Here is a 72,089-nt window from a genome sequence, read left to right on the forward strand (position 1 = left end):
ATGACAATTTTTTTCCCAAATTCCAGATAAAACTATTGAAAGGGTTCATTTCTGTTCATTTGAATCATGACACTAAAAATCTTGTGCCATGTAAGGATGCCACATACATAGTTTGGTACCTGACCATCTTTGCCCCTCCCTCTTCTAAGAAGGCCATAACCCTACACCCTTCTATTCTCAAAAGATCAGACCTATTGAGCTATGATTTGTCAAATGCTTATTTCATGTTGTATTCACGACCTGTCCATTCTGTCAGTAATTCATTCTCTAAATTTGATTGATAATTAAGGATACCCCCCCTAGATGTTCCCTTTATGGCTTGCTTTAAAACTTTGTTCTGTTTAATAAACAGCTGACAATTTTTTTGTATTGTCTCTTAAGAGTGTCTCCAAGTACTTGGGGCATGGCACGGCCTGGATAGAACTATAATCTCTCAACCACGATGGAGTCAGAGACTCCCTCAACCACGATGGACCCTTGATAAATGTAAGATCTATGATCTGTTAAATACACATGTCATGTTGTATGCATGAGCTGTCCATGCTGTAAGTTAAATAGTTGTTAATATTTGATTGGTAATTAATTAAACTCCCTCTAGACATCTTTATTGCTTGCTTTAAAACCTTGGGGCAAGGCATGGTCTTGATAGAACTATACTATAATAAATCCATGGCAAAAATCTAGTGATCACCTAGGAGAATGTTGAAACAACTGCAGTATTTTCAGACCTCAAATAATGCAAAGAAAACAAGTTTAGAACGTTTTAACTTTTTGCATCCAGAGGTTTTCAATGGCAAACAAAGAAAAAAATGTGCTTTTCTTAATAATAAAAAACTCTGCTTTTCTCATTAAGAAGTTCCCAAGAACACCAGTTTTTACACCATGCCTAAGGTCCATAAAGATGCCCTTCATCCACCTGGCCAGCCTATTGTGACTGGGACAGACTCAATCTTCCAGCCTATGGCTATCTTTGTAGATCAGTTTCTTCAACCCTTAGTGACCTCAGGCCAATCATACATTCAAGACACTAAGGATTTCTTTTTAAAAATTAGACACCTACAGGTTGAACCTACAGACTTACTGGTGACACTAGATGTGTCTAGCCTTTACACATCTATACCCCCTAATGAAGGCCTGACGATAGTACAGGACAAATTAACCACTGTTCTTAGAGACGAGAAATGATGTAAGTTTATAACTATGCTGTTGGAGTTTGCCCTGAGAAAAATCTTCTTCAAATATCTGACAATTTTTCATGAAGAAAATGCAATGGGGGCAAATATGGCACCCTCATATGCAAACCTATTCATGACCGATTTTTGAGGAGCGCTTTGTGTACCAACATGAGCTGTTTGGTTTACATGCCACCAAATGGCTAAGGTATATAGATGACTGCTTTATGCTGTGGCATGGGACTCGGGATTAACTTGATGCATTTCTTTTCAACTTAAATCAGTGCCATAGCGACATCCAGTTTACCAGCATCATCAACACTGACTTTGTGAATTTCTTGGATGTACAAGTCAGTAAGCAGGATGGATCCCTACAGACTAATTTATATACCAAACTCACAGATTCTAATAGCTTGCTACATGTGAACAGTTTTCATTCACCTATACAGATCTGTTCTATTGCATACAGCCAGTTCCTGAGGGTTCTACGCATTATTAGTGATAACAACATAGTCAATGAACATTTGACAGACATTTTGCAAAGATTTCTGGACAGGGGCTATAGCTCTCACTTGCTACGGAAAGCTAAACGTAAGACTTTGCACTTGGACCGTGAGGAATTACTCTCCACAACAGACAGACCTAAACAAGACAGAATCCCGTTTGTAAGTACTTTCTCAACACTTACACTTCAAATACATAAAATCATACGCAATAACTGGTTCATTTTACAATCTGACAAACATACAGGACACCTGTAAATCTTTTGCAACTCCCCCTCACAGTACAAGGAAAACAATATACATGTGCACCCATAGCACTAAAAGCATAAAACCTGCAAACATAAATCAGCAATTCTGTTCAAAGTAAATGCACACAGCTGACTGTCTATGCCTTTACATGTACAAAGAGAAAAGCTGCTGTAAACCAAATAAAAAATAGAAGAAAATATATCACAGAGTTTAACATGTACTTGAAGTTCCTCAAAGTAGGGTTGAAAGACTTATATTGGTTAACTCTATGAAACAACATTGGACATCCTCACACTTTGCTTGATGACGTCCAGTATCTTGAAAATCCACATACAAAAGCATTGAGTTTTTTTTAACATTTTATGCACTGGGTGGGTGTAGGGGGGCAGATGTACACTATAATGTTAGGAATGCAGGTTTATATTCCCAACACTATACTGTTCTTTTAAGCAGCTAAAATTAAATCATAAAAAGCTTGATGTCATGGATTTTACTTAGTGTATACTATAGTGTATACTATATTCTTGTAATGTTTAATAATCCTTCTACCTTTTAAATTAGATCTCCAGATATTGTAGAATTACAACCCAACTTTTGCAATGTCAAAACATCATGGAAGTTTTAGTTGAAAAAAATGTAGAAATCTCTCTTATCGGCATCTCTGTATCAAGTTTGTAAAATAACTTTACTATCAAGTATTGCTTGATACTATATGGATTCAAAGTTAAAATGCTTATTAGTCATCTGAAAAATATATTACACCTCCAGTATAGAAAATATTGTTTGAAATGACAAATATACAAACACGATGAAAGATAATCTAACACCGAGTCCATAATGGTTGTCAGGTAATTAGGGCATAACCCAGCATAAAAGTCAATAAGAAGATTAGTACAGACATATTATTTATTGTTTAAAATGCTTCTTTTATATTTGTTTAAGCATACTGACCACTATTCGGTTAACTCCCTAACTGTAATTCTATGACCTAATGCCAGATAAATCCTAATAAATTCTAATTTGACAGCTAGCTTTACCATGCGCTTCTTTTTATGAATTAAAACAAATACAGCAATAACATTGATCTTCTCTTCAATTTATCAAATCTGCATCACTGCCTAACGCATACACACGTAGACATACACATACACATCCATATGAATAATGTCTTTCTACAATTATAATTGTTAATAAGATTACAAATCAGCTTGCTGGTTAACATCTGAGGTTTCTTTCTGCATTTGTAAATTGTGGTTATTGGAATGACACTAAATGTGCTTACCAATTAATGACTTAACCAAGATTTAAGTGGTTTCGATAGAAATTAAATACAGTTTTTAAATCACTATTCTATATCACAAATTATTAATATTAATTTAAAACAAGGTTTTCAAATACATAGATTGGTAACAGTTTCCTTTTTAAAATGAGCATACATTATTTATAATTTACAGCATTGGTCAGTCAGCATTTCTTTAAAATGATGCATTTACATATATTTAAATAAGAGCTGAAACTGCCCGTTTTGGAATTCAGGTGAATGTTTAAGCAAATATCATAAAATAAATACATTTTTAATAAATATAACATACATAATATTTGAACTTAGTTCAAAAGGCCCTAATTGTAAGTATTCAGTGCAACATGGATGATGTGGCATGGTATTTCCCATAATTCATGTTGATTACATCATACTGTGAATTATGGAGACCTAAATTTCATCTGTGGGAAACTGCAACAATATTGGAGTTTAAATGTACTTTACTGTTATGGGAACACCCTCAACTGCTATTGTCATTACTCGTTTGTGACTTTTTACCATTATATTACTGTTGACATACAGCAATTTATTTGTTCATTTGGTTTAAGTTTTGGATAACTGGTGATTTATCTGAAATTCTGAATTGGTTAAGGGATAACTCATTGAATCAACAAAAAAGTCAATGGACAGCACTAACAGCAAGTAGGAAAACAGTAAAAAAAAGACACCCAAAGGTTAAGCGTATGGTGCCTGGCTAATGACTGCTAGCCAGCTGGCACAGTAAAAAAAAAACGGTATGTACCATAAAAAGCCTACTAGGTCAATATAACTCCACAATTAGTAAAAATGCCCCAATCCATCATGCCATGCCACAATGCAGCCCACCAAATTATAAAGGAACTATAAAAGTGAGCACAAAGATTTTAAACATCTCATGGATCATGTATGTATTAATCAGTATCATGAATCAAGGAAGATATATATATGTTACAACTGTCTGGTCAAAAAACATTCCAGCTTTATTCTCATAAGTGAAGTAATTTGTTTCTACTGTCTGAAACATGCATTTGGTTATAACAACTTGCATATCATGTATTTCCTTACCTGTTTTAATGCTTGTAGTGTGTCATCCATCAGAAAATGTTCATGAAGGGTCTTCATACTTACAATTGTATTGTAAGATTGACCAATTTTTGTTTTTTCTCTCTGCATGTATTTTAGTTAAAGAACTACTCCACAGGTCCGAATCCCACTCTAAAAAAAACACAGTTTAGTAGATATATGAATACATGCATGCATATTTTCATGTATGTATTCATTGGGAGCATAGTCTAAAAGAGATTACAGAAGTGCACCCTGCGGCATGTGCACTTCTGAGGCTGATGAGCTGGTCTGAGGTCTGTAAGGGAGAGTCAGGGATGCTCAAGTAGAGCGTGCCTGCCACTTCCGTCAGCTCTGGGAATTGACAACCAGGGGGTAGTTCCATAGTTAATTTATAAAAGTGCTGATTTCTCATTTCTTTATTATGTACATGAGAGTAGAATATCCCATAGCCTTGAAATCTACAATGTACCATATATCATATAGCTGATTTTCATGCAATAATTTTCTAAGCATTGTGCATTGCTTTGTCTCCCCATGTAGGGGTTGAGGAGACAATATCTTGGTCAAAAAACATATTACAGTCTCCATAAAACGTATGGTACATGGATGGAACGAGGGACATAATTTGTAAAATAGTAGTGAGGAACAGAAGTTGGCTGTTGATAAGTACATTATATTAAATCTACCTTGTGTATAGTTTTTAAACTGTAAAGTGCATTGCAAAGATTTTTGAAAAATGACAGAGGTTCCAGCTTTTTAGTATAATTAAGGGAATGATAAGCACGAGGGTACCTATGATGATGAAAATATATGACCTTGCCTCTAGCAAAGTGAGTTTTTTCTATGCAGATGATATCTGCTTTTTTTCTTTATCACTTCATCACAGCTATTTGACATTGTAGGATAGTTATTTAAGGCCATTGGTAAGATTTAACAGTAAAAAAAAAAAGTTAAAATAAACTAATACATTGCAACATGAGCAGGGGTAAAGGCAACACCAGTGGACATGGGCCATATAAAGACTCTGCACTAGCGAGTGTATCCCCTCCACACAAAAAATCACAATATCAATTGCATATAAATAGAGAATGAATAAATCCAGAATATAATTCATACACACAGTAGTACAAAACACAAAGCAATGCAAAGCAATATGTGGTAAATGCACATCCATCTTGACATAACGTAGGCTTAGCTCAAAGTGTGGATTAAATGAATGCTAATGTAAACAGTAACTGCCTAAGAATAAAACATCAACAAAAAATAGCCCCCAAAAAACAAATGAAAGTATAATACAAGGTGGGAGTTTTTATATTACTGGATAACCAGTTTCTGTTAAAATAACCTCTGCATCACCACTTATTTAACATGTAGAATAAAATGTTTCTTCTCCTCCTACATGTTGAACTTAGACTTTGTCAACTTGCTAAGCAAACCCATATTTAACCACTGCCCTCAAATATTAATACTTGCCCAGATGATATTATGTTTGTGTTTTCTGACAGTATACATGCATACATTATCTTTATACGTGAATCTTGGCCTTTTATAACTGCTGCTGTATCATAATGGTTTGATATACAAATGACACAAACCCAGCTCTTATGCCAACAAATAATATCAACTAGAGATTATATATTACACTGAAACTTCAGTTTCTTATATATTGGATAGCCTTATGCCAATCGCACGCATACTTAAACTCCTTCACTGTGTTAACCTCTACCACTTCAGTTGGAAGTCTATTCTGTAAATCCACTACCCTCTCAGTAAAGTCATACTTCCTGATATTTTTAAACATTTGCCACTCTAATTTAAGGCTATTATCTCTTGTTGAGGTAGTTTGCCTTTTTAAAAATATAGTCTCCTCCTGTACTGTGTTTATTACATTTATATATTTAAATGTTTCTATCATATCCCGCCTGTCTCGTCTTTCCTCCACGCTATACATGTTAAGATCCATTAACCTTTCCTGGTTAGTTTTACCCTGCAATCCATTAATTCTCTCCAAAGTATTAATATCCTTCTGGAGGTACTGTCAGGATCCCGCGAGCGGCTGCGAGGGGAGGCTGCAGTCCGCTCGTGGCACTCACCCTCCAGCTGTCCGCGGTCCCCTTCTCCTCGTGCACTCGGCGAGCGGCATCCTCCCAGCCTCGGATGCCGCCCGCGTCTTCCTCTTCGTCCCCCAGCGGCAGCATGCATGATGCCGCACGCTGGGAGACCGCCCAGTTTTTTAATAGCCGGGGTCAGCCACCTGACCCGGCGTTAAAGGCACAGTGCCTCAATCACAGCGAGAGGTATAGATATCTCCCACGTGTGATTTTTAACTCAGATTGGAAATTATCCAATCAGAGTTAAGCAATGGGTTTAAATAATTACATTTCCTGTCTCTCTCTGACCTGTTGTGGTCTTTGCTTTCTAGTATTGCTGTTCTACTTGTGTTTCTCTCTGGTTACGTACTCTCTGGCTTGTTTATCCGACCTTGTGGCTTTCTCCTACCCTTTGACCTCGGCTTGTCTCTCATTATTCTGTCTTCTGGTTCCCCTTACTCGGCTTGTCTCCTGACTATTCTTTGTGTGCTTAGCCCAGCCACTCTAAGGTCCGGTACTGCACCTGTTCTGTGTGTGTGTTAGCGTGTTTTGGTTCCCAGAATCGTGACAGGTACGGCCTCCAGTACTGCATACAATACTCCAAGTGAGGTCTCAACAGTGCTCCGTACAATGGCATGAACACTTCCCTCTTCTACTGCTAATACCCCTCCCTATACAACCAAGCATTCTGCATGCATTTCCTGTTGCTCTGTTACATTGCCTGCCTATCTTTTAGTCATCTGAAATAATTACCCCTAAATTCCTTTCCTCAGATGTTAAGGTTAGGATTGAATTAAATATTCTATACTCTGCATAATTTATTTTAACTTATTGTATGACTTATGGTGCTTTCTACTTCTGGTGGTAAGTTGAACAAAATGAATATTAGAAATGGTTTTGATATGGTATTAGTAAATAAAGAATTAAAAAAAATTGTTAAGTAGGTCAGAGGCACAACTGGCTTGTACCAAATGCTTTCAACTACTTTCCTTCAAATGGCCTTGTAAACCACCTCTGATTTTTTACCTTTCCAGAGCCTTAGTCTCAATTAAATTTGAGTTGGATGAGGCTTGTGTGCTTCAATGTCTGTTGTGTATACTGTTTTCACTTCTTTCTTATTGACATGTGATTGCTGTAATCAGACAGATTACAGTGCTAATCTCTTTGTGCTGTCTCATTCTGAGATTTTATCATGACATGTCCAAGTTTATCACTTCTTGTCGACCAGCTCCAGTGATGCTTTTATAATAGCAGACCTATAATATATAACACAATGCACATTTTAAGAATTTTTGGTTAGGATTTTTTTTAATTATTATTAATTTATCTAAACTGTTTACCGTTAACTTATTCTAACATATACCACTTGTTATCCACGCATAAAATATTTAACACAATTTCAATGCATTGTTTAATTACCACTTAATGCTTCATCACCTTTCCCTGGTAATCACTTTTTAAAGTAAAAAGTAAGAAAATTAAATGAATTGTATAAATATTATGTTAAAACATTGCATTACAATTGAAGTTTTAATTCCTATTCATTAAAATCTTATTTTGTCAAGAGAAATACTCTGCATAACCTGCTGTACTGCAATATATATATATATATACATATATATATATATATATATATATATATATATATATATATATATATATATGTGTGTGTGTGTGCCTTTTGTGTATCTGCATTCATAATATATATTACAATATATATTATAAGCACTATTTAAATAGGGACAATATAAGGTTATAAGGTTAACTTCATTTCTAAATAAGTCGCTGTTAGTTTTTTTGTCAATGAAAAAAGTTACTGTTACGAGTTGTATTCAGGTATTCCATAATTCTGATACAAATCGCAAAAAGGGCAAGAAACAAAAGTGGTCATAGCTATCAAGGCACAGCATTTGAGGTAACTAGGCACACCTACATATCACTAAACTTTTCTCTCTCTCTGCCAATGCTGTTTTTTATATAAAATCATATACAGTACCGCTAAAAAGTTTGTATACCCTTGGAGAATTGGTAATATATGTACATTTAAAAAAAAAAAAAAAAAACATGAGTGAGCAGGCAAAACACATTTCTTTTATTTCTTATGGGATTCATATTCAACTGTAGGTTATAATAGAATGGCATAATCATAAAACAAAACAAATAAAAAAAAATGAAATGACCCCTGTTCAAAAGTCAAACCCTTAGTTCTTAATACTGTGTATTGTTCCCTTTAGCATCAACGACAGCATGCATTTTTTTATAATAGTTGTTTACGAGGCTCCTAATTCTTGCAGGTGGTATAGCTGCCCATTCGTCTTCGCAAAATGCCTGCAGGTCATGCAAAGTCTTTGGTCATCTTGCATGAAATGCACGTTTGAGATCTCACCAGAGTGGCTCAATAATATTAAGAAAACTGTGATGGCCACTTTGGAACCATCACTGTTTTCTGCTGTAACCACTGGAGGGTCAACTTGGCCTTCTGCTTGGGGGGGTGGAGTGATGACGTAGCGCACGTAGCTATGTCCTCGTGGAGAGCGGCTGAGGGAGCGATCAAGGAAGCCCAGAGAGATTAAGGAGGAAAGTTTGCGGTGCTGTACAGAGGGAACAGATGCAGAGGACATAGAAGTCAGTTTGAGTAGCGGAAAGAGCTATGTAAATGTGCATGCCGGAACAGTGCCTTGTGGGCAGCCCAGCTACAGTGTTCTGAGCAGTGGCGATTGAAGTGAGAAGCAACACAGGTAGTGCAGGAAAATAATCAAGCTGATTGCGGTGGGAATGCTGTGACAACACACCTGTACATGGACCTGGATCAGTCCCTCAAAAGCTAAGTGCCTAAAAATCGAATTGCATAGCTAAAATTAACAAGCGTTGGTGGTGCTTTTAATGGGTTCTGCTAAGTAAAGAAAAAAGAAAGCAGTCAGTCAATAGTAAGAAAAGGGAAAGGAAATAGGAGAAGAAAAAATAAAAAAAAGGGACAATAAAAGGTAAGGGGGGAAAAAGGAAAAGGGTCTAATTCACTTAATTGTGTTTGGCAGGGCAGAGTAAGAGAGGGGTTAGGAGGGAGAAAAGGTAGAAGAGAGGGTTTTTAAAAGAGATATATATTTCAGGATCTATCATGGTAAAGCAGACAAAAAAGGAAAACCTTTATAAACAGCATCACTATACTGAGAAACAATGACATGAAATACCGATGAGGTTTCCCCATGAAAATCATTATACTACACAATGGTAGGTCTATTCCCTTTAGCCAAGCAGAAGATCTAAAAAGCTGGATGTTACGGTTGCCTCCAGGCTGGCTGGAAGTTGGACCGTAGAAAAGGATGCTCCTAGCGCTTTCCAAAGGACCATCAGCACCGTAGCCACCATAAGCACTGCGAACTCCACGAACCACCGCTGCTGGGCTGGTATCTCGCCGTCTGCTCTGCGCCCTGGGCCTACGACCAGGCTCCAGGTTCCAATAGGTGAACCTCTCCCTTCTGTAGAGCGAAGCAGGCCAGGAACAAGAGCTCTTACAAGAGCTCAACAGCTAAGGGAGTATGACGAGCATAGCAATCCCTGTAGTGATTATAGCTGTCCCCTACAAACATGAGTCAAGGCTGCAAGGTAGAGGGTCAGAAGAGGTCTGAGATGCTGGAACACCCAGCCTGGCTTTTATTGAGGTTACATGCAAATAGGATACTCCCAGGGGGAGGCATAAAATCACCAATCACACATCTGGTGCAGCCCACACATTTCCTCCCCTCAGATAAACAGTTAAACCAATTATTACATACAATAAAAATACAGTTTTTACACACACACTGTAACTTTAAAACCATACATCCAATTTCAATAAAAGTTGCATATTCAGACTCAGCATACAACATAAACACTTCCAAAAATCAGCCAAATCCCTCCAGTGGATCAAAAGTTAGCTGGAAGTCCTTTATGACCGACCGCAAGCACAATTTCCTGCCCAAAACAGTTCCATAGATTTGGGCTGTGCGGTCGGTCAATTTCATGCGAAAAAAACGACTAAGTCCCATTTCGAACGGGACTTAGTCTCTGGAGCTGCAAGTTCCGTATGGGAGAAGGTAAGGGTCAGCGGTGTTCGGCAGAATGTGTAGCCGATTTTAGTTCCACAGAATCTTTAACATACACCGCTGACCGCATTCGAATGACCAAAATGGCCGCCGCCACGTGTTCGGCTGCCGAATGGCGGCCACCCAGCGCTCGGCAATTAACCTGCAGTAACCTCACAGCCTGGGAGGTAAATTGCCTGCACACTTTAACTTCTGGGTGGTCCGCCTGTGTGGTACTTGGTTCAGTAAGCCCTATTTACTGAACCAAGTGGGAGAGAGCCAGGGGCAAGTTATTTTACAGGTCTGGGGACATAGTCTTAAAGGGGCATTGTTCAGCAAAGTCACAATATGTCCCCAGACGGTTCTTAAAGGGCCATACACACCAATACAAGTTAATACATTTTCAGGGGCACAATCTTCCAGGGGCCATAGTCATGAGGCAGGAGGCTGGCAAATAGGCTTCTCCACAATCCAGGGAAGCAGGGCAATTTTTCATTTAAAGGGCCAGTTACAAATAGTCATTTGTAACACTGGATAACAGCAAAGAAAATTGGAAGTGGCATCAAAAATCCTTCAACAAACAAGGTCTTTGCAAATTAAAAGAAGGAAAGGAAAAATTGGAAAGGGAAAGGAGGGAATGGGAAAGATGGAAGGGAAGAGGCAAGTAAAAGAAAGAAAGTGAAAGGGGGGAATTGGCATCAGCGAGATTAGACTCCTCAAATAGAGAAACCAAATCAGAAAAAGCTGCGAAAACAAACAGAATTAGGCTATATATATATATATATATATATTATGTAGAAAATGATTTGTTTATTCTTTTCTATGTGTTGTTTCCTCTGAGTATGAACAGGGTACTAGGGGATAATGGGGAAATGAAATTAACAAAAGTAAAAGGAGAAAGGGAATCAGAAACTAGGAAATACTAAATTTAGACAATACGATAAAGAGAGAAATATATTTCACATTTATGGTTTGATCAATTACAAAACACTCACTTAAATTAATACATAAGACATGAAAGGAAGTATAAACACCCTACATAAAGGTGGATCACTAGTGAAATACACAAAATGTAGACTAAACACAAGAAAAATAAATGAAGATAAGGTGGATATAAGTTCATTCTAGAAATTACAAAAACTAATGAATGAAGAAAGATATCACAACGGTATGAAGGAAGGATGAATATAAAATATACACAGGCAACGAGTTAAGAAGGGAAAAAGAAAAAGAGAGTCTATCATTTATTAGTTTAATCATTTATTTATTTTGCCTCTGTAGCTTTTTAACCCCTTCAGGACGGAGTCAATTGTACACGTTCTGATTAAAACAAAATGTTAACAAAAACTGTAATTTGCGCTATATGTCTGTTCAACCGTAATTCACCTCTTTCAGATTGTATGCACCCACACTTATTATATATCATTTTGTTCAGGAGAAACAGGGATTTCATTTCATATCAAATATTTATATATGAAACATAAGTTATTATGAATAAAATAAAAAAACTGTGAGAAATTTATTTTTTATTTTTTAAAAAATTGTAGTTCCTCCTCACATTTTAGCTGTAAATGTCATAATACTGTTAGCTTTTACTGCACAAAAAGCACATATTTGGATTCAGCAAAGTCTCACAAGTACAACAGTAGCCCCCATTAACAGTTTTTACGGTGTTTTGGAAAGTTAAAGGGTCAAATATAGCACATTCCATTTTTTTCACATTGAAATTTGACAGATTAGTAATGTTACCTTTGAGACCATGTGGTAGCCCAGGAATGAGATTTACCCCCATGATGGCATACCATTTGCAAAAGTAGACTACCCAAGGTATTGCAAGTGGGGTATGTCCAGTCTTTTGTAGTAGCCACTTAGTTACATTTTGAAACACTAATATTTGTGTTCAGCGAAGTCTCCCGAGTAAAACAGTACTCCCATGTACAGGTTTTATGGTGTCTTGGAAAGTTACAGGGTTAAATATAGTGATTGCAATTCAAATTCTCTGCACTTTTTGTCTGGGTTGTCAGGCATGTCAATCAAATTTTAACGAATTAAATCACATCATTATGTTAAAATATTACTAAAATAGACACATAGAATTTTTATATATTTACATATATATGTATTTAAAGTCTACGTGTACACTTATGTAGTTATTTATGTAATTATATATATTTATCTGTATATATATTTGCGGTTATTTGTATTTAATATATAGATAGATAGATATAGAATGTGATTCTAAGTGTATTTTGTTACCAATATACATATATTAATAACAAAATACAGTTAGAATGAAATTACGTATGTATTTTTTTTTATATTTAATTTATTAATTTTATTATGTTATTTATTTATTTATGTAATTATATGTGTATATATAAATATAAAATATATAGATGTATTATATACCCCCACCAGCGAGTACCCCCACCAGCGACCACAAACTCTGCCGCCAAGCACAGCTTATTTACGGCGGAACCAACGCTACAAAAACACTCTGCAGTGCGGCGGCCCCGAAGAGGGAACAAAGGAGACACCCAGCAACAGGCCATAAAGAGCGACAACCATCCACCTCTCACGGCGCACACCGACCTCCAGAGGCACAGATGTGGCAGGTACAGATTTGCCATTAATCTAACAGGGCTGCAGCCCAAGGGGCACCAACGAGAGGCACACAAAGCCACGGTGGGGGACACTATCATCCGGGACGTCCCCATGCCTGCACTGCCTCTACCACAGATGGGGATCGGCTGATCGAGTACCCGAACCAGCAACAGGGACGTATAGTCACTTACAGGGGAAGCTGAGTGTGGCGAAACCGACCTCGCCACGTGTCCTTGGAGGGGGCTGATTGCCCGCCTCTTGCCTTTGGACTATGGACCAGACTTTATGGGAATGTGATACCCCAGATAGCCATACCATGGAGCCTATTCATATAATGAAAGACTATGGGAAAGACTTTAGCTCCATGGCAATTGTACTGTGTGAGTAGGATCTGCGCGCTATTCGGTAGTTTTGTGCGTGCAGATCCCAGCTATCTGGGGATAGGTGAAATGTCTGTGTGTTATGTGTAAATGTGACTTTATGTATTTTAAAGTGTTTTATGTTGTTTTGCAACCATGTGGTTAATGGAGTCTGCCTTTAGTCCTGGGTAATTGGATTACTTCTCCAATTAACTCCAGGGCAGAAGGGAGGAAACCAGGGTGCATTGTGGGGATGTTTTTCTGCCAGCCAGAAAGGAACAAAAGATACTTTTAGTAACTTTTGAACCCCTGTTCGGATTCATGCCATTTTTTAATATGTTGTTCCCCTGAATGGATTGATTGTGGATATGTATTTTTATGTGAATGTGATGTATGGTTTTAAAGTTATGAAAGTTGTGTAAAAGTATATTTTACACTGTATGCATAATGGGATTATGTGTCACACTAAGGGGAGGGGATGTGTGGGAGGTAACATCTATGTCATTGGTTCTTTTATGCCTCCCCCTGGGTGTGGCCTGTATGTGTGAGTTGGAAATAAAAGCCAGGCTGGATGAGCCAGTCCAGAGTTCCTGTTTTACCCTCAAAGTGATGTGTCGTCTCATTATTGGGGGAAGGATTTAATGTATGCTGTTCCAGTTGACTGCTAGGAGTACAAGCCTATTCGTATGGTTCCTATTCAATGGTCTACAGCATTCATACGCTTGGGAGAATTTAAAGGTTTCTCGGATTCGGTGATTATGGTGTCTGCCAGAGTGCTTGGAGTCCTCAGGAAGCGCTAGGAGCATCCATTAACGGAGGTACCAAGTCGGGGTGCCAGGCGATCCGTTACATTGGTGGCAAGCGGTGGGATGGCGTCCTAGTGTGAGGTAAAGCAGCTCAGAGACACTGTTTGGATTTACAAATTGAGGGCAACGCTAGCAGTCGTGCAGCGCCCCTGGGAGCAGACAAGTATGGAAGGTTCTGGCTCTGGAGATGATTGGCTGGCCGAGGTGAGGCAGCGAGTGGCCGAGTATGGGGATGATATACCCATGGAGACACGCCGGGTGATCTGGAACCAGGTCATGGCTGAGCGAAACACAAGGCTGGACCGAGAATTCCAGTTGGCAAAAGAGAGGAAGTATGCGCAGGAGCGGTACAGCAGCCGAGTAGAGGCTGCATCCGAGGAGGTTAGCCGTCTTTCCCTGAGGCGGCGGGAGGAACCCGAAGTGGGGGTCCTCATAGACTGGTCCTGTGAGGAACCACAACAGGCAGGTAGAGATGGGACCAAGGTCTCTCCACCGGGCCCACCGGGATGCTGGGCAGCCGGCCCAGATCCCCAGCAGCAGCCAGAGTTGCCAGGTGGGGAAGCAGGTGGCCTTTACTCACAAATGTTGAGGGGCCTCACGGATTGGTCCTGGGAAGACCCACAGATGGCAGGTGGAGATGGGACTGCGGTCTCTCTACCGGCCCTACAGGGATGCTGGGCAGTCGGCCCAGATCCCCAGCGGCAGTGTGCGTTACAGGGAGCTGAAGGTGCCGTTCTTGCTCCCCAGCGGCAGTCTACGGTGCAGGGAGAGGAGCCTGTTATCCCCTCTCCCCAGCGGCTGAAGGTGTGTAAGGGAGAGGAGTTTGTTATTCCCTCTCCCCAGCGGCAGCGCAGCTCACCAAGGGGAGACAGTAAGCCCCTCACCAGCGCAGATGGGACCGTGGTCTCTGCGCCCTGCCTACAGGGAGTACAGAGGGTCAGCCCTGCTCCCCAGCGGCTGAAAGTGTGTAAGGGAGAGGAGTTTGTTACCCCCTCTCCCCAGCGGCAGCTTAGCACACCAAGGGGAGACAGTAAGCCCCACACCAGCGCAGATGGGACCGTGGTCTCTGCGCCCAAGTTACAGGGAGCTGAAGGGGCCGTCCTCCCTCCCCAGCGGCAGTGTGATTTGTTGGGGATTGGGTGCCCAGTCTCCATTCCCCAGCGGCAGAGTATCCAGCAGGGAATGGAGAGCCCAGCCCCTTTTTCCCTACAGCAGGACTCTGTGCTGGGAGGAGAGACAGTCGGTCTCCCTCCGCAGAGACGGGAAGTATGCATGGGAGAGGAGATTGTTACCACCTCTCCCCAGCGGCGGATCATTAATGTACAGGGAATAGAGAGCCCAGTCTCCATTCCCCAGCGGCAGAGTGTTCTAATGGGAGAGGAGCTGGTTACCACCTCTCCCCAGCGGCAGCTTAATGTACCAGGGGGAGACTGTAAGCCCCACACCTGTGCAGATGGGACCGTGGTCTCTGCACTTCCAGCACAGGGGGTAGGGACGGTCGTTCCTGCCCCCCCACAACAGGGCTGTTTAGCCAAAGGGGAGACAGTCTGTCTCCAGCAGCAGAGCTGTGTAACTAAAGGGGAGACAGTCGGTCTCCAGCAGCAGAGTTGTGTAACTCAAGGGGAGACAGTCGGTCTCCAGCAGCAGAGCGGTGTATTTAAAGGGGAGACAGTCGGTCTCCAGCAACCAGGCTCCAACCAGACTACTCCCGTGGTAGTGCTGGCAACAGGACAGAGTACCGCTGGTCTCTGCCCCCTCAGCAACCTACCAAGGCAGCCTACCAGTCCCCCACACAGCCGTGGTGAGGCACCTGAACCTGGACAAGATTCTCCCTCACCCAGGTGTAGTGACTGTTTATTGTGGGTGGGTTGCTCTGCTGTTTCTGTCTTGTGGGTGGGCTGCTGGACTAACAAGGGCACTGACCGGCAGGAGGTCAAGTACCCTGTTAGTCTGGGGGGTAAAGGGGAGAAGTGTGGCGAAACCGACCTCGCCACGTGTCCTTGGAGGGGGCTGATTGCCCGCGTCTTGCCTTTGGACTATGGACCAGACTTTATGGGAATGTGATACCCCAGATAGCCATACCATGGAGCCTATTCATATAATGAAAGACTATGGGAAAGACTTTAGCTCCATGGCAATTGTACTGTGTGAGTAGGATCTGCGCGCTATTCGGTAGTTTTGTGCGTGCAGATCCCAGCTATCTGGGGATAGGTGAAATGTCTGTGTGTTATGTGTAAATGTGACTTTATGTATTTTAAAGTGTTTTATGTTGTTTTGCAACCATGTGGTTAATGGAGTCTGCCTTTAGTCCTGGGTAATTGGATTACTTCTCCAATTAACTCCAGGGCAGAAGGGAGGAAACCAGGGTGCATTGTGGGGATGTTTTTCTGCCAGCCAGAAAGGAACAAAAGATACTTTTAGTAACTTTTGAACCCCTGTTCGGATTCATGCCATTTTTTAATATGTTGTTCCCCTGAATGGATTGATTGTGGATATGTATTTTTATGTGAATGTGATGTATGGTTTTAAAGTTATGAAAGTTGTGTAAAAGTATATTTTACACTGTATGCATAATGGGATTATGTGTCACACTAAGGGGAGGGGATGTGTGGGAGGTAACATCTATGTCATTGGTTCTTTTATGCCTCCCCCTGGGTGTGGCCTGTATGTGTGAGTTGGAAATAAAAGCCAGGCTGGATGAGCCAGTCCAGAGTTCCTGTTTTACCCTCAAAGTGATGTGTCGTCTCATTATTGGGGGAAGGATTTAATGTATGCTGTTCCAGTTGACTGCTAGGAGTACAAGCCTATTCGTATGGTTCCTATTCAATGGTCTACAGCATTCATACGCTTGGGAGAATTTAAAGGTTTCTCGGATTCGGTGATTATGGTGTCTGCCAGAGTGCTTGGAGTCCTCAGGAAGCGCTAGGAGCATCCATTAACGGAGGTACCAAGTCGGGGTGCCAGGCGATCCGTTACACTGAGTACCTGGACATACCTGATATGGGACCTTTAACCCCATGCTGATGTTGTATATAAATGTCCCCTTTTTATATATCTTTCTTTTCAGTTTATTTACAACTCTGCTCTGCTACCCCACCAAGTCTGTATGTGCAATTTGAAATACCATGTCCTGCAATCTCTAGTCATAGGACCAGACACTAATGGCATATATAGCTCACATTATAGAATGAAACCTACATGATCTGATTCATTTTAGATGTCTGCAATTACTATCTTTGAGCTAAGCATCATCCCATACATTATGCTGATGTCGCCCATATCTACTCATAACATGCAGGGAAACTATTACTTATAATATATATAGAGCCAGCATATCGCATAACAGATCCTCTGACTCAATCTGTACTATGCAACCATCACCCTTTTATTTCACATTTTAAGCTGCGCTGCAACTACCTTTTAACTTTCACACTTCCCTCTCTTGGCAGCTCATATATAGGCATATTTAGACCCAAGTTAAGCAAGTTTTAAATCGCTAACCAGTGCCACGTAAATGCTCAATCCCTATGCACCACTCACTGGCTGGCGCCAAATATTAGGACGACTCCAGCCTGTTTAAAACCTATAGAGAACCGATGGCTTACCTGCACGTACACCTATTCGACTGTCTAAACTTATGTACACCTGGGTTAACCCTTAACGTAAACACAAAATTGTGCACTGTTGCCAGCATAGTAAGTAAAATATTAAGTCTTCTCTGCTGTTGTACTTTAGACTAGATATCAAACAAATCTAAGCATGTGTAACTAGCCTGTTCTACTATAGAATGTTAATCGTGCAGCTATTGGGAAGCCACATACCCATTATGTTTTGATCCTCAATTATAGATAAGCCTGTTATATGATTTGCTATTAATCTTGTTTCTCTCTTTTGTAAACGTATGTTTTACTACTACCGTTCGCACCGTATTATCTGCAGACTTACTCAGCATTACTATTAATATAAAAATTATGCCTGTATTTCATGTGCTCCGCATGTTCAGCGAGGAAAATGCCTGAGGACTGCTCTCGGGGCACCTCAGACTTGCTTGTAAACTATATGTGCACTACAAAAATAAAGAATTAAAAAAAAAAAAAGATAGAAGGAGTCAGAGTGATTAGTCCAAAAGTTAGGATACCAAATGAGGATAGATTGCAAAATTTACTGAGCAACTACAATTTAAGAGATATATGGAGAATATTCCACCCTTCTGATCTGGATTATACATGTTACTCTAAAACATATAACTCTTATTCTATAATAGACCTCATGTTGGGAAATGTGAGCATGCTGTATCTTGTTAAAAGAATAGAAATACAAGATATAACATGGTCAGACCATAGTCCAATCGTGTTAGAATATAAAGATACCTTTGACTTCTTCAATAAAGATTGGCGTTTGGGAGACCATATACTACAAAAAAAAATAACGTGGAAGAGATTAAGAGAATAACTAAGCTCTTTTTCTTAGAAAACAAGAATAAAGATAAACCAGACATCACGGTCTGGTGCGCATACAAAAGTGTACTTAGTGGGCATATTGTAAAAATGACAGCTATTGGATAAAAAAAGTACCAACCCTCCAGGAACTATATATAAAACTAAGTGATTATAAAAAAACAGAAAAAAATAATTCTACACAAACAGCAACTAAGATTGCAGAAATAGAAAAACAGATAAATAATCAGCTAACCAACAGAACAGCCAAAATGCTAGAACGATTCCAAGTCAAGTTGTATCTAAAAGGTAATAAACCAGAAGCATTAATGACCAATACATTGAAAAAGAAAGATAATATATATAAGAGTAATAAATAAAATTAATGAAAAATAAACATATGTAATGGCCCCAGAAAAAATAGGAAGTGCATTTGAAAAATTCTACTGAGATTTATATAACTTACCAGAAGAACATTCTGGGAGGGAAGAAGACATTGAGAAATTCTTCAAGGCTATAATGATCCAATACTGCAGGCTATATTCGCTCTCTACAACACTCCATCAGCCAAAGTCATAGGGTCAGCCAAAGACCTTTACAGTCGAAACGTTGCGTTACATTCTGCTACAATAAAACTGCCTGCGGCTTGAATTTGGAGTGCCTGTGAGTTTTTCTTCTCTGCCTATTGTTCTGGGATTGCTGGTCCTGCTCTGGAGCACCCTTGGCCTTTGGGAATGAGTGTGGTTCTCACCATATACTCTGCTGTTTAGGGTCAGGATTTGTGTCACAATATTTTAATATTAAAAATGGAACAAGACAAGTTTGTCCTCTTTCCCCTTTACTATATATAATGGTGCTAGAACCTCTAGCGATTTTAATAAGACAAAATCAGAAATTCAGAGGCTTTAAGGGTGAGGTAGGAAAATCGAAACTGAATATTTATGCAGACAATATATTATTGACGATAGAAGAACCAAAAACATTGGTTCCAGAATTACTGAAACAGATAGATAAATACTCTAAAGTTTCAAGATATAAGAATAATTTAGACAAATCACTTTTTATAGCTAAAAATATGGATAAAACATCTACTGATTTTCTTGTAAAGAATATTGGGCTACTGGGAAAAAAAGACAGGCTGAAACATTTGGGTATAACTATAACTTTGAATTTAAAAGATCTAATAGAAGCCAACTTTTTACCTTTACTAAAACTAATAACTTAAGGGACTGGAGAGGAATGGGTTTCTCATGGTCAGGGTAGAATGAATGGATTATAAGTATACATTTTACCAAAATGGCTGTAGATATGGAGACTGATCCCTCTTAATTTTCCAAAAAACTGGCTATCGTTATTACATTCAGCTTTTAGTAAATTCATCTAGGGTGGTAAGAAAGCAAGGGGGGAAATTAAAAATGTTGTTAGTTCAAGACAAGATGGAGGCTTAGGTTGCCCAGAAATTTTACAATGTTATCAGGGCAGTAGATTATTTCATATATTGCTATCACAAAATAATACAGTGGTTCATGAGACATGGTATAAAATAGAAAAAGCTAAATTAGGGATAGGGAATTTAACGTCACTATTTTGGATTCTGAATCTTAATAGAAAATGTATTAATGAGGCAAGAAGTAAATCACATATATTTAAAGAATTAACAAGCTGGTGGGATAAATACATAGCTAAAATAGGACTTAAGAATAGACTAATTGATGCACTTCCATTTTCTATCATTTCAGATATATTAGATAATTAAAAAATAGACCCTTAGAAGACTGTCAGGATAAGCATGATTAGAAATATAATAGGGGAACATCAAATTAAGTCATTTAATCAAATTATAGAGGAATTTCCTATTTCAATGAATTAAACATTTGGTTACTTGCGAATTAAAAGCTTTATGGCAGAATACCTCCTCAAAAGTAAGGAGAGAAAAATAACTAGTCTCATTCACCTCTTTGAACTAAAAAAATTAAAAAATCTGTTGACAAAATGTGTTATATATAAATAGAGACATGGTAGACCTATAGAACTGATCAAAAAATGGGAACAAGAACTACAAATACATATAGAGGAAAAAGATTGGATAAACTCCCTAAGTAAATTATATAAATATATACACTGTCTAAAAACACAATTTATACTTTCAAATAGATGGTATTAATACCGCAACGTTTAAAGAGAATTTACCCAGAGACATCGGATAGGTGCTGGAGATGCAATGTTAACAAATGCAACCTAATCCATATTTGGAGGACCCATAAACAATGCATACCCATGAACAATTATTGGAAAGAGATAATAAAAGTAATACATTAAATACCTAAATTGAAATTAGGCTTTGAACCTGGAGTAATCTTATTAAATCTAGGATGGCCAACAATGATAAAACAAGTATTAATGTTAATATTACACATTACAAACACAGCCAAACTACTCTTAGCATGAAACTGGAAAACAAGAAAAATCCCAGTATTCAAAGAGGTAATATCACAAGTCACATGGCAGGTAAAAATGGAAAAAGCTATTTTAATGAATTTGGGAAATCGATATATCCAGATAGAAGAGTGGGACATGTGGATAATGAAAATGGAAACACTAATCTAATAGTTACACACATATGTAAGAATGCTTCCCAAATAATAACATAAAGATACAAGAAGTTGACCCCCCCAAAAAAGGGGCAAATAAATAATACAAAAAAAAACCTGTAAAGCAGATAGGATGGTGATCTCCCTCTCCAAGAGACAAACAAATAAAGAAGGATGAAAATAATGGAATTTGTAATAAGATCTAAAGAAACGTTGGGGGGAGGGTATAGGGTGGGGATAATTGGGAGTTAGATAAGGTTTAAATTATTTAGTTTAATTAGTAAAGAATAGAATCCAAATCACTATTTGGGTAGCTCCATTAAGGGGACTGGAATCCAAGGGGAAGAAGGAAGGGAAAAAACATTAATGATGACAGAATACCGATGCCTATACTACATAAGTAGTAACGTAATTGCATAATGGAAGGTACAAGTCTGAAATGTCTAATTAAAAAACAAAAAAACTTGGCCTTGTGCTTAGGGTCATTATCATGCTGGAAAGAGAATACCATGTGCAGCGTTTGTGCAAATTATCTGCCATTAAATTTTGCAAGATTCCCTGTGTCTTTAGAGCTCACACACTCCCTAAACATGTTTCACAGTGGGGATGGTATTTTTTTAACTGTAGGCCTTGTTGACCCCTCTCCAAATATAGCGCTTCTGGTTGTGACCATAAAACTCTATTTTGGTCTCGTTACTCCAAATAACAGTGTGCCAGAAGCTGTGAGGCCTGTCAAGGTGTCGGCATATTGTAACCGAGCATTTTTGTTGCATTGGCGCAGTAAAGGCTTCTTTCTGGTAACTGGACCATGCAGCTCATTTTTATTCAAGCATTGTCATATTATGCTCCTTGAAACAACCACCCCATCTTTTTCCAGAGCAGTCTGTATTTCTCCCAAGGTTACCTGTGGGTTTTTCTTTGTATCTCAAACACTTATTTTGGCAGTTATGGCTGAAATCTTTCTTGGTCTACCTGACCTTGCCTGGGTATCAAAAGATCCCCAAATTCTCCACTTCTTAATAAGTGATTGTACAGTAGTGACTGACATTTTCAAGGCTTTGGATATCTTTTTATATATTCTTCCATCTTGATAAACTTCCATTACCTTATTATGACAGTTCTTTTCTGCTCTGAATGGCTCAGTATCTAGCCTGCTTAGTGCATCCACGTGAGAGTTAACAAACTCATTGACTATTTATACACAGACACTAATTGCAATTTAAAAAGCCACTGGTGTAGGAAATAAACCTTTAATTGCACCGTGTGTGCCTGCAACAAGTCCAAACATTCATGGGTATGTATACTTTTGATCAGGGCCATTTGGGTGATTTGGGTGATTTCTCTTATAATTATGATTATGTTTTGATTAAAAAGGAGCCAAACAACTATGTGATTGTCAGGGCCACTGCCCCTGTGCCACTCGCGGTGACCTTGCTTACCTCATCACAGCGAGCAGCGTCATCTGGTCCCCGTCTCCAGACTGGCAGTGTGTCTGATGCTGCACCCTCCAGAGCAGCTTCCTTACATGTGTGCTGCACCCGGTCATGTGACCCAGGACTCAGTGATGATCTCAGAGGAAGAAACTCCTCCCACGTGTTGTGGTTAACACTAATTGGAGATTAGCAAATCAGACACACCCTGTGTGTATATAAGCTAACCTCTCTGTTGCCTCAGTGCCCTGTTGTGGTCTTTAATTTACCCTTGAGCGTTGCACTTGTTATTTGGATTTCCTGGTTACTGATATTTGGCTTTGTCTGTCGTTATTCCTTATCTTTATTTCACTTCACCTCGGGTAGTGTTTTGACTATGCTTTTTTGCCTAACCTGACCATTCTAAGGATCGGTATTGCAATTTTTTCCCCTCTGTCCTGTCTGCAAGTTAGGGTTCCCTAGTGAACATTACAGTGATAATAAATGGCTTCATTTAATCACTACCCTTCAATACAAGATTTTTTTTAGCATGATCAGTCATATTTTCTAAATCAATGCCAAAATGTCCCAATTTCTGCCAGGGTATTCAAACTGTTGGACATACCTGTATAAGTAGTTTGACATAGTTTGTCATAGTAGTTTGACTCTATTTGGCACTCATGGCCTGACTGCTTTGCTGATAATTTTATAATATATAAATGTACACTGGGACTACACCTGTATTACGTGTTTATTTTAAAAGTTATCAACTCAGAATTTAGCAAATACACACTCTTATATGTATGTTTTACATATTTAGTAACGTTCATTAGGGAGTCTAAAAGAGTAAGTGGCTTGATAATTATTCAGCCTACATGTTTGTGTTCTAACAGTACAAAAAAGTATTTAATTTTTACATACTCAATGTTCTGCATCATATACAGTAAAATAAATCAATATATCTTCTTGCTGTAATTCATATTCCAAGATATTAACAAAGGGAGAAAGAACAAAATAAATATTTGTGTTGCCTGTTTAATATAAAACCTCATTTATTATTCATTTGAAAGTTTATTTCATACAAGAAAATGTATAGATATAATAAATATTTAAACACTGCGGAGAAATATGATAGTTAAAAATTCCATCTTAATATCAGTATTCCTGCAGCACTAGCAGCATGATCCTACTTGATTACATTTTGGGATTACTAGACAAAGCCGGTTTGAGTATTGCAGCTTTAAAGTACTGCAAATATCCAAGTTTATTTTCAAGAAATGTTTTTCTATTCAAAGGTTTATTTGCTAAATAGCAGGTTAGTTAGGGGGTTTTAACTTAGGTAGGTGAAACGTACATTTTATTTTGTAATTTGCCAAAAAAACTGTCATGTTCTCATGATAAAAGAATGTAACTTCTTTAAATGCAAAAATTATGAACATGAATTGTATTCATTTTTAAATATAATTAATCCAAAAACTGCCCTATCATGAGCATTAAACTTTCTTTGACAGTCTACATTTTGGTCAACAATGCAACCATCAGTTCCATTTTATAAGGTCGTTGGTGTCATAACAGATTCTGTTCTTTCTGTCACTACTAAAATAAATTGAAAAAAACAAAGTCCCTTTACTTATTATTAAGTATCTTTAAAATACCTTTGTTCCAGACACCAAGATGTGACATGGCAATGTTTTAACTCTGTAGGAGTTTTTGTAATAATGCAATGGCAAAGATTAATTTAGAGTCAGAATGCTTGGTGCCACACATATTAACTTGTTTTTGTATAAGAGTAGTTAGTGGGGATCTCTTCTGAGGTCAGATGGGCTACACTGTTCTGTTTATTCACTGTTTAATTTTTCTTTTACATTCATTCTATCCACAATGTTTGCTATCTATCTTTCTTTTAAAGTTTCAAATTTATACTATATAGATACATATCATGACTTTAAATAATTTAATCAAACTCATCATCCTTAATTTTACACTCTAACTCCAAGAAGGAGTTGAGAAAGGGTAGGAGTCATGTTCCCAAATTCATCATCAACAGTACTACCATGGCCTCTCAGCTTTCTAATAACTCTTCCTCAGTTGTGTACTGCTGACACTTCTTTGGCCATGAATAGCTTTGACACCTCTGCCACCACCACCAGTAGTAATACCACTATAAGCACAATTTGCCTCAGGATAAAGGGATGTCAGTTACATCCGATTCACCACCTAGGAGTGACATTTGTTTTTCTAAGCCTTAGACTGTACAGCAGAGTCAGCAATACCAACAACTAGTAGCAGCATGAGTGCAAAGCAGGGTTTTCCCAAAGAAAGACTGAGAATACCACTAGCAGCAGCAGCTGAACTGGTACAGCCTGTATTTTATCTTCTAGAACCCCAAGAGGCAAGTAAGGTAGAGATCAACAATGCCTACTCTTTGTCTGTTACATGAAATACAACCTTTACTGAAGAGGTACAACATAGTAATGTCCCTATGACTGGTCTTGATGATGGTGATGATAAATCTGGTAACGATGATATTGCTCTTTCCAAAAAAGAAATGACTAATTTTACCCTGAACTCTAATATGTCACTAAAACATATTCTATAAGCTGCATTTCAAGGAATCCACTCCCATCAATAGGATTATCTGGAAAATTGAATGTATAAATCAGTCACGATTCACTAAATGCATTTCCCTTGAAGCTGGGTCAGCAAATGTATCATGGCAAAGTGATCAGAAAATTAGAATCCAGCTACCATTCAAGTAGGGGATTGGAGATAAGGTGAGTAGCAGATATTAGATAGTCTAGACTAGGAACAACCCCATAGTCTACAGATATATTCAATTTACATCTAACGAGGGGTACTAAAGAATAATACTTCAATAGAAAATGCAGTATCTAATAAAATTGTACTTAGATGAAACACCATTGATCTCAATTTGAATTTGTTAAAAAAATACCATAGTCAGACCATAGAGTGAGCTTGTATGAGGTCATTCCAATCCAATTAGATATGTATTGTTAATAAAATTTCTCCCAGCAAGTTATTATGTTGCAAAGTAGTATACAGCCAGTGATCTGCTACAAAGTAGCATAGTAAATTAAATTTGTTCATTGAACTGTTATATTAGAGATCATTAGAAAGGATTAAATATAAGGCTAGGGTTTGATTGTAAGAAAATGAGAGGAAAAGGGGGAACAAATACAAACCCTCTTATATCCAAACCCAAAATCTACCATTGCTTTGAGGCAGCCCCTTTAATAAATCCAGAAATATTCTCCCACTCCTACTTGTTTCTTCAATATGACTACATAAGTGAATCAAAAACAAATTACATAAATAGCTCAATGTGCATTTTGGTGCAATGTGCACCTTTGCTACAAGTGTTTAAATGACTGAACTATCTTCACTCTGAGTCTGTCTTTATAAAGGGAGTCACCCCTCCCACTATTTACATACCACAGCCAATCATGTGCTGCAACGTCATCACACATTTAAGACATCCCTAGAATTCAGTAGCAAGCTCCCAAGCCAACCCCTTGTGGCGTTGCTTTTATAATTAAGTGAGACAACATCATGGTAAGCGAGGTTTGCAACAATACACCCACCTCTCAGCTTTATCAACCTCGCCGAAATTATCCATACTCACTCATTTATCCTCTCAAAAAAGGAGTGATATTTCTGTTATTGATTTAGCTCACAGATTGTACGAAGAAAAATACCACAAAGGTTAGATTGATATACAGCACCAAAGATATAGTAAATATATAATACATGTACCTATTAACACTCAAAATATTTAATCACCTCATACATTGTAAGATTGTAAAAAAGTAGTGTAAGGTACATTATCACCAACAGGTATAATACTCAAAGTACATATAAATGACAATATAGGAGATGGTGATTAAGTATACTCCCCCCAATGTTGTCTGAATATATGTTAAATATATGTGGACATTAAAATATAATCACCTCTCATAATATTAAATGGAAAAAAATAGTGGTTCAAGGTACACAGTATAGTACTTGAGGGGCAGATAAGTGAATATATATACAACATGTTGATCAGTTATATTTAAACTGGACCCAATATTGTGTGAACCTCTATTTACATAATTCCCTCTTCACACAATATTAGATAAAATCCACTACCAAATTTACCACAGTCTATGATAGACAAATAGCAAGCAACAAAGGAACATACTGCACCATTATTGTTTCCATTTTTATTATCTCCCCCTTGGATCTCTTATACTACACCCAAGAGGACACTCACTGCATATCCTATAAGTGGGGATTATACCGCTGTAAACCATACACACCAGAGCTGGATGAAGCTCTACTGAATGTGAATAGGAATTTTACCATTTCCTTTATAGTTGCACCTCTTGGAACGTACTGCACCATTATTCACTCTCATCTCTTATCGCCTTCTGCAAGAAGCAGAACTCCGCAGCCTCAGAGACCAGCACAGGATTTCACTTCCACTCTCCTGGACTCCTGGACCCTGGACTACACACAGGGATTTATCCAAGCTAAAACTTGTATTTATCTTCTTTTTTGTATTGTGGCGCAGCCCCATCCTTTGTTGCTTGCTAACTCTCCAATTATTTTCAAGGGCACGTGAGGGAGTCCTTGCTTTGGATTGCTGCCTTTTCCTCTTAGGATTTACTAGCACTGACTCTCTTCTCTATTTTTTCTATGATGGACACATATCTTAGAGTTAATATATTAAGGGTGTTCTAATGACCAAAGGTAGGGAGAAAGACCCTCTTCAATTTCTAACATACTAAGCGACAGTGAGATTAATGACTAATAAAAAAGATATACACATATTTTGGAGCGCTGACAAGCCCATATATGTGATTAAATGAATAAAGTAAATGAAATCCCTTCATTCATATCACTCCTAGAAACCTTTGCTGTACTTCTTAATGACTTAAGAATATTGGAGAAGCACTTAAGGTTAGATGTGAGGGACAGAAAGATTGTACCTTTGAAACTGTGAAATTAAAAACTGCAGAATAGTAACTACCAAGACAGAGGTATTTTAGTATGGTGGAGGTTGGACAATCCATTGACATTGACAATCAATTGTCAATCAAATGTTGATCTATCTCTTCCATATTGCCTTTTGTTATGACTAGTGAGTATTTTTATGTTGAACAGCTGCTTAGATTTTGTGTGTTGACCAGTGTTGCTGCTTTCAGGTGGACAGATCTTAAATAAATATAGCCTAAGCAAATTCATGCTTATGAACAATTGATTGATTCTATTGATGTTTGAGCTTATATTTTCATATCTTGTTGAGAAACTGTTTCAGTTAATGAGACACAAGTATTAATAATGGTGTGAAAAATCTCACATAATAATAGCTGGATTCCAGATGAATGCATTAAAATGTCAGTGAACAATGTTCTTGCTTGAAGGATGATGAGATGTCATCTTGGAACAATTAGCCACATGTAAGACAGCAAGCTTAGCACACATTGAAAGGTTGTGATGGGAACACGGTTCTGGATAATGTTGTGAGTCTCTTACATGTGAATTTGTCAGAACACGCAAATAACTAAGTAAAGTTATACTGTATGAGGTGAAGCCAAAAATAATTTAAAATTGTCAAACATTGATTTCCCATTAATAAATCCATAAATAGTAACATCAATAGATTATTCCCAGCACCTCCCAGCGACACCAAGCATGAGATCTGCATCACATAAAACACAGAGTTCAATGAGTTCAGTTTTAATCCATAAAAGGACACCAAAGTAACAATTTCACCTTTAAAAATATTATATGAACCCACCAAATCTGTTTTGATTTGCTTTTCAAAAATTGATGAGTGAGGAAGATGTGACATGGACAAAGATTATGATAAGGTTCCAATTGATGAGGATCACATACTAGCCAGTAAGAGAGAGTCAGAGAAGTCACACTTATCCAGCATAAATGTGGCCCTGGTCAGGATCATCTGGTGTAGCATTTTAAAATGAAGAATATTTTTAAAAAACATGCATGGAGACTGGTGGAGAATACTTCCTTGTTGGAGTCTTTAAAATGAAGTAGACAGATTGCAAGATGGAGGTAAGATGAAAGACAGAAGAAGCATTGCGAACCAGGCCATGATGAATTACAGTGGGGGGAGTTACTGATGCACCAATGTGAGCTCAACTGGTAACTGAGACTTCTGGAGATAAAGACATAATCATACTCAACAGTTATGTCAAGACAATACTGCATGACACACACAAACAAGACACTTAGGATTCCAATACATATAGGCCCAGGGACATCAAACAGACAACATCAAGTAGACAACATCTGTTGCCAAAATTCAGCTTTCGTCCTGCAATAACAAATATCATACAAACTTGAGGCAGACAGCAACTACTGTCATAAAGGCAGCCTACCCAAAATAGTTACAAGAACAAAACTAGCCCTTATGGCAGATAGGTCAGGAATAAGTCCTGGATGTTAGTATAACTCAACTAGATTTCTAAAAATACACAATTTTACTGATAAAATTAAACAATTTTATATGACAAAAGTAGATTTTTCACATATGCAGGAAAAGAAAGATAAATATAAAAATGTATTTTGCAATTTTTTAAAAAATGTGTGCATTCAGATAAGTGAATGCATATTTTATTAAAAAAATTATAAACAATAATTACATATAATACTTTTCATATTTTATTTGTCCATTACCCTACATTCAGCACATTATATTGGTATCCATGTTTAAAAATTAATCTTGAATCATCAAAGTTTTATAATTTTAAAATAAACATCCAAACCAGTGAACACATGGTATGCACGCTGTGATTTTATATTTTCATTTATTACCACTGTTGATTGAACACTATTAAGTTATTCATAAACACAGCAGTCTCTTTTTAGGATTCACCAAACAGAAATTTCACGAAACTGAATGAGTTATAATTATACTGATTACAGATCTATCCACAAGTACACATATTTTTAAGAAAAAAATACATGAACTTGATTAAAGTAAAATTGTTGAAGAGGTAGGGATTTTAAATGCCAGCATAAAATGCAAGTAATTAACTCATTGCAAAAATCAAGATTAAAAAGTCAATTCCATCAGTGACAAATTAATGTTTTGCATGCCATGATAGTCCTGTTTATTATTCAGAATTAACTATGGAATGACATACAGCAATCATTCATGTGATTAATATTTTCTTATTTTCATTCAAAATAGTTTTTTTTAATGTCTATAAGGAAATTATGTTGGAGTTGTTTTTTTAAGTAGTTCAGTAGATTATAAATTATTTCTCACACATAGCCCAAATACTTATTTATGTAGAAGTTATCTCCTTATTTTGTTCCTTAAATATAAATATGACAAATCTTTGTACTTCATTCCTAAAGTCATACATTGTTAATAACAGCTTTTCATACCTTTATCAGAGTATATAACTATATTAATGTTTTAGCAAACCTAATGTGCTTGGACCATTAATCCAATAAACCAGTGATTTATTAGGAGTCATAATGAATAAATGAAACATTTTCATTAGCATATCCTTTTTATGAATCATAAGTCACTCTAAATATCTATATATGCAGTATATCATAATTATCTTATTCAAAAGAGTAAAACACAAATTAAGATTATAAGAATAATTAATTATCGCAAACCAAAATACTTAAAAGCCACTTTAATAGGTACATCTTTCTAATACTAGGTTTAGACATTGTTCCCAAAATAGGATGACTTCTACAAGGTGCTGGAAAATGTTCAAGTCTGGTTTATTTTGATGTGATAGCATCTTTCAGATGTAACTGATCTGTCATCTGCACACTCTTTCAGCAAATTATCCATTCTACCAAAACAAAAAGGTCCAAAAAAATCAACACTTTTTATTTCTTTTTGGGAGGAGTTGTGCCATCTGTAGCTTTGTTGTACTGTCTCTAGCAGACAAAGAGTAAACCGCAGTTTTGACTGTTTCTTTTGTATCAGCTTGAACTATTCTGTCCATTCTCATCTGATCTCTCTTATTAAAGGAACTATCTAATCTTTCTTAGCAAAACAAACTTCTTTGCTACATCTTAATTGGTCAGGAGACCCAACCCACATGATTGGGAAGATCTTTTGTCCATCATAGGAAACTAAGCTGCTTATTAGTACCCAACCAAAAATAAAATAGCTAACTAAATAAATTGTCAGACTTGTGTGAATCATTTCACCTGAGATTCTGCCACGAGACAATTCAAAAATCGGAATTGCAGTTTGGGCTGAAATAATTCTCCAAGTGTAGCTTTGTACTTTGTAAAGTAGTAATTTAACCTATTCACCAGGCTGGTAAGATAGCTCAGTGGGCTAATCCATCATCAGTAGAATCTGTTCAACCCTGGTGAGTACAGCATCATGATGTAAGGTCGTCACGCTGACAGGCAGGAGGAGGTGGAGCAGGATAAGGAAGACGCTGAGCTGAAAATGCCATGTGTCGAAAAGGTGAACTGAGTGAGACCATTTAAGAGACACAAAATAGAAACTCGGTTGTTTGTGGTGAGAGGAGGACAGAAGCCTGGGCTCGGGCGGGAGTGAGACTGGAGGTTGGCAACGGCTGGCTCTCCAGTGCCGCGATTCTGTGCCAGATCGGATGAAGGAGTGACCCTCGTGTACCCCCTGAGTTGGGAGAAACTGACTGGGAGACATTGCACAGAGGCTTGATTGCAAGTAGAGACTGGAGAATTGGAGCTCAGACTTGAACGGTGGGTGCACTTGGGATTCAAGGCAGGCAACGGCTCGCTATATAGCAATGTGGTATTGTACCACACTGGAGTGAGAAGTAAACCCAATGGTTTCCCTTGATGATTACAAAGGGGGACCTGCTTATTACACGTGCTGAGAATTGGGGGCGATCCCTCTTATCTCTCAATTGGGATTGAGACCAGAAAGCAAAGGTCTGTGAGTAATAGAAAAATTGTAGAGGAAAAAAAAAGAAAGATAGATTATATAAATTGGGGATATATTCCCTTACAGTTACTCTTTGTTACCTTTTGGTATTTTTTTTCGCATTTATTTTTTTTATTGTGTTTTATTTTTCTTCTTCACTCCTCTGCTCTCCTAAATGGACAGCTCAATTGAGAGGGTCAAATTTAACGGAATCATACTATACTGAAAAGAAAAAAAGAAAAAAGAAAAAAACATTATAAAGTTTGAGAAAACGAAGCTCAAAAAACAAATGGAAAAGAGAGAGGAAATGTAGAAGAAACCCAATAATGGCCACAAAGCCTATTTGCCAGCCTCCTTCCTCATGACTATGGCCCCTGGGAGATTGTGCCCCTGAAAACTTATGGACTTTTATTTTCAGTTTCATTCAAAATAGTCAACAGGGTCGCAAGAAGCGGGTGGAGAAACCAAGGCGCAAAATAACTGCCCATGAACTGAGAAAAGTCAAGCGTGCAGCTGCCAAGATGCCACTTGCCACCAGTTTGGCCATATTTCAGAGCTGCAACATCACTGGAGTGCCCAAAAGCATAAGGTGTGCAATACTCAGAGACATGGTCAAGGTAAGAAAGGCTGAAAGACGACCACCACTGAACAAGACACACAAGCTGAAACGTCAAGACTGGGCCAAGAAATATCTCAAGACTGATTTTTCTAAGGTTTTATGGACTGATGAAATGAGAGTGAGTCTTGATGGGCCAGATGGATGGATTGGTAAAGGGCAGAGAGCTCCAGTCCGACTCAGACGCCAGCAAGATGGAGTACTGGTTTGGGCTGGTATCATCAAAGATGAGCTTGTGGGGCCTTTTCGGGTTGAGGATGGAGTCAAGCTCAACTCCCAGTCCTACTGCCAGTTTCTGGAAGACACCTTCTTCAAGCAGTGGTACAGGAAGAAGTCTGCATCCTTCAAGAAAAACATGATTTTCATGCAGGACAATGCTCCATCACACGCGTCCAAGTACTCCACAGCGTGGCTGTCAAGAAAGGGTATAAAAGAAGAAAATCTAATGACATGGCCTCCTTGTTCACCTGGAGTCAAGCTCAACTCCCAGTCCTACTGCCAGTTTCTGGAAGACACCTTCTTCAAGCAGTGGTACAGGAAGAAGTCTGCATCCTTCAAGAAAAACATGATTTTCATGCAGGACAATGCTCCATCACACGCGTCCAAGTACTCCACAGCGTGGCTGTCAAGAAAGGGTATAAAAGAAGAAAATCTAATGACATGGCCTCCTTGTTCACCTGATCTGAACCCCATTGAGAACCTGTGGTCCATCATCAAATGTGAGATTTACAAGGAGGGAAAACAGTACACCTCTCTGAACAGTGTCTGGGAGGCTATGGTTGCTTCTGCACGCAATGTTGATGGTGAACAGATCAAAACACTGACAGAATCCATGGATGGCAGGCTTTTGAGTGTCCTTGCAAAGAAAGGTGGCTATATTGGTCACTGATTTGTTTTTGTTATGTTTTTGAATGTCAGAAATGTATATTTGTGAATGTTGAGATGTTATATTGGTTTCACTGGTAAAAATAAATAATTGAAATGGGTATATATTTGTTTTTTGTTAAGTTGCCTAATAATTATGCACAGTAATAGTCACCTGCACACACAGATATCCCCCTAAAATAGCTCAAACTAAAAACAAACTAAAAACTACTTCCAAAAATATTCAGCTTTGATATTAATGAGTTTTTTGGGTTCATTGAGAACATGGTTGTTGTTCAATAATAAAATTAATCCTCAAAAATACAACTTGCCTAATAATTCTGCACTCCCTGTACATTGAAGCAACATTTAAGGTTTAGTAAAAACAGGAATAAATGAGCACTTACGTAGTATTTTTAACCAAAATAAAGTTCATAAAGTTATCTCCAAAGCATCGAGTATGATCAAAATGAATAAAAAATGAGGATCAAATTAATGCTTTAGTAAAATATGAAAATTAATTAAATATTCAAATTACAAATATAGAATGGTATAAATGATTAATAGAGACAAGGACAGCTATTTATTGTAGAAGCTTGCAGGAGACTCAATATAAACTTATTAACAAGTGGTATCTGGTACCTTCAAGGATAGCTAGAATGTTTACTTTGTCAAGTGATTTCTGTTGGAGGTGTGAAAATAGTAGAGGTTCATACATACATATCTGGTGGAGCTGTACTGAAATAAAGATGCAATGGGAAAATATTTGTTTTCTTATATATAAAATGATAGAATAGAGACTTATAATTGTGCCAGGGGTAGCTTTATTACATTTAAGATGGCCTAAGTTAAAAAAGATAGAAATAATTTTCATTATACATTGTTTTGTAGCTTTTAAAATTCTAATAGCCAGAAACTAATAAAACTAAAAATGTCACAATATGGAAAAATATAATAAATCCATTTTTATTTTAATTACGAATTGAGCTGTCAATTAATGAACACTCAAATATTAATGAACAACACAATGTAGAGATGAAAGATCTGTACAAGAAATTGATATTGTTTAGATAGAGTAAAGCATAATAGCAATTAGAATCAGCTGATCCACTGGGAGGCACACTCAATGCGATATATGTTGTTTGATAAATGTTTGTATTCATATGTCTGATATATGTTTAACTTATAGACATAATCTAATTTAAATAAACTGAATTGTATGTTATTTGTACATGTCATATAAAGAAAATCATTTTATAAAAATTATAAAAAGAAATAAAATAAATCTGTTCAACCCTTGGTTCGCAGGCTCAAATCCCGGCAGGGTTGACTTGGCCCTTCATCCTTCCGAGATAGGTAAAATGAGTAACATTAAATTGGGTAATAGTAACAACCCATGGGCTATGGTAAAATCCCCAGGATGCACTTGAAAACCAGAGTCATCTGAATGTACCTTTCCTGGTTAAATACGTTGTTATAATATATAGCAGTATTTTGGGAGCAACAAAAGAACCAATGAAGGGTGGAAAGGAGACAAATACATTTCTTAGAAATCAAAAGGCATTAGTAGTAATTAGTATATTTTTAAACAAAAAAAATGAAAAAACAAAACAAAACTAGAAATTCTGAATTGTATGACAAAAATGGAAGTGCCTGGAGTGCCTTAAAAATGAATTTGCTAAAAGCTGTGTTTATTATATAAATAAGCTTTAGCAAGGAACATACAGCTGTATCCTCTGTACTAGGCATGCTTAGCATGATCATTACAACATATATCATACAAAAATATTTATAATGGTTGCCATAAGGCGATCCTAACTATAAGATAAGGCCAGGGACTAATGAAAGTATTTAGAAAATTGGGCAGACTGGATGGGCCGAATGGTTCTTATCTGCCGTCACATTCTATGTTTCTATGTTTCATTATTTTGCACATTCCTATCAGCATTGGGATGATGAAGGTGGAAAACGTTCTCTAAGTCAGTTATGCTGCACATTTGCTGTATTTGGCCTTAAATTTGAAATTCACTTTGAATTCACTTTAGTGAATAAGCCTGTATATTGGTTAACTTTATTAACCCTTACTTAATTAGCTTTATAAATGATTCAATACTTTAAGAAAATTAATGGTGACTTCCACTTGGAATCTTTTTCTGACAATATTGAAATATTAAGTTGAGCGTATTACATTTAATAAGCATTACTTATGGTATAATATATTGTTATAATATTCAATATGATTAGTAAAAGAAATAAATGGCCATTTTCATTCTCAAGAGGTGTTTATCTCATTACATTTTCTCAATTAATACATTCAATTTAAATTTTTTGTTTCCTTTATTGCTCAGATAACAGTGACAAATTATACTTGTTTGTTTGATAATTGGCACAGAATACAGTGAAAGTTATACTTGTTGCATCCAAAGAATTGCTGTAGCATCAATGCAATACAAGCAATGACTGTGTTACCGTTTCATTGCAGAACTTGGATAGAGGGTTAATATTTTGCATGACAGTAATATTCAATCAAAGAAGAAGTAAATTGAAGTTTCACAAGGATGTCTACTTTGTGACTCAATATTAGGTTTCTAGTATATGTTTTCATTTTGTTTACTATGTGTTACCTAGTGAGATGAGAAACATAAATAAAATCCTGTGTTTGTGAATAAAGTACAGCAGTCAGTGGGATCTTTCATATGCCAACATGCATAACATCAATAGTTTTAATACAATTTTTGTATATTTTAAGGTGACAGGCTTTATTGTAGTACACAATATTTTCAACTTTTGAGTAGGAAATGTGATATACTTTCTAAGTAATACGTTCACGTTACACCTAGCTAAATAAAGATTTTGAGATGGCAATCAAGATTATATATATATCTGGTATGTGAGCGCTCCAATAAAAATACACAAATGATCATGCAAAAAAAAATAATAAAATATAAAAATGATGTAATGACCACAATAGCTAGGATCACCACATTGACCACCAATAAAAATTAATATATTCCATATAATGAAGAAATAGGCATATACACTGGATCAATCTATCTAAATAAATGTACTATACACATATACAAAGTGTATACAAAACTTCATTTATTGTATAAAAAACGAAACATAGAAATATGTAACAACACCTCAAATGTCCAGCTCAGATCTTGGTATAGTGAATAATATGGGGCCCCTTATTCATTGTTAATTTCCACAAAAAAACTGATATAGGAAATAGGAGATGTGCACATAAAAATAAAACAAATAAATGATGAATAAATTCAACCGAAAAAATGATGTATATTCCGTAAAAAATGTATAAAAAATATATAAAAGATAGGAGGATAGTGTCTAAATGAATGCACCGTCTCACGAGGAGGGAGCTCGGGAACCAACCAAACACCCGGGTCAAGGCTAAGGGGGTTGCGATTGGGATGGCCCCAAATATGAAATCACATCCACCAGATATGAAACACTATGGGGGTATAAACCAAGGCAACTTACCCTGTTCGTCCGACCTTCGGGTGAGGTACTGGGAGCACATCAACTCCAAACAGTGAGAGATGCCGATAATGCCGTTCACGCCAGGTCAATCGCCGAAAATCAACGTCAGATCATAAAGGAAGGACCGGCTGGAAAATTCAAGTAGGTCGGCGGTGTGGTGAAGCAGCAGACAGCACGTCTACGCGTTTCGTCCTTGCTGGAGGACTTTTTCAAGACAAAATATGCTGTCTAGGAGCAGGGTATATATACCCCCTCTAAATTGATTTACAAGGTGGTCATAATTGTTAATTAATGCAATAACATCATTTATGTGTATATATATAAAGAATGCTGTATATTATTAAAGTAACATAGACTGCAATGAATAAAAATGTAATGAAATCACTTAGAATTACTGAACAATGTCACATGATTAACTTCAAAACTACATAATTAAAAATACTTAAAAAATAAAAATAGAAATAAAAATATCTGACAGTAAAAGAATAATTACATATCCATTTACAAAATATTTTCACAAAATTTGATTATATTAATCGACCTTAATTTCTTAGTCTTTTTTTAAAAAGTATAATGCAGTTAAATAATTATTTGAAACCTGAAAGATAAATTAAGGAAAAAAACATTGAAATGATACTAAGAACTCATGTATAACTCATATCGATATCATAATGAATCATAAGGTCTATAATGAATATCCAATGTATATGTGTGTGTGGTTCCCAATTGCTTCTCCCCCCCAAATGGAATCAATGAAAAAATCCTCCACTACCAGAGTGAATATCCAATGTGTATGTGTGTGTGGTTCCCAATTGCTTCTCCCCCACAGATGGAATCAATGCAAAAATCCTCCACTACCAGAGACAGAGAATATATATTACAAATCTTAGATGTTACATTCCACTTCTTCATTTAACCCATTAGGGGTAAGTGTATTAAGTCTAAAAATCCATTTGGTTTCCGCTGTAATTAGAGCTAATTTTCTATTATGCGTGCTCTCTACAATATGCTCAATACCCATCACTACCAAATGAGCCGGATTACTCTCATGGGCCATTTGGAAGTGTATGGCCACCGAAGATTTTCTATCATGGTTGCTGATGGCTCGCCTGTGTTCCCTAAACCTAGCTTTTAATGGTCTCGAGGTCTGACCTACATACAGTAAGCCACAAGTACACATCAGTAGGTATACGACAAATGGAGTATTACAGGAGATTCTAGTGGATATATGGAACATCTCATCTTTAGAGGATGAATAGAAATCCTTCTTTCCATGACATATGTATTGACACGTGAGGCATCGGGTAGCACCACATTTAAAGTTTCCTGCTTCACATGATATCGATGTTTTATTGGTTTTTGTAGTCGGAAATTTGGAAGGAGCCAATAGATTCTTTAAATTCCTATTTTTACGGAATGTCACTCTGGGTACTTCAGGGATACTGAATCGGAGCCATGGATCCAAACGCAGAATCGACCAGTGATTTTTTAAAATCAAAATGATCTGGTTATACGCCCTATTGAAAGTAGTAGAGAAAATGGGACCTTTATTCTGACCCACCTCTCTAGTGCTAATGTGAAAATCGATCCTTGATGTACATCTTCTTTTAATCGGATGATTCTCCAGTAGCAATAGAATCTCCTTATGTTTGACTGAGGGGGGGAGTGGTGAGACCGGTATATCAACTGTGGACCCAGGGGTGGTAGTGGAATCTATTCTGTCCATTCCAATCTTCCGCTGATTGATAAGGGAACCTCTATTGAGTCCTCTAGCCTTCTGGTATGCCCGATAAATAATGTTGGGATCATAATTTTTATCCAGGAATCACTGACAAAGGTCCAATGACTCCTCTTCAAAGTTCTCCAAGAAGGAACAGTTGCGTCGGAGCCTGGTAAACTGACTGAATGGAATATTATTGATCCACATGGGATGATGGCCACTCGTGGAATGTAGAAATCCGTTGACATCCACCTGTTTTTTATAAGTTTTGGTGAGGACATGACCAGATTTACCACTCAAAACTAAGTCCAGGAATTCAATCGTAGATCTGTTTTTATTGCTCGTGAAGGAGAGCCCCCACTCGTTGTTGTTAAGACTTTGAACAAACTCCTCAGCTTCATTCAGATCACCCTCCCAAATGATCAGAATGTCATCAATGAAGCGTTTGTAGAATTTCAAGTGCCCCTTCCAGATTGGGTTATTAAAAATGTTAGAATGTTCCCATAGACCCATAAAGATGTTAGCATATGCTGGGGCCAAACTCGCCCCCATTGCTGTCCCTTTCTTCTGTAAATAAAATTGCCCATTGAGACAAAAATAGTTGTGGGTTAGAATAAATGGCTTCAACTTGAAATAATGGAAGAAGAGGATCTTCCAAAAGAAAGTGTTTGACCGCTTTCAAACCTAAATGATGGTCAATGTTGGAATATAAGGCTGCCACGTCAATAGTTAACCAGCAGAAATTCTCCTGCCATACAACATCTTGCATCAGAGACAACACATGTCCTGTGTCTTTAATATAAGAGGGTAGATGGATCATGATTTTTTGAAGGTGAGTGTCTACCCATTTGGAGAGTGGTGCTGTGAGGGAACCAATAGATGAGATGATAGGTCTTCCCGGCGGGTTAGTAAGTGATTTATGAATCTTAGGGAGAAAATAAAAAATGGGGATATTACCTTCACTCGAGAGGAGGAAACCTTTCTCCAATTGATCAATCACCTTCATGTCAAACATCTTGTTGACCCATGCCCGTAAATCTTTAGTAAATCGGGTTGTGGGGTTGAAGGTGAGAACTTTATAATATTCCTGGTCTCCAAGGATTCGATTGGCTTCACCCAGGTAATCCTCTCTATTGAGGTGGACAATCCCTCCTCCCTTGTCTGCTCCCTTTATAATAATGTTGTTATCCTTTTTAAGACCCTTTAGGGCTGACATTTCAAGATTAGTGAGGTTATGTTCCAATTTTCGATCTTTCTGTTGCTTCTCAAGGCACAAGACCAGATGTTTAAAATCCTTCAAAACCAATTCATAAAAGATAGGGATAAACCCTCCTTTGTCAGCTAGAGGATAATAGGTGGAGTGAGTTTTGAGTCCTGTAGATATACGAGCATCCAACACCTCCAAAGCATCAACTTCTCTGAGGGATTCAGTTTGATCACTTAGTAGACTCATTAAATTCTTCAAGATGATTTTGTCTTGTGGATCATTTAGAAAGATCGAACTCGTTTGGACGCTGTTGGCCTCCTTGATATTGAAAGACCTGGTTAGGGTTAATTTTCTAATGAATTGGTTAAGATCTCGAAATAAATCTAGAATGTCAGGATTCCTAAAAGGAGCAAAACTAAGACCCTTATTGAGTAAAGAGATCTCAGATGTAGTCAGTATATGGGTCGATAGGTTAAAGATTCCAGTTACGGAAGGCATCTCATCTTGTTGGGGTTTGCTTCCCTTTCCCCTTGTTCCCCTGTGGGTGCATCTCTTTTCTTGCTCCCTATTTTGGAGAAGAGTGGAAACGTTTTGGGTCGATCCACAGGGCCCTCTTCTAAAAAATGAACCTCAGCTGGATCATCTGGGTTGAGTGATCTGGGGAGTTTGGGACGTGCTCCTTGATCAGGGGACCTGACCTCTCCGTTAGACTTCGTTCTGTGGTCTCCGATATGGGGATAAAATTGGGGTTGTCCTGTCTCCTCCATCGGTCACGATGTGATGTATTGGGAGTATAACGGGCACCTTTCTCTTTCTGATAGTGATTGTTTCTGGTATGATGATATTGATTGGAGGAATTGTACGGTTTGGATTTGACTGCTTCAACATAAGTCTTCGGGCTCCACTGAGGAGTACCCTTGGATCCATATGAACGATTTGCATAGTTCAGACTCCTTTTTCCTTTAAATTGTTGGATATGATCGGAATTTCGACTCATAGACTCCTTCCCAGGGAAGGGAGTGGATAAATCCCTTTTCCCTCTCGCAGCCTTTCTTTGCCAATTTCTAATGCAGCCACTTTCATAGTCCTTTTGGTCTCTTATGTACTTAGTATTCTTTTTGGTGACCAAATCTTTTTCAAATGTAATGATCCTGTTGTTCATAGTATTATCCAACTCTGTCACTAAATCGGGCTTGTCAGTGGCATTGATCTTCGAGTGAATCATTTCAATCTCCTTTTCCGTCTTTTTCAATCTGTACTCTCTATATCTCACTAAAATCCTCATGAGTACCATAGAGCAGTTGTCTAAAGCTACTAACCATTCATTTTCCAATTCTGAATGGTCCGTGAAAAAAGGCTTTTTGTCAAACCTCAGGCCTCTTGGGATCAATTGTTGATCAAGATACTTTTCTAACAATGCATGGTCCCACCAATCTCTCATTTCAGTTTTTAGTTGTTTCTCCAACTCAAAGAAGAGGGATTTTATGGAGGGTTCCAATATGTGGGAGGGGGAATTATCATCTTTATCCATTAATAAATTTAACCTTCTACTATTCCTTTCTGTAAGGCTAAGAAGGGGCATGATCATCACACAACGTATATAAACTGTAGAAAACTGAAAAAAGGGGAGTGCTATAAATAAACTCACTGTCGGACCAAAAAGGCGCTCAAACGACAAAGAACAAATATAAATATATAGGAACCGACAGTGAGTATGGTGAAAATAGAAAGATCCAAAGGATCAATAACAGCAGGGCTGCATCACATACAAGGGAGCGACTTGTCTGGTAAAACTAAAAAGATATATATCTGGTATGTGAGCGCTCCAATAAAAATACACAAATGATCATGCAAAAAAAATTAATAAAATATAAAAATGATGTAATGACCACAATAGCTAGGATCACCACATTGACCACCAATAAAAATTAATATATTCCATATAATGAAGAAATAGGCATATACACTGGATCAATCTATCTAAATAAATGTACTATACACATATACAAAGTGTATACAAAACTTCATTTATTGTATAAAAAACGAAACATAGAAATATGTAACAACACCTCAAATGTCCAGCTCAGATCTTGGTATAGTGAATAATATGGGGCCCCTTATTCATTGTTAATTTCCACAAAAAAACTGATATAGGAAATAGGAGATGTGCACATAAAAATAAAACAAATAAATGATGAATAAATTCAACCGAAAAAATGATGTATATTCCGTAAAAAATGTATAAAAAATATATAAAAGATAGAAGGATAGTGTCTAAATGAATGCACCGTCTCACGAGGAGGGAGCTCGGGAACCAACCAAACACCCGGGTCAAGGCTAAGGGGGTTGCGATTGGGATGGCCCCAAATATGAAATCACATCCACCAGATATGAAACACTATGGGGGTATAAACCAAGGCAACTTACCCTGTTCGTCCGACCTTCGGGTGAGGTACTGGGAGCACATCAACTCCAAACAGTGAGAGATGCAGATAATGCCGTTCACGCCAGGTCAATCGCCGAAAATCAACGTCAGATCGTAAAGGAAGGACCGGCTGGAAAATTCAAGTAGGTCGGCGGTGTGGTGAAGCAGCAGACAGCACGTCTACGCGTTTCGTCCTTGCTGGAGGACTTTTCAAGACAAAATATGCTGTCTAGGAGCAGGGTATATATACCCCCTGCCTATTTCTTCATTATATGGAATATATTAATTTTTATTGGTGGTCAATGTGGTGATCCTAGCTATTGTGGTCATTACATCATTTTTATATTTTATTAATTTTTTTTGCATGATCATTTGTGTATTTTTATTGGAGCGCTCACATACCAGATATATATCTTTTTAGTTTTACCAGACAAGTCGCTCCCTTGTATGTGATGCAGCCCTGCTGTTATTGATCCTTTGGATCTTTCTATTTTCACCATACTCACTGTCGGTTCCTATATATTTATATTTAATCAAGATTATATAGTCTAGAACAAGTAAAGTAATTCACAGATATGGCCAACAATGTATATTGCTTTCTAATGAAAGAAAATAATGCTTTTAAAATCAAATCAAAATGATTCTCTAACTAATTAAAACCTTAATTCAGTTGAATAAGAACCAGAAATTACCGTATATACTTGAGTATAAGCCGACCCGAATATAAGCCGAGGCCCCTAATTTTATCCCAAAAAACTGGGAAAATTTATTGACTCGAGTATAAGACTAGGGTGGGAAATGCAGCAGCTACTGGTAAATTTCTAAATAAAATTAGATCCTAAAAAAAATATATTAATTGAATATTTATTTACAGTGTGTGTATAATGAATGCAGTGTGTGCGTATGTGTGTGTGTATGAGTGCAGCGTGTGTGTATGAGTGCAGTGTGTGTATGAGTGCAGTGTGTGTGTGCATGAATGCAGTGTGTGTGTGTATGAATGCAGTGTGTGAATGCAGTGTGTGCAGGGCCGGTGCAAGGATATTTGCCGCCATAGGCAAAAAAAATGTTGCCGCCCCCTCCCCCCCCCATATGTCCTGACTTCCCCTCCTCCTCCCTCAGTGGTCCTTACCTCCCCACCCCCGTGTTCCTTCACCCCCCCCCCAGTGGTCCTGACTCACCCCTCCCCTAGTGGTCCTTACCCTCCCCTCCCCTAGTGGTCCTTACTTCCCCCTCCCCTCCCATAGTGGTCCTTATCCCACCCCCTCCTTCTCATAGTGGTCCTTATCCCCCTTCTCCCTCCCATAGTGTTCCTTATCCCCCCCCATCCCTCCCATAGTGGTCCATATACCCCCCTCCCTCCCATAGTGGTCCTTATACCCCCCTCCCTCCCATAGTGGTCCTTATCCCACCCCCTCCCTCCCATAGTGGTCCTTATACCCCCTCCCATAGTGGTCCTTATCCCCCTTTTTTTTGTTATTATTAATTTTTTTTTATTATTATTAATTTTGTATTATTATTTCGTATTTTATTTATATTTTTTTTTTTCGTCCCCCCTCCCTGCTTGATATATGGCAGGGAGGGGGGCTCTCCTTCCCTGGTGGTCCAGTGGCAGTTCAGTGGGGGGGAGAGGGGGGCTGGCAGAGCTGTAACTTACCTGTTCTGCAGCTCCTGTCAGCTCTCTCCTCCTCTGCGCCGTCCGTTCTGCTCTTCTGTCAGCTTACACTGTAAGTCTCGCGAGAGCCGCGGCTCTCGCGAGATTTACACTGGGAGCTGACCGAGGTGCTGAACGGACGGCGCAGAGGAGGAGAGAGCTGACAGGAGCTGCAGAACAGGTAAGTTACAGCTCTGCCAGCCCCCCTCTCCCCCCAGTCTGTATTATGGCAATGCAAATTGCCATAATACAGACCTTGACTCGAGTATACGCCGAGTTGGGGTTTTTCAGCCCAAAAATGGGCTGAAAAACTCGGCTTATACTCGAGTATATACGGTAGTCAATTTTGTTCGAAAAATACTTCACAAATGATTTATCTACAAAAATCCTCATAGACTTTAATGGTGACTTCAGTAGATAAGTCATTTGAAAAGTATTTTTCTAGAAGAATGGGATCATATCCGATTCTTATGATTCAAATTAATTAAATATGGGCCAAAGTGTTTGAGTATCACTTCATAATGGTTTTATTAACAAGTATGATGTAAAGTATACTTGTTAGTAATGTTGAGTAAAACCTTTGACATCAACTAAAATTATACAATTTGCAGTCATATTGTTGGATTTTTATTAAATAATAAATTCCAATATTTCCATATTGCATTTTACTTTTATTGAACATGTCTGAGAGACTGAACATTTCATTGATTTCTCTAAAATAATTAAAAACACTGATGCATGGAGGGACACTGCACTGTCAATACTTTCTGCAACTTGTGTCTTAGTGTTCATTTCCTAGCTGAGCACTGTCTTACTCACTTTATAGCAGTTCATTTGGCATTTATTCAACATTATTAATTCTGCTTACAACTGTATCCTACATTTTTCTCTTAACCCCTTGATGACCGATGACAGTTCAGGACCATAATCGTAAACATCCCCTTGAGGACCGATGATGGTCCTGAACCGTCATAACGGTCTTGGGGTACTTACCTGATCGCACTCGGTCCAGGGAGACTGCCTGTCTGCCCAGACAGTCTCCCCGCGACAGATTAGGAATCTGCGGCCACGTGATCGCTGATCACATGGCCGCAATAGGTGCCTGTGTATCTGCCTGCAGGGAGACTGTCTGTGCTGACAGGCAGTCTCCTTGCCAGTAGAAAATCAGAAATAAAGTTTAAAATTAAGCAATAAGTGTTAAAAAAAAAACAAATAAATATATATATATATATATATATATATATATATAAATATATGTATATATATATAAGATATATACATGTATTATATCTATATACAGTCAGGTCCATAAATATTGGGACATATATTCACAATTCTACACAATTCGACACAATTCTAATCTTTTTGGCTCTATACACCAACACAATGGATTTGTAATGAAACAAACAAGATGTGCTTTAACTGCAGACTTTCAGCTTTGATTTGAGGGTATTTACATCCAAAACAGGTGAACAGAGTAGGAATTACAACAGTTTGTATATGTGCCTCCCACTTTTTAAGGGATCAAAAGTAATGGGACAGATTAACAGTCAGAAATCAAACTTTAACTTTTTAATACATGGTTGCAAATCCTTTGCAGTCAATTACAGCCTGATGTCTGGAACGCATAAACATCACCAGACACTGGGTTTCATCCCTGGTGATGCTCTGCCAGGCCTCTACTGCAACTGTCTTTAGTTCCTGCTTGTTCTTGGGGCATTTTCCCTTCAGTTTTGTCTTCATCAAGTGAAATGCATGCTCAATCGGATTCAGGTCAGGTGATTGACTTGGCTATTGCATAACATTCCACTTCTTTCCCTTAAAAAACTCTTTGGTTGTTTTTGCAGTATGCTTTGGGTCATTGTCCATCTGCACTGTGAAGCGCCGTCCAATGAGTTCTGAAGCATTTGTGCTGAATATGAGCAGATAATATTGCCCAAAACACTTCAGAATTCATCCTGCTTCTTTTGTCAGCAGTCACATCATCAATAAATACAAGAGAACCAGTCATGCCCACGCCATGACACTAGCCCACCATGCTTCACTGATGAGGTGGTATGCTTTGGATCATGAGCATTTTCTTTTCTTCTCCATACTCTTCTCTTCCCATTACTCTGGTACAAGTTGATCTTGGTCTCATCTGTCCATAGGATGTTGTTCCAGAACTATGAAGGCTTTTTTAGATGTTGTTTGGCAAATTCTAATCTGACCTTCCTGTTTTTGAGGCTCGCCAATGGTTTACATCTTGTGGTGAACCCTCTGTATTCACTCTGGTGAATTATTTTCTTGATTGTTGACTTTGACACAGATACACCTACCTCCTGGAGAGTGTTCTTGATCTGGCCAACTGTTATGAAGGGGGTTTTCTTCACCAGGGAAAGAATTCTTCGGTCATCTAAAACAATTGTTTTCCATGGTCTTCCGGGTCTTTTGGTGTTGCTGAGCTCACCGGTGTGTTCTTTCTTTTTAAGGATGTTCCATGCAGTTGATTTGGCCACACCCAATGTTTTTGCTATCTCTCTGATGGGTTTGTTTTGTTTTTTTCAGCCTAATGATGGCTTGCTTCACTGATAGTGACAGCTCTTTCGATCTCATATTGAGAGTTGACAGCAACAGATTCCAAATGCAAATAGCACACTTGAAATGAACTCTGGACCTTTTATCTGCTCCTTGTAAATGGGATAATGAGGGAATAACACACCTGGCCATGGAACAGCTGAGCAGCCAATTGTCCCATTATTTTTGGTCCTTTGAAAAATGGAAGGCACATATGTAATTCCTACACCATTCACCTGATTTGGATGTAAATACCCTCAAATTAAAGCTTAAAGTCTGCAGTTAAAGCACATCTTGTTTGTTTCATTTCAAACCCATTGTGTTGGTGTATAGAGCCAAAAAGATTAGAATTGTGTCGATGTCCCAATATTTATGGACCTGACTGTATAATATGTCTATATATCCTATATATAATATATATATATATATATATATATATATATATATATATATATATATATATATATATAATTTCATATTAAGTGTATTTTTATATTTATATATACTTATATTAATATAAAAATACTCTTATAATTAAATTACACACATATATAGATAATAACTATATATATTGTATATATATATATATATATATATATATATATATATATATATATATTTATTATTATAAAATATAAATAATAAGTAAATAAAAATAAATTAAAAAAATGTAAAAATATTTTTTTTATAATTTAAAATATATATATATATATATATATAATATATGTAATTTTATTCTAACAGTATTTTGATATTAATATATATATATATATATATATTTATATATATATATATATATATATATTTATATATATATATTTCCTGGCCATATCCATGGCAGCACAACATTGGGTAGCTCCTCCCTATCCCCATTGGACAGGAATAATAATTAAGCCGTATAAGTACCACCTCCTGCCCCTCCTTCCCCAGTCTTTTTTTCCTGTCCTATCCCTAGGACATGTCGGTCTTTTCAGACTGCTAAAAATTTTTTTTCTTTTATGGCTTACCTGAGGATTAGTTCCTCTGGCCCTTGGGGAGTTCACCCTCTCTCCCCTGGGAAGTCTCCAGTATACGGCCCTGCGCAAAGGTGTCCCCCTGGAGAAAACCCCTTTAGTGACCGGGGGTTTTTTCTTTCCATTTTTCCAGTGATGACATGGAAAGGTACATGGATTGCGACTGGTTTCCGGATTGGTATCCTCCCACCAGGCTTAAGGTAATATTATTTTAGTTTACCTGTTGGTTTTCCTTTCTTTTGGAAAGTTTTTTTCGTTGAGCGTTCTGGGGTCTCCCTGCATGGCTCTCGGGAACCTCCTGTGCGCCCGCGCGGTGTGTAGGCGTCTCCTGTGCGCCCGCGCGGCGTGTAGCGCCCGCGCGGCGTGTAGGCGTCGCTTGCGCGGCGTGTATGGGTCTCCTGGGCGCCTGCGCGGTTCTGGGGACTCTGGGACGCATGCGCGGTATTCGCGCGCGAATGGCCGTTTTTCGCGCGTCTTTTCGGTCATCTGCGCATGCGCGATGACGTCAGACGCCTTCTTAAAGCGCCAGACCTCCTTTTTTGTCAAATTTGTATTTTCTGCTTCCTGGAGAGTTTCTGGCACCATTAAGTTCTGTGGATTGTTGATTCTTCGTCTTTTTCTTCCGAAGTAAGTTCTTTTCCTTTCTCTTTGTTGGTTTCCTGTAGTTTTTCTTCTGGGTTATTGTTTCGCTGTATTCATCTATTATTTATAGATGGATTCGCGCTCAGGATCTAGAGAATCAGAATCTTCTCATCATAGTAGGTCACAATCTAAGCGATATAGGTAAGCCATCCAATTTTGGAATTTATTGATACTCTGATATCTAAAAGAGTGGTAAGGTACTAATATTCACGTTTGGTGTATTTCAGTGATAAAAGTACAAAGACTTCAGGATCGTCCAAAGGGAAGTCGCCCAAAAGGACGCTGTGTGTATCCTGTGATAACAGAGCCATAGAAGGGAAACGTCTCTGTTCGAATTGTCTCTCAGCAGCCGCAGGACCTTCTCAGTTAACACCTGACTTTAAGCAGCTTATCAAGCATGCAGTTGCCCGGGGCATTAAAGAGGTTGGTAAGACCCACAAGCGACCTAGATATTCTGAGCCGTCAGATTGGTCTCCTGATAACTCGGAGGATGAGTTCATGGACACGGCTTCGCTGAGAGACTTGGCTTTTTCCTCGGAGGAGGATGCTTTGCCTGATCCTGACTTCCTGATACCTGCGGAGGTGGATCATTTGATTGCTCGGGTCAGAGAAACCCTTACTTTGAAAGAGCCCTCGGAGGAGGAACCCTCTACATCTAACCGCTATTTCTCAGATCTTAGAAAGAAAAGAGCGGCTTTCCCTGTGCATACCACTATTAGTGACCTTATTAAAGAAGAATGGTCCAGGTCCGATAGGAGATCCTCTGCTAAAGGGAAATTCTCCAGATTATATCCGTTTGATCCCAAAGATGCTGAAACATGGGATTTTCCACCCAAGGTGGATGCTGCGGTGGTTAGGCTAGCCAAGCGCACTACCCTGCCAGTGGATGATGCTGGCTCCTTCAGGGATCCAATGGATCGTAAGATGGAATACTGCCTGTCTAAGTCCTATGTAGCCTCAGGCACGAGTCTCCACCCTGCCGTTGCTCTCACGTCTGTTTCAAGAGCTATGAAGGTTTGGCTGCAGGAGCTGGAAGGGGACATCAAGAGGGGCAGGAGCCGTTCCTCTATTGTTGATGCCCTGAAGGATATGCGTCTAGCGATTGATTTCTCTTCGGAGGCCGCAGTGGATCTGGTGAGAAACCTTGCTAGAAATATGTCCTTCTCGGTTTCCTCCAGGCGGGCGCTCTGGCTCAGGTCTTGGGCGGCCGACGCTTCCTCCAAGAATAGTTTGTGTTCTCTCCCATTTCACGGAAACATGTTATTCGGCAAGAATTTGGATGAGTGCATCAAGAGGGCGGCTGAAGGGAATAAAGCCTTTTTACCCCAAGAGAGGAAGTATAAAGGATCCTTTCGCGCCCGGAAAGAGTACCATTCCTTTCGTGACAGTAGGTCCTACAAGCCGGGTAGGGAATACTCCCGATTCCAACCGAGGAGAGGTGCCCCTTCTGGGTACAGAGGAGGCAGGTCTCGTGGGTCGTCTTCCTCTAAGGACCAGAAGAATCTATGACTACGTACGGCCCAAAACCGAAGGTGTCGGGGCTTGTCTTCTCCAATATCTTTCGAGATGGACCATCTCTACAAGCGACGTTTGGGTGCTGGATATTATTCGGAGAGGTTACCTGCTAGAATTCTTCAAGCATCCTCCCATCCGATCCTTTCACCTCACGAAATGGCCAGGGGACAGGGAGAAATGCATGGCTCTACGAAATTTCGTCCATTCCTTGCAGAAGGAGGAGGTCATCGTCCAAGTACCGGCAGGCGAAAGAACTCAGGGATTCTACTCTCACATCTTCTTGACAAGGAAATCCTCAGGGGGTTGGAGACCCATTCTGGATCTGCACAGGCTGAACAAGCATCTGCACGTTCGCAGATTCAAGATGGAATCTCTGCAGTCTATAATAAAGGTTGTGTCACCCAACCAATGGATGCTGTCTATAGATCTACTAGACGCATACTTTCACATACCCATTGCCCGAATCCATCAGAAGTTCCTGAGGTTTGCTGTAGAGGAAGGTCATTTCCAGTTCAGGGCCCTCCCCTTTGGACTGAGCACTGCCCCGAGGACGTTTACAAAGGTCCTGGTTGTTCTCATCGCGGAGCTCAGAAAGCAAAACATTGCCATTTACCATTATCTGGACGACGTTTTAATCTTGGGAAACGACGTGGATTCTGTGACATCCCAAGCTATCACCAGCATTCAGTTTCTGCAAGCCCACGGCTGGAAGATCAACGTCAAGAAAAGCCACCTCCACCCGACTCAATCTATGGTTTACTTAGGTGCCCATTTCAACACCCTAAAGGGTACTGTCCAGCTCTCATCAGTGAGAATCCTGAAACTCAGAAAGTTATTGAAAAGAATGCTGAATTCCCCGGTTGCCCCTGCAAAGGCGGTGATGAGCCTCCTTGGTTCTATGTCCTCCACAATAGGTCTGACGAGATGGGCTCAGTGGAGGATGAGACCATTCCAGGCCAACTTCCTAAATCGTTTCCTATCCGGGAACCTGTTCCAGCCCATCAAGCTTCCCCTGAAGGTACGCCATTCTCTGATCTGGTGGCTGAACAGAAAGCACCTAGCCAACGGCTTTCCATTAGGGGATATCGCATGGAGGACCGTGACAACGGACGCCAGCCAGTGGGGTTGGGGCGCTCATTATCTCCACCACTTTGCGCAGGAAGAATGGAATTTCGAGACAAGCAAGGTTCATTCCAATCTGCTGGAACTTCTGGCTGTCCTCAAAGCTTTGAAGCACTTCTCGTCCCAGCTCAAGGATCAATGGGTGAAGATAAGGACGGACAACTCCACCGTAGTGTCCTATGTCAATCACCAAGGGGGTACCAGGAGCTGCAAGATGATGGTACTGATGAATCACCTGATGTGGTGGGTTCAGAGAAACCTGGCGGGCATTGTAGCCATTCATCTCCCAGGGAAACGGAATCAACTAGCAGATTTCCTCAGCAGATCCAGAATAGATCCGGGGGAATGGTGCCTGGCTCACAGGGTGTTCCGCATGATTGTGGACAAGTGGGGTCTGCCTCAAGTGGACCTTCTAGCCTCTCGGGCCAACAGCAAGGTAGCCCTTTTCTTCACAAAGGAAGAGGACCACCTGGCATTGGGAAGAGATGCCTTATCAAGCCCCTGGAGGTTCTCAATGGGCTATGCGTTCCCCCCGTTTCCACTAATCCTACCACTCCTGAGGAAGCTGAGATCGGAGCGGGTGTCTCTCATCCTGATTGCGCCTTATTGGCCTCGGAGACCTTGGTTTCCTCTGCTTCTGAGTCTTTCGGTGGAACCTCCTCTCCCACTCCCCAAAGTTGCGGATCTTCTGTTCCAGGGTCCTGTCATTCATCCAGACCCTGTCTCTCTCAACCTTATGGCTTGGAAACTGAAAGGAACCGGCTGTTGAATAGAGGGTTCTCCCAGACCGTGATTGATACTATGCTGAGGGCTCGTAAGCATTCCACTTCGGCCACTTATTATAGAGTATGGGAAGTTTTCTCCAACTGGGCTCTTCACAGGAATGTGGATGTCCAGAATCCCTCCTCCTCCCATGTTTTGGATTTCTTGCAATCAGGCCTTGAGAAAGGACTGAGCTATAACACTCTCAAGGTACACATTTCAGCCTTGTCCGCCCTGACCAGTCATAGATGGGCTCTGGACTCGGATATCATCAGATTCATCAAGGGTGTCCTTCACATGAAACCTCCTATTAAACCGTTTGTCCCTTCCTGGAGTCTCCCTCTGGTTCTGGATGCCATGAAGTTGAAACCTTTTGAACCGTTTGATTCAGTTTCCCTACAGGTTCTTTCTATTAAGACTGCCTTGCTGGTGGCCTTAGCCTCTGGCAGGAGAGTTTCTGAGCTCAGTGCTCTGTCCATCAAAGAGCCTTTTACTATCTTCCACAAGGACAGAGTGGTCCTCCGTACTGTTCCAGTGTTTCGTCCCAAAGTCTCTTCCTCCTTCCACATCAACGAGGATATTGTTCTTCCGTCTCTGAGGTCGGACGCCCATGGAATGGGGAATTCTGCTGACCTGTCCTCTCTGGATCTAGTGAGATGCCTCCGGATGTATATCGATAGGACTTCTGATTGGCGTTCTTCTGACAGTCTCTTCGTTCTTCATAGCGGCTGTAGAAAGGGCTCTCAAGCTCCCAAATCTGCCATTAGCCGATGGATAGTAGCGGCTATCATTCTGGCTTATCAGTCCGCCGGATATCCGGTCCCTGTGGGTCTTAAAGCCCATTCCACTAGGGCTCTCTCATCTTCCTGGGCAGCCGCTGCTAATGTCTCCCCTGAACTCATCTGTAAGGCGGCTACATGGTCTTCCTCTAACACTTTCATTAGGAGCTACCAGATTGATGTTAGAGCAGGGTTGTCTGATCAATTTGCTAAATCAGTCCTGTCTGTATCTAATTCCTGATCTCTGTGTCTGTCACTTGTTGTGGTGTTAATACACTTTGCATTTATGAAATTTTTTGAGTCTGTGTCTCTTTCCCTCCCTGGTTTTATTGCTTGGGTATTACCCAATGTTGTGCTGCCATGGATATGGCCAGGAAAATGGAAAATTTATTCATACTTACCGTAATTTTCTTTTCCTGGTTATATGCCATGGCAGCACAAGGGTCCCGCCCGGGGATATTGCTGGAACACGTGACTGGGGAAGGAGGGGCAGGAGGTGGTACTTATACGGCTTAATTATTATTCCTGTCCAATGGGGATAGGGAGGAGCTACCCAATGTTGTGCTGCCATGGCATATAACCAGGAAAAGAAAATTACGGTAAGTATGAATAAATTTTCCATTATATATATATATATATATATATATATATATATATATATATATATATATATATATATATATATATATATATATATATATTTATAGTTATATCAAAATATACTTAGAATGAAATGATATATATCTATGTATAAATAAATAATTAATAATAATATGAAATATACATGTCCATATACATAATTACATAAATATTTATATAAATATACGTAGACTTTAAATATATAAATATGTAAATATATTTCATTTCTACATGCATATTTATGTAATATTTTTACATAATTAAGTAATTTTATTGATTGCAATTTGAGGGACATGCCTGGCAACCCAGGACGAAAGTCCAGAGAATAATTTGCTAGCACTGTGTTTAACCCTGTAACTTTCTATGACACCCTAAAACCTGTACATGTGGGGTACTGTTTTACTCGGGAGACTTTGCTGAACAGAAATATTAGTGTTTCGAAACAGTAAAACATACCACAGCGATGATATTGTCAGTGAAAGTGAAATTTTTTGAATTTTTCACACACAAACAGCACTTTCACTGATGATATTATTGCCGTGATCCATTTTACTGTTCTGAAACACTAATATTTGTGTTCAGTGAATTCTCCCGAGTATAACAGTACCCCACATGTAGAGGTTTTATGGTGTTTTTTTTTTTTAAATTTGAAATTTTTATTTTGTAATGATAACAAGTAAAATGGGGTACAGAAAGAAGAGAGGAAGGGGATGGGGTGTTACACAATGAGTACATCAAGTCAATTCAGTATACAACATAACGATGTGCAATATAATACATAGCAATTTACAGTACCTAGCGGTTTACAGTATGGGGTATCACAAATACATTCAATATTTTGTCTTTATCTAGGTAAATTGTCATTACATGTCAACATTTCAACATTATTAAGTGCGTTACGTGTTTGGCTCATTATTTCTCGTATCTTGTCACAGTGTGTTACTCCATTTCTTGACTTGGGTCTGCTTAAGTATGTAGAGTTCTAGGTAATGGTTTGTATCACTCTAAGGTAGCGGCTTATGGTAGTGATCTCTATTATCATTGACTACGCTTTTGGTGGGTATAGGATTGCTAGCCACGGGCTCCATGACTGTTCTATGTGTTTCGCCTTCGTGTGGGATTCAGCGGAGAGCAATTCATATCTATAGTATTGGTGTAGTTTGTCCAACAGTTCCTTACGCGATGGACAATACGTGGTTTTCCATTGTTGCGCTATAAGTGTTCTGGTTGCTAATATGACGTGAGAGGCTAGTGTCTTAGCCGCTTTATTCCACAGTGGTGGGAAGAGCATCATAAGAGCTATCAGCGGTGTAAGGAGTGTAGGAGAACCCAGTGTGCTTCGTAAGATGAATTGAGCCTGTAACCAAAGTGGTTTAATCAAGTTACATTCCCACCATATGTGGGTCATACTACCTTTGTCTACTCCGCATCGCCAGCAAAGCGGATTTGTCTCGGGGTAAATATGGTGTAGTCTCTGTGGTGTCAGGTACCATCTATAAATTACCTTTTTGTGAGCTTCAACATGAGAGAAACAAGATGTGATCCCTTTGAGGGCGTTTAATGATTGGAGCCATTGGTCATTCGAGATATGTGGTATTCCCTCTTTTTCCCATTGGGATACATATGTGAAAGAGTGCGGTGGTCTGTCACCTAATAGAGTTTTGTAACATATGGATAAGGCTTTGGGTTTGGTCGGTGAGGAAATGCATCTATTGAAAATAATCATAGCTTGGGTTTCTCGGGGTGTTGGTCATGAATTTTTCACCGCTACTTTGCTGTTTATCACACTCTTCAGTTGTAGGTATTTAAATATATATGATGCTGGTATGTTGTATTTCGTCTGTAGGTCAGGGAAGGGTAGTATTTTCCCTTGGGAGCAGAGATCTCTGATATGGGTGATACCGTGGGCAGTCCACGGTCTGAATGATAGGCCTGGAGTAACTCCTTCTAGCGCCCCCAACGGGGCATATGTACAGAATTTCCCTTTGTCAGACATTATATTTAGGACCTTGTCCCAGACTTTCATAGACAGTTTAGTAGTAGGGTATAGCCCTCCCTTCTGTTTTCTATATGGGGATGGAGACCACAGAGTGTGTAAGAGTTTGTACGGAAGTGTTTTGTCGTGTTCCATATCAACCCACTGTAGGGTATGTTTAGGGGTGTGAAGGCGTATGGCGGCTTCTAGGAGGGCAGCTTCGTAATATGCAATTAGTTTTGGAAAACCTAGTCCTCCGTCTCGTTGTGTAAGTTGCAGTAGGGATAGAGGTAATCTAGGTTTTGTTTTGTTCCAAATATACTTGGTTAGGATCGATTGAAGGTGTTTCAATATAGATGGTGGTATGTACAGTGGCAGCATTCTGAACAAGTATAATATTTTGGCAATAGAACCATTTTAATAGAGTTCACTCTGCCTAGCCACGATAAGTGGACGTGTTTCCATAATTGAAAGTGTGAGGTACATATGAGGTGCAACGTACCATAGTTGAGGGACACCATTTGTGGGACATGTAACGCTAATTTCACGCCTAGGTACGTGATGTATTTATGTCTCCAGTCAAAGGTGAAGTTTTGGCGTAGCACGTTCGTTTGTGACGAAGATATGTGTAATGGTAGGGCTTGTGTCTTAGTACTATTAAGTTTATAGTATGATATACGACCATATTCTTGTAATGTTTCCATAATTCGAGGTAAAGATATCTCTGGCAAACTAAGGGAGAGTAGGATATCATTGGCAAACATAGATAGCTTGTATTCATTTGTGTTGATATGTATGCCTGTGATGAGCGGATCCTGCCGGATTTTGTGCGCTAAGGGCTCTAACGCTAGTATAAAAAGTAAAGGGGACAGAGGGCATCCTTGCCTGGTACCATTCGTTAGTGTAAACGGGGTTGACCTGAATCCTGATTGATATACTCGAGCAGTGGGGTTTTTATATAGCGCCATGATAGCTTGTATGAGTTGTTGTGGGAAGCCAAATTTAATTAGTACTGACGTCATGTATGTCCAATTGAGCCTATCAAAGGCTTTTTCAGCATCTAAGGCCAGCAGAAGGCTTTCAGTCCCTGTCGATTCGATGTGGGAAAGTATATTAATGATTTTCCTGGTGTTATCGGAGCCTTGTCTGCCTCTGATAAAGCCTGATTGGTCGTTATGTACTATTTTTGGCAAAATGGGGTTTATCCTATTGGCTAGTAATTTGGCATATAGTTTGGTGTCGCAATTTAAGAGTGAAATCGGCCTGAAATTGGAACATTGGGTTGGGGGTTTTCCTGGTTTTGGCAATGTTGTAATATGGGCTTGGAGCATGTCTGCGGGCATATGTCCCGTTTGTAGACAGGTGTTAAAAGAGAAGTCAAATGGGGCACTAATACCTCTTTGAAGGTATAGTAATATAGGTTTGTGAACCCATCCGGTCCAGGTGATTTGTGTTTTGGTAATTTGTTTATGGTGTTTAATATTTCTTGCGCGGTAAATGGTCTAGTCAATTTCTGGCAATCTTCCGTAGTAATGGATGGTAGGTGCATCCCCTGTAGAAAGGAGTCCACCTCTGCCTGTGTAGGGGTATGGTTATTTGTATCGGTAGCTAAATTATAGAGGCTGCCATAATATCTGCCGAACTCTTCTACCACATCTATCGGGTTAGTAAGCTTGTCTCCGTTTGTGTTATGGATGAATGCTATCTTGGAGGACATGGCCTTCGACTTAAGTTGAGCTGCTAATATCTTTCCCGCTTTGTTCCCTTCTTTAAAAAATTTATGTTTCACTTTCGTTAGTAGGTATGTGGTTTTAGCTTGATCAATGTCTTTCAGTTGAGCTTGTAGTTGAAGTATTTGTTTCGTGATGTCATGTGAAGGTGATTGTTTGTTTATATGGGAGAGCCTCGTGAGTTCTGAGTGTATGTCTAGATAAGCTTTTGTGCGTTGTTTTTTATTAAAGCTGGCGTGTTTGATAAGTTGACCTCGGATGACCGCTTTGTGGGCTTGCCACAGTGCGTCTATTGTCGTTTCGGTGGTGTTATTTATAGAAAAATATCTTTCTAGCTCTTCAGTGATCTGAGATACCAATGTGTGGTCTGTAAGTAAAGAGTCATTGAGACGCCATATTCGATTCCCGGTAGTAGGGTATTGTGTGGTTATGGACAATGTTATTGGAGCGTGGTCGGACCACTTGATAATGCCTATTTCTGCTTTGGCTATTAGTGGAGTTTGCAAGGTAGGGATTAAGAAGCGGTCTATCCTTGAATAGGTATCATGTACTAAAGAGTGATGTGTGTAATCTTTATCCAGCGGATGTAAATTCCTCCAAATGTCAGTGTAGTCATGAGATGTCAGTACGTTCTGTATGAGGGAGGTAGTGCGTGCTCGGCGTCGTGATGTTGTGGGTTTAATGTTGGCTGATGAGGTGGTATCCATTACGGTATCTACAATAAAGTTCGTATCTCCCCCTATAATAATCTCGCCTAACCTGTGGGCTTTTGCAAGGTTACAGATATGGTCTAGAAAGATATGTTGGTCATTATGTGGACCATATATATTAACTAGAGTATATTGGATATTGTTGATGAGACATTGAAGGATTAAATAACGTCCCTTTTTATCACTTATTTTTTTTATAAAATGGAATGAGACTTCCTTGCTTATCAGGATCGTGACTCCCCTTTTTTTCTTCTTATAGGTACTGTGATAACTAATCGGGAAGTGTGTGGATGTAAATTTGGGGTGTTGCGCCGTTTGGAAATGTGTTTCCTGAAAGAAAGCAATATGTGCTTTATGAGTTTTTGCTTCTAATAGGGCCATGCGTCTTTTATAAGGTGAATTGAGCCCTTTAACGTTTAACGATAATATGTTGAGTGACATAGGAGGGGGTATCCAGTGTCTATGTAAATTGCTGAACTCTTTAGGGGGTCATCTTGAGCATATAGACAGTAGTGTATGTTGTAATTAGATACTCCATAACGGCCATGAATCGATAGCACCTCATAGACATATCGTAAGGTGGTGTTCAGAGTATACCGATATTGGATCTTTGTGCAACAAGGGAAAACTTGGAGGGAGGGTTGAATAGAAAACACAAAATTAACTATGTACAAAACAAAGGTCTCTATGGTGAGACCCGGGTATGTCACTTGGAATCGGGCACTTAAGCCCATGGGTGGGGTAGAGAATCCCAATTTAAAATACGATGAACGCTATTGTTAGTTAGCTTGTTATATTACCTCAAGTCTGGTTCGGCTCTTTAAACGTGGGAAAACTTATTAGATGTTGAGCTATTATATGCTGCAGCACACCAGTGAGTGTACATGTATCAAGGGGTTGTGTATCGCCTGTCCCTTATTGAGCATGCTCTCTAGAGTACTGAATTACACAATGCTAGGTACAATTAATTATATACTTAATTTACACATACGTAATTTACACATTGTTCAGGCAGTATATATCTATATAGTTATACATTATTTTGTGTGGGTTAAGTGGGTTCATTCTCAGACATCCTATTAGTTTCATTGCGTCAGGTTATTTGATATTAACTTCATAGTAAATATATAGTAAGTATATAGACAGATTGCGCTGTATGGTCTATGGTAGTACATGACCAGATTCAGAAGATTCCAACACTCTGTGTCGCATGTACGTCCAACATATGAGGCTGCCAGATATGAATAGTGGCGGGTATTACTGATATTTCTACTAGGCCAATCTAATTAATAGCTGGTCACGTTTCATCAGACAGCTTGATGGATGGGTCAAAGGTAACTAGTATAACGTTATAACTCTCAATAAACTATGTGTGACTAAGTCATAGCAGTAGGCTTATTACTTAACATTATGCTATATTGTTGGTCTGGCTGTTATCAGCGAGATTGTGGTAAGCTAGACAGGAGTGCAAAAGCTATTGTCTATTATACCCATATGATTTTTCTATTTGTTTTTATGCATTGCTAAAGATTTTGTTAAGTGTTACATCATACGTAGTGAGTATATACATATATGTACAAAGAATGTTCTTTTTTCCGTTTTTTTTTTTGTTCTTTTTTTTTTTTTTATGTTTTTTGGTTTGAAAAGAAGAAGAAGCACTAACATGTGCTATAAATGTTCGTCCATTTTGAGGAGGCGGTTATGCGCTCCAATAGACACCAAACTGGTGTAAAGACAGGTTATTTAAACATATGTTAATTATTATAGTCACTTATCTGCCGCTGCGGAGTGCCAGTCTGGAACAAGTTTCATTTGCGGTTTAACAGATCCGTTTCCAGCTGGGGTGTCTTGTGTGTCGGCCTCTATGGGGATATCCCATTCCGACAGGGTGCTCCTCCCATCTTCCAGATTCAAGATGTGCTTTTCAGTGCCATCACGTTTGACAATTAGCCGAGCTGGGAACCCCCATTTATAGGGTATATCTGCGGCACGTAGAGCTCTGGTGATTGGCATGAATGTCTTCCTTGTTGCCAGCGTAGCTGCCGAGAGATCTGTGAAGAGCTGGATTTTGCCAAAGGCCTCAGGTAAAAGTGGTTGTTTCCGTGATGCTTGCATAATGGCCTCTTTAGTGGTGTAATAATGAACCCTGGTGATGGTGTCTCTCGGGGTAGTTGCAGGGAGGTTCTTGGGCTTAGGCAGCCTGTGTGTTCTGTCAAGGATCAAAGCTTCTTCGGGAAAATCTGGAGCCAGGAAGTGGAACAGCGATTTAACATGAGTGCTTAAATCTTTAGCTGCGACCGCCTCAGGGATTCCGCGGATGCGAATATTATTTTTCCTGTCCCTGTCTTCGTGGTCAGCCAGTTTTGTGAGAATTGATTGAAGTTTCGCCTCCATGTTGTCATAGGCCGCTGCAACATGGTTATGTGCGGAGATGATCTCTTCCGTTTTGTTTTCAAGGTAATCAGTACGATCACCTAGGGCTTTGACGTCGTCCCTGATTTCTTTTGCCAGTTTGGCAAAATCTGCTTGGAGAGTTGTTTGAAGCTCTTTCAGCATTTTGGCAATGGAGGAGTCCGTTGCCGGGATATGTTTAGTAGAGATGGAGGTAATATCACTCCTATCTGAGCTCGAGGCCGGCGACAGGTTCCCTCCAGCGCCATCTTGGATTCGGCGTGGCGGCGAGCACATAGCCGAAATCTGCATGGAAGGTGTTTTTAGTTTTGCTTTTTTCGCCGATCGGTGAGCCATCTCATCTGCTGTGTTCTCAGTTTGTATAGAGGTAGGATTGGAGCGGCAAATGGTTTCTAAATCTCTGCTATTCGCTGTTTAATGGGATTTTCATGCGGAGCTGATCACTCACACGACCATCTCCTCGAGCAGTCAGACCACGCCCCGTTTTATGGTGTTTTTTAAAGTTACAGGGTCAAATATAAGGCTTGATTTTACTTTTTTTTTTCATTGAAATTTGTCAGATTGGTTATGTTGCCTTTGAGAGCATATGGTAGCCCAGGAATGAGAATTACCCCCACAATGGCATATATCATTTGCAAAAGAAGACAACCCAAGGTATTGCAAATGGGGTACATTCAGCCTTTTTTTTTCAATTTATGCTTTATTGAAATTTTTCTCAGAAAACATAAAACAGAAACGTAAACAGGGATACAGAAAGAAAAAAGGGGGTGGGGAAAGTGCTTCTGGGTTCGACAGAACCTCATACTATTCATATATTGCACAGCATGTTATCAAAAAGAACAAAACATTTTGCAGTAGGGTCTGTTCAAACACTGGTGTCTTAGCATCCTATATTCATTCCAACACTTCATCTTTAAGCAAAATTTCAACAATTTTGGCTACTTTGGCTACGCAGAGCCTTCCCAGCAGTCCTGGTGTCTGAAACATTTTACAGTAGGGTAGGTTCAACCACTGGTGTCCTGACAGTCGGTGTGCACATTAGCCTTCTATACATAAGCTGACTATCGACATTGTTGGCTATGTAAAGCTTATTTAGAGGTCATAATACCCTTGTATTGTCAAGCAGTTCTCCTGTCATATAGCCTCTTTCTTATGCCGTTTGGGCTTGTGTGTTAGGAAGCGGGGTCCATTTGCCCCCTCCCTATTGTATACAAATCCCAATTTTGTTTAGCCTCTAGAAGATGAGTTGGGGCAGTATAGTTTGTCATTAGCTTGGTTTTATACGTTAGGTTCAGGGCGATCTGAGATAGGAGCTCAGTTTGTTTAGGGCAAATGGTCTGTTTCCAAGCCCATGCTATCAATGTATTTGCAGCTATCAGTATGTGAAACAGGAGTGTCTTTTGTGCTTTGTTGAGCGCATCTGGAATCATGAAAAGCAGTCCATTCTCCGGCTGCAGCGCTATATTCGTGTGTAAGGCATCATTAATAAGCCCCCCCCACCTTCTCCCAGTATCCCTTTATCTTTGGGCACGTCCACCATATATGGTACATACTACCTCCCTCTTCCCTGCACCTCCAGCATAGTTTTGATGTGTTTGGATATATATTTGCTAACCTGGTCGGCACCATGTACCACCTATACTGGATTTTTCTCATCAGCTCCACATGTGAGGAGCATCGTGACCTTCCCTTGTGTGCCACAAAAGCTTTTTGCCATTGAGCATCTGTAAATGTTTGTGTATGTCCTTGTGCCAGTCCTCTCTAAATTTATCAAGTGCATCGTTGGGTGGGCTATCATTTAGGGTTGCGTAAAGTGTGGATAGCAGTTTTTTTGGCATGTTGCCTGTTTCGCTTATTGTATACAGCAGCTTCAGGGGTTGGGAGGAAGTTTTACTTATATTGTGTTCCAGCAGAGGTTTTATTTGGAGGTAAGAGAATAATGTGCTATTTGGCAGAGTGTATTCTTGTCGCAAGTCAGAATATTGTTTGGTTTTGCCCTCACAGATTAGTTGGCCTACCCTGGAGCATCCAGCTTGCATCCACGGGCGAATGTTTATAGTGGGGTTTGCTATGGACAGACTCTGCATCGGTGTCTGCAGTGCCCATTCGCTAATGTGTCCCATTTGTCGTGTTGTGGAATCCCATACATCCAGCAGTAGCGCTGTTGTCGGGAGTACGTGTAAGGGTTTTGGTCTTAACTTAAGTGGTACCCAAAACAGGTATTTTATGCCTTTGTGGCATCCCTCAGCAGATTCTATCTCCTCCCATTGTGGTCTTTCCCCTTTTGTCCGTGTTTCGTGTGTTTGTAAGGCTACTGATAGTATGGCAGCCCTATAGTACATGTGTACATTCGGGAGACCCAGGCCTCCATGTTTCTGTGGTTTGCTCAGGAGTTTTGTGGCTACTCTAGGTTTCTTGTTTGCCCATATAAATCTCGTGATTATCTGTTGTAGTTTGTTAAGGTACGAGTTCGTGAGGAATATCTGCAAAGTACGTAATAAGTATTGGTACTTGGGTAGTAGCATCATTTTTATGGCCCCCATTCTGCCTATCCAGGACAGGAATTTGCCCTCACAACTTTTCAATGTGTCCCCTATCTCCCGTAGTAGCCTGCCATAGTTTAACTCTAATAATTGCGCAGGGTGTTTTGGGATCCTCAGACCTAGAAATGTGAGGTAATCCTCTCTCCAATCAAACTGAAATCCTCCTTTAAGTTGTGGCAGTATTTTAGTGGATATTCCCATCCCCATAGCTTGTGTTTTATTAAGGTTGAGTTTGTGGTAAGAGTGTTCCCCATATGTGTTGATTTTGTTGAGAAGATTGGGTAGTGAGACGAGTGGTTGTGTGAGCGTCAGGATTACGTCATCAGCAAACAGTCCTGCTTTGTATTCCGTATTTCCTATCAGTATGCCATGTATGTTTGTATTAGCTCTGATTTTGCTAGCTAAGGGTTCAAGGGCCAGAATGTAAAGCAGTGGTGACAGGGGGCAGCCCTGTCGGGTGCCGTTTGTTAGGTGAAAGGGCTCTGACAGGAAGCTCGAGTTCAGGACTTGTGCTGTAGGTGCGCTGTATAGTGTTTCCACCACTGCTGTGAATTCCTGTGGTATCCCAAACTTTGTTAAAGTTGCCTTGAGAAATCCCCAGTGCAGCCTGTCAAAGGCCTTCTCCGCATCCAAGGATACGAAGAGGCCGCCCGGTCCGTGTGTCTGAAGTTTGTGCAGCAGGTTTAATATTTTCCTTGTGCTATCGGATCCTTGTCTTCCCTTTACAAATCCCACCTGATCGCTGTGTATGATATGTGGTATGATCTGCCCTAATCTTGTTGCATACAGTTTCGCAAATATTTTCGCATCAGTGTTTAGCAATGAGATGGGTCTGAAGTTTTGTGGGACCGTAGCGGGTTTGTTGGGTTTCGGTAGTGTGACTATATGGGCTAGCGACATGGCTTGCGGGAGCGACTTCGTGGATGTTGCATAATTGAAAGACGTGGCTAAATGAGGTGCTAGTGTTTCGCTGAATGTTCTGTAGTACAGGTTTGTTAGACCATCCGGTCCAGGTGATTTGCCTGTAGGTAGCGTTTTAATAACAGACATAATTTCTTGGGCATCTATCGGTTTAATTAAGTCTGCTTTTTGTGGTATCGTGAGTTCTGGTAGAGTAATCTGTGTTAGGTAATCTTGGATACCCGTTTCTGTGGGTTGGACAGTGTTGCTGTCTTCTTTTAAGTTTTATATAGGTTATGGTAGTATTTGGCGAACACATCGCTTATGTCTTTGGGTTTGGTGGCTTTCCTTCCCTTAATGTCTAGTAGGTAAGCTATTTTTTGGTTCGCTTGTTTCTTTTTGAGGTGGGACGCTAGTAGTTTGCTCGCTTTATTTCCTTGCATGTAATGCGTTATTTTTAGTTTCATCATATGTGCCTGAGTTTGTTCTAGAGCCTGTTGGTGTATTAGTCTGGATACGGTCACTATTTTTTGTTTAAGTTCTGCATTTGGATGTAATTGGTTTTGGTAGTTAAGATCATATAGTTCTTTTTTCCATTCACTAAGTTTGGTGTGGGTGATTTTTTTGATGTACGCTGCTCTCCTGATCAACAGGCCCCTAATCACTGATTTGTGTGCCTGCCATATTGTCATTGGTGTTACTTCCCCATTGTTGTTAGTCATGAAGTAGGAGTCTATATCATTTTTAAAATCTTTAATAAAGGTTCTGTCCTGTAATAATGAGTTATTTAGCTTCCATGGGCTACGGTGTTTAAAGTCTTTTGTGTTTTTCATATCTAGTATTACTGGTGCATGATCCGACCATGTGATCTGTTGTATATCGCAAGCCTGTATTTGGTCCAGATGTGAGCCTGATATGAGGAATCCATCTATTCTTGAGTAGGAATTGTGAACAGCGGAAAAGTGTGTAAATTGCTTGGTCTCCGGGTGTGTAATTCTCCACGTGTCGTAGAGATGGTGTTCGTGTAGGAGTTTCTGTATGCTTTTACACTGTCTTGATAGCGGGCGATGCCTATGACGGTGTTGTGGCAGTGTGGTGTCTAATTTAGGGTCCAGTATGTGATTGAAATCTCCGCAGATCACCGTAATGCCCTGTTGTAGTTTGTTAAGTTTGTTTAGTACGCTGTGTAGAAAATTCCTCTGGTTGGTGTTAGGTGCATATACGCTCACTAATGTGTATTGCATATCGTTTATCGTTCCCGTTACTATTACATATCTGCCCCCCTTGTCCACGTCGTGGGTGTGTGGTATGAAGTTAACGTGTTTGCTTATAAGGATTGAAGTCCCTTTGGATTTGTATGGTGATGTGGAGTGGTATTGTTGTGGGAAATTTGCTGTTAGTATCTGCGGGTGGTCGTTATGCCTAAAATGCGTCTCTTGTAGACACAGTATATCAATGTCTAATGACTTGACCTCTCTGCTAAGTAGGTGTCTTTTCGTGGGGTTGTTAAGTCCCCGCACATTGTAAGTACAGATCTTCACGGTGGTTTCCTATAGCGTTTTGTTATGTGGTATTCTGTCTGTTCTATTCTTACGACACCCATCACTCCTTCCCAGCTTTTCGAGCCAAGTGATGGTGTCTGTTGGGCTTGGAACTGTGGTCTCCTGTGCACTGGTTGTACCAGCATTGTGACCCTGCAAGGTTTCAAGTTTCCTAGTGTTAGAATTTTCTGTGTTGGATGTCCCAGTGTGGCCTCTACTGCCTGGTGGCTGCTGTTGGTATGAACATGTAAAACAGTGTGTGAATAAACCCAATAAGGAAATAAAAAATAAAACTTAACAACTCTAACGTAAGTATATACATAATTGAACATTGCCATAAGTGTGGCTAGGCACTGCGTCTTCGTGCCTTGGGGTTGAAGCTAAGCTTCACGTCCGGTACTTTCTCTGTCCCTTAACCTCAATCAAGTCGTCGTGGTCTTTTGTAAGCGGTAAGGAATGTCGTCAGACAGCGTTTACGTGCGTTTGGATAGTCGTGGAGAGCGTCTCTGTATGTTTGGTCATCTAGGAGGGCCTGGGTTTATCTATTGTGTCATGGGTGCTTTCCCGCTTGGCTGCCAGTCTTTTGTACTGTAATGAACCAGTCCCACAGTATTGGCTTCCAATTGTTCCTATTAATAAAACAGTTTTAAGCAGGCCTCCTCATTTGTGTCTCTACATGCAATTGTCCCTCGTTTAAAGAGTGCCTGTGTATTAGTCCTTTGTTTGTCTATGTTTTTTTTTTTTTTTTTTAATATATTACTTTACCCAAACTTGGCCTTCTCCCAGCTTGAGCACTTTCATTCAGAGGGCATCTCCAAGTTGTGTGTATCTAGCTTGTGGTCAGTTCTGGCGTTTCTTTGATTTCTTCCAGTCTGGGGAAAGTCTAGTGACGTTCCTTCCTTCATGTGTGGAGTCAGGTAAGGTGATATCCCAGGTTTTGAGAAGATTGTACCCCTCCTCCGGTGACTTCACAACTGTTGTCTTCCCTTTTCTGGTTACGAGGAGCTTTGTCGGGTATCCCCAGCGGTATGGGAGATGGCTGTTTCTCAGTGATTGAGTGATGTCCCTAAACTCCCTCCGGCGTTTCAGCGTGTAGGTGGAAATGTCCGCGTACATAGTTATGCTTTTGTACTCCTCCGGCGTGGATTTCTTCGTTCTGTTAGCATTGAGTGCTGCATCCTTAGCGTGGAAATAATGCATGCGGAGCAGCACATCCCGTGGGGTGTCCGGCGGTAGGAAGCCCGGTTTTACCGTGCGATGTATCCTATCAATCAGGAGCATCTCCTGGGGCCAGTCAGGTAGGAGGTATTTTAGGAGCCCTGTAATGTAGGCCACAAGATCCGGTGTACTCACAGTTTCTGCAAAACCGCGTATGCGCAGATTATTCCTGCGGGCCCTGTCCTCCATGTCCGCAATCTTAACGTCTTGCTCTTCGATCCTGGTGATTAGGCCGTCCATAGTATCCGCCATGGTATTATGGGCCGTTTCATATTCCGCCATTTTGTCTTCTAGGTGCGAAGTTCTTGTGCCCAGCTCGCGGAGATCTTTATGGATATCTTTCATAGCTGTATCAAGTTTGGTGAGTATTTTATCGGACATCTCCTCCAATAGTGCTTTCATTGTGTCTTGTGTTAAGGCGGGTGCTTGATTCGCCGTCTGTTCCACATGCTCCGCATTATCATCGTCGCCATCTTGGGCCTGCTCATGTGTCTGCGTAATCTTTTGCTGGCTGGCTCTGGAGGCGAAAAAGCTAGCCTTCTCTGACCTGTCAGTGGTCCTTTTCCCCTTAGGTTGTGACATCTCTGCTTTTTAGCCGTGTAGTTTTAATTTTTTCCAGCTTAATTGCTCATCCGAGGTTGATTGGGAACGGAGCTGCTAGTGCATGCGACTGCTCAGTTCTCCAGTCAGGACACGCCCCCACATTCAGCCTTTTTTAGTAGTCACTTAGTCACAAACACTGGCCAGAGTTAGCGTTTTTTTTCATTTTTAACACACAAACAAATATAAATGCTAACTTTGGCCAGTGTTTGTGACTAAGGGGCTACTAAAATTGTTGGACATACCCCATATTGAATACCATGGGTTGTCTACTTTAAAAAAAAATATGTACATGTGAGGTGTGATTTGGGGATTTATGACAGAAAACATTGTTACAATGTCACTATTGACAAATTTAAAATATATATATAGAAAGAGCAATTTCCTACTTGTACTTATAGCCCTATAACTTGCAAAAAAAAAAGCAAAAAAGTATGTAAACACTGGGTGTTTTTAAACTCAGGACAAAATTTTGAATCTATTTAGCAGTTTTTTTCATTAGCTTTTGTAGATAAGTAAAAGTCCAAAAACATGTTTTTTTTTTTCAATTTTTCATCATATTTTTTTTTTTTTTTTTTTAAGTAAAATATATGACATGATGCAAATAATGGTATGTGAAATGGTAAAGAATGCCCTTCTTGTCCTGAGAAAAAACAATATATAATTTGTATGGGAATTGTAAATGAGAGATCAGAAAATTACAACTAAACACAAACACCACAAAAGTGTTAAAAACACTCTGGTCCTTAACATGGCTAAAACAGGCCGGTCCTTAAGGGGTTAAACTGCTACATAATAACTCATAGTAACAAAAAAAAATGCACAAACACAGTCTCTGACATGATATATATCTGACATGATGATATTAACATCAGCTTTTAATCCGATCACCCTCATATATATTGTCAAATGCAACAACAAAAAACTACAAATTAAAATAAAAAGACTAACACTGCTCAAATAGCACAGCTAAATCTACAAATTTGGTGTGTTTACAAAAGTACTCACAGGAATAAGGATAGAAGATAGTGATGTACCGAACTGTCCGCCGGCTAACAGTTCCCGGCGAACTTAGCGCGTTCGCCGCAGCGGGCGGACACATGCGCAGTTCGATCCGCCCCCTATTCGGCCTCTCGGTCAGCAGACACATTCCAGCCAATCAGCAGCACTCCCTCCCTTCCACACCCTCCAACCTCCCTCCCAGCATCCATTTTCGATTCATTCTGAAGCTGCATGCTTAGTGAGAGGAGGGAAAGTTTAGCTGCTGCTGATTAGATAGGGAAATTGATAGCTAGGCTAGGGTATTCAGTGTCCACTACAATCCTGAAGGACTCATCTGATCTCTGCTGTAAGGACAGCACCCCAAAAAGCCCTTTTTAGGGCTATAACATCAGGCTGCTTTTTTTTTTTTTTTTTTTCCTGTGTAATGTAATTGCAGGTGCCTGCCTGCCTGCCAGCTTCTGTGTGAGGTTCACATTGGATACTGTGCCTACTTGCCCAGTGCCACCACTCATATCTGTTTTAACAATAGGTTAAGCTTTACATTTAAAATAAATACATTTTTTTCACTGTAATAGAAGAGCAGTTGCCTGCCTGCCAGCTTCTGTGTGAGGTTCACATTGGATACTGTGCACACTTGCACAGTGCCACCACTCATATCTGTTTTAACAATTGGTTAAGCTTTAGATTTAAAATAAATAATTTGTTTTCACTGTAATAGAAGAGCAGTTGCCTGCCTGCCAGCTTCTGTGTCAGGTTGGATGCCTTGCCCATTTGCACAGTCAGTGCCACCACTCATATCTGTTTTAACAATTGGTTAAGCTTTAGATTTTAAATAAATAATTTGTTTTCATTGTAATAGAAGAGCAGTTGCCTGCCTGCCAGCTTCTGTGTGAGGTTCACATTGGATACTGTGCCTACTTGCCCAGTGCCACCACTCATATCTGTTTTAACAATAGCTTAAGCTTTAGATTTTAAAGAAATCATTTTTTTTCACTGTAATAGAAGAGCAGTTGCCTGCCTGCCAGCTTCTGTGTCAGGTTGGATGCCTTGCCCATTTGCACAGTCAGTGCCACCACTCATATCTGTTTTAACAATAGCTTAAGCTTTAGATTTTAAAGAAATCATTTTTTTCACTGTAAAAGAAGATCAGTTAGTTGTCTACAAGCGTCTGGGTGTCAGGCCTACTTCAGCGTGTGCTCTGCAGACCTGTGCCAGCGTGCTTTGACAGTTGCCAATCATATCTGGTGTCTCTTTAGCGTGCTTTTACAAAGAAAAAAGGTTTCCAGTGTATGCTAATAGCAGCCAGTCAGTGTCCTTCAAGCGGCTCTGTCAGGCCTTCCTTCAGCGTGTGCCCTGCACAACCCTGCCAGCGTACTTTGAAAATTGCCACTCATATCTGGTGTCTCTATAGCGTGCTTTTTCAAAGAAAAAAGGTTTCCAGTGTAAGCTAATAGCAGCCAGTCAGTGTCCTTCAAGCGGCTCTGTCAGGCCTTCCTTCAGCGTGTGCCCTGCACAACCCTGCCAGCGTACTTTGACAGTTGCCACTCATATCTGGTGTCTCTATAGCGTGCTTTTACAACCAAAATTTTGTTTCCACTGTAATAGAAGAGCAGCTGCCTGGCTGCCAGCTTCTGTGTGAGGTTCACAGTGGATACTGTGCCCTCTTGCCCAGTGCCACCACTCATATCTGTTTTTACAATAGCTTAAGCTTTAGATTTAAAAGAAATAATTTTTTTTCACTGTAATAGAAGAGCAGTTAGTTGTCTGCAAGCGTCTGGGTGTCAGGCCTACTTCAGCGTGTGCTCTGTAGACCTGTTCCAGCGTGCTTTGACAGTTGCCAATCATATTTGGTGTCTCTTTAACGTGCTTTTACAAAGAAAAAAGGTTTCTAGTGTAAGCTAATAGCAGCCAGTCAGTGTCCTTCAAGCGGCTCTGTCAGTCCTTCCTTCAGCGTGTGCTCTCCAGAACTGTTCCAGTGCACATTGCCAATCATATCTGGTGTCTCTATAGCGTGCTTTTAAAACCAAAATTTGTTTTTCACTGTTATAGATTGAATAGCAGTTACTTGTCTTCAAGCGGGTGTCTCAGGCCTACAGTGTGTGCTCTGCAGAACTGTTCCAGTGCACATTGCCAATCATATCTGGTGTCTCTATAGCGTGCTTTTAAAACCAACATTTATTTTTCACTGTTATAGATTGAATAGCAGTTACTTGTCTTCAAGCGGGTGTGTCAGGCCTACAGTGTGTGCTCTGCAGAACTGTTACAGTTCACATTGACAATCATATCTGGTCTCACAGTAGCTTGCACGCATAGTACCACTAATCCCCAAAAAAATGACAGGCAGAGGCAGGCCACCCCGCAGGGGCCGTCGTGGTCGTGGTGCTGTGATTCCCTTTTGCACCTAGAATAATGCCCAGTTTTCAGAAGCCACGTAGCCTGAACTTGAAAAGTTCTGAGGACATAGTTGACTGGCTAACACAGGACACCCAATCTTGTACAGCCTCCGCTCGGAACCTTGACGCACCATCCTCCTCCAGCTTAGCTTCAGGCACCACTCAAGATACCGCCACCACCAAAACTAGCACCACAGCCGCTTTACTTGGTATGTCAGAGGAGTTATTCACACACCCGTTTGAAGAAATGAGTGATGCGCAACCATTATTGCTAGAGGATGTAGATAACAGGGATATGTCTCAGGCAGGCAGCATTAAACACATGGAGGTACGGTGTGATGATGATGATGTTGTACCCGCTGCTGCTTCCTTTTCTGAGTTGTCAGATACAAGCGAAGCGGTTGATGATGACGATGCGTCCATGGATGTCAAGTGGGTGCCCGCTCGGCAAGAAGAAGAACAGGGCGAAAGTTCAGATGGGAGACAGAGAGGAGGAGGAGACGAGTTGGAAGCATGGGGGGGGTCGTCGCAAGGAGCTAGTGGCACAGTCAGACAGCATGCATCGGCACCCGGGGTCAGCCCGACAGCACGCCAATCAACGCATGCTGTGTCCACCACCAGAATGCCGTCATTGCAGAGCTCAGCAGTGTGGCATTTTTTTTTGTGTGTCTGCCTCTGACAACAGCGATGCCATTTGCAACCTGTGCCAAAGGAAACTGAGTCGTGGGAGGTCCAACACCCACCTAGGTACAACTGCTTTGCATAGGCACATGATCTCACATCACAAACGCCTATGGGATCAACACATGAGTACAAGCAGCACGCCTACTCTAAGCCGCCATCCTCCTCCTGGTCCAGCATCTTCAGCCACGTCAACCACTGCTGTCCTTCTTGCCCCCTCTCAACCATCCGCCACTCCGTCTCCCGCCTTGAGCAGTTCCCGCTCATCTGCCCACAGTCATGTGTCTGTCAAGGACATGTTTGAGCGTAAGAAGCCAATGTCACCAAGTCACCCCCTTGCCCAGCGTCTGACAGCTGGCTTGTCTGAACTATTAGCCCGCCAGCTTTTACCATACAATCTGGTTGAGTCTGAGGCGTTCAAAAAATTTGTAGCTATTGGGACACCGCAGTGGAAGGTACCCGGACGGAATTTCTTTTCACAAAAGGCAATCCCCAACTTGTACTCGATTGTGCAAAAGGAAGTCATGGCATGTCTGGCACACAGTGTTGGGGCAAGGGTCCATCTGACCACTGATACCTGGTCTGCAAAGCATGGTCAGGGCAGGTATATCACCTACACTGCGCATTGGGTAAACCTGCTGACGGCTGACAAGCAAGGAATGCGTGGCATTGCAGAGGAGTTGGTGACACCGCCACGAATTGCAGGCAGTCCTGCTGCCACCTCCTCTACTCCTCCTACTCCATCCTCTTCCATAACCTCCTCAGCTGAGTCCTCTTGTGCCGCTGCTTCTTGCTCCACATCAACGGCACCCCCCAGCTCCCCAGGTACTATTCCACATCCCGGATATGGCAGTGTCACGCCGTCTTGGGTTTGACTTGCTTGAAAGCAGAGAGTCACACCGGACAAGCACTCCTGTCCGCCCTGAACGCACAGGTGGAAAAGTGACTGACTCCGCAGCAACTGGATATCGGCAAAGTGGTGTGTGACAACGGAAAAAATTTGATAGCGGCATTGAAGTTGGGCAAGTTGACACATGTGCCGTGCATGGCACATGTGTGTAATCTGATCGTACAACGCTTTGTGCATAAGTACACAGGCTTACAGGACGTCCTGAAGCAGGCCAGGAAGTTGTGTGGCCATTTCAGGCGTTCCTACACGGCCATGGCTCACTTTGCCGATATCCAGCGGCGAAACAACATGCCAGTGAGTCGCTTGATTTGCGACAGCCCTACACATTGGAATTCAACACTCTTAATTTTCGACCGCCTGCTCCAACAAGAAAAAGCTGTTAATGAATATTTGTATGACCGGGGTGCTAGGACAGCCTCTGGGGAGCTGGGAATTTTTTTGCCACATTACTGGACGCTCATGCGCAATGCCTGTAGGCTCATGCGTCCTTTTGAGGAGGTGACAAACCTAGTCAGTCGCAACGAAGGCACCATCAGCGACATCATACCATTTGTTTTCTTCCTGGAGCGTGCCCTGCGAAGAGTGCTGGATCAGGCTGTAGATGAGCGTGAAGAGGAAGAGGAAGAGTTGTGGTCACCATCACCACCAGAAACAGCCTTATCAGCATCGCTTGCTGGACCTGCGGCAACGCTGGAAGAGGATTGTGAGGAAGATGAGTCAGAGGAGGATTGTAGCTTTGAGGAGGAGGAGGAGGAGCAAGACCAAACACAACAGGCATCCCAGGGTGCTCGTTGTCACCTATCTGGTAACCGTGGTGTTGTACGTGGCTGGGGGGAAGAACATACCTTCAATGACATCAGTGAGGAGGAGGAACGGGAAATGAGTAGCTCGGCA

The sequence above is a fragment of the Pelobates fuscus genome, chromosome 1 (assembly GCF_036172605.1).
Source record: "Pelobates fuscus isolate aPelFus1 chromosome 1, aPelFus1.pri, whole genome shotgun sequence".
In the NCBI taxonomy this organism is placed as follows: domain Eukaryota; kingdom Metazoa; phylum Chordata; class Amphibia; order Anura; family Pelobatidae; genus Pelobates; species Pelobates fuscus.